The sequence below is a fragment of the Panicum virgatum genome, chromosome 9N, assembly GCF_016808335.1.
Source record: "Panicum virgatum strain AP13 chromosome 9N, P.virgatum_v5, whole genome shotgun sequence".
Taxonomy (NCBI): domain Eukaryota; kingdom Viridiplantae; phylum Streptophyta; class Magnoliopsida; order Poales; family Poaceae; genus Panicum; species Panicum virgatum.
The window spans coordinates 24868904-24929851 of record NC_053153.1 but is presented as its reverse complement, the minus strand read 5'-3'; the positions used below and the strand labels follow the sequence as shown (position 1 = coordinate 24929851).

Genomic DNA, 60948 nt, shown 5'->3' with positions numbered 1-60948 from the left:
CAAAGTTAGTGGTATAATGTAGTCAATTATATCACATGTAGCAACGTGTGGGTACTATACTAGTAAATTACCAAAACCTTAACCTCTGCTGCTCCATCTGATTTGTTGTTAACGGCATGCAACTGCATCTCCGTGTTTGCTGCGTCCGTCAGCTTGGTCATGCATCCGCGTCGCCCACGTCCTGCGTCGCCACCGGCACACGCGTCACCCGAGTGCTGCGCCCACGTTCTGCGTCGCCACCGGCACACTGCACGCGTCGCCCGCGTCCTGCGCCAACGTCGCACTCTGCGCTCCGATCGGCTTCGCATGCAGTCCGTAGGCATTTCAGTTACACACGAACTCTCTTGTCCATGTATTTATATGAGTACAGATCAATAGATGAGTTTTGTTCGGCTCATAACCTCTTTCACTAATATTTCTAAAATTCAGCAGTGTGGATTCTCTGACTTCCTCCCTCTCCGATGCCACCCGCAGTGTTCAAAATTTCGGCGAAATTTCGCAAAATTTGGTGATTTCGCCCCCTCCGAAATTTGAAAATTTCGGAAATAATAATTTAAATATATTTAAAAGTATATTTAAAAATAATCTAAAAATAAATTTCGGCCGAAAGTTCGCGAAATTCGGTGATTTCGACCATGTCCGAATTTTTTTGACAAACGAAACTCAAAACCCTGGCCACCCGTCCCATCCTACGGTGGCTGCACCTCAGCTGAGCTCAAGTTTGAGACCATAAACAGGCAGGAAGATCAGAAAAAAAAACCCAGCACAATATTTTAGTGCAAAATTCAATAAGCATTTAACTAGTCTATTGTATAGTTTCATGTACTAAATAATCAAAATAATCTCCACCAAATTACTTCCCTGTCTTGTCCAGCTAAATTCTATGTCTCTTTCATTTTTTTTGTTGAACTTTTTCTTTAGGTGTGCAGCAAAGCAAATCTTCATCTTGTAACCCAAACTTAGTGGATGCAAACAAGGCAATGGAATTTCGAATGTAAACTTAACTTGTTGGGTTGTGCCATTGATCTTAACTAGAAGGCATACTCAATTAATACTGCACAAATCATGAACAAATATGGTAGGATTTTTCAGTTTTGGGAACAAGGTGAGGGAAAGATGGAAAATTTCTTTGGGTTACCCATATGGAGGAAAGGATAGGTCACCCAAATCGCTAATAGGAGAATCCGCGACGCCTACATAGCGAGCTCTCCCGCCAAATCACGTCCTTGCCGCTGCCCCATGCCAAATGGCGTCCTAGACATGGAGATCTGGCTTAAACACCAGTTTCTATCCTTTATCCGCGAAATGGGTTTTTACATGGGCTAGACTTGCATCTGGGCTCACTAAGAAAGCCAAGAGATGCAGCCACCGCCGTTTTTTATTTTTTTATTTTCGTTTTTTACAAAAAATATATTTTTGTTTTCGAAATTTACAGGAATATACCCCGGCCGCCCGGCAGCGGGGCGGCAGGGGCTTTTTTGCAAAAATGTCACGAAAATTTTTACAGAAAAGCCCCTGGAGGACCGGCCGCCCGGCAGCGGGGCGGCAGGCCCCCCAGGCCGCCCGGCAGCGGGGCGGCAGGCCCCGGCCGCCCGGCAGCAGGGCGACCGGCTCCCCCACCCTTATATAAGGGTTGGCTGGTCCCCCCACCCCTCATTTGCATCACTAAAATTCCAGAAACCAAGAAAAGAGAGGGAGGGAGGGAGAGAGGCGAAGCCCTGCCGGATTTTCGAGCCGGCGACTGCAGGTAACCAAAATTCTTCTACGCTTTACAAATAGATTATGTTGTAATTATTTTTGTTGACACAGTAGATTAGCAATCAGTTTGTGATACAGTACATTAGCAATCTGATTGCGCAATTGGGGCCATGAGATATATGGCATAGGCAGTCTGGGATCATTCACTACACAAAATATCCCTCCAATGTACATTCCCAATCCAGATGCTAGGAGAGGGGTAGGTCGACGGCAGACACTTCGTATCCGTGACGGAATGGATGAGTCTGAGGCAGGAAAGAAGAAAAAACGATGCAACATGTGTGGAGCATACGGTCACACTTACAAGAAGTGTCATAAATGCATGAAGATAATGCTGGCGCCGAGGTTGGACCTTCTGGGAATCCCACCGATGGATTGGCTCCATTTTTGGAGCCCGTCGCATTTAAATTTTGTTATGTATGGATATGTATTTGAACCAGATGTATGGATATATATTCCCACCTGTATGTGACAATTACATTTCGTTATATATGGATATGTATTTGAACCAGATGGTAGCATGTAACAATACGAATGTATTTGTGTAGTAAGATTTCTTGGTTGCAATTCTAAATGTGTAGGTTGCTTGAATTAGATTGCTAACTGAATGTAGTGTACTGAAAAATAGAAGGATAAGGTAGGTTACGAACCATGAATTCCCGGCTTGCAATACAATTTTATAAACAATGCTACGATTACAAAGCAGAGACCTAAGGCGTTCGTACTACTACGGTAAATAACGCTGAGACCTTTGCTGTAAATTAGGTACTTTAACAATGAAAAACAGTGGCATATGCAACACGGTAACCTCGTGTTGTGACTAAACCTGACATGCCTTAGAAAATATAAAATGCCGGGATTACATGATGGTGCTTTACTGAGTGCACCGGGGATATTTTCCCTTCCTAATAGGTTCAGGCCCTGCTTCCTTAGCACGACGGGCCCTCTCTCGCTTCCTCTCCCTGTCAGCTTCACGTTCCTCTGCCTTCTGACGTTCCACTTCTGCAATCCTTTTCTGAATCTCTTCCTGATCTTTCTTGCGCTTCTTCTCCATCTGTTCTTCATGCAGCATTCGTTGCCACCTTTGTGCAGACCACCTTGCTTGACGCTCAACATAGTCCTTATCCTGCTGAGATTGCTCGGTGTCTAACCACTTCACAAAATCACATAGAGGCGATGGAGTCTTTCCCTAAATCATGTTAGAAATCATTACCAGATCCGAAAGTGGCAAACTCTGATAGTGTTTTGTAGTACCTTTGCTCGATCCTTGCCGTAATGTTTGGGCGGATCATACTCGTAATTCTCGCACATGAAGAACCTCATGCCAAAATCGTCCCCCAAAACCCTGGATTTCATTAGCTTGCATAATGATCCACAAAAGCACATGGGCACCTGGACTCCTTGGGGGACTGTTTCCCTCACCTTACTCCGTGGAATGTAGGTGGATCCTGAGGAGGCCATGGTGTTGAGCTCTGGCAATCACAAGTGCGCAATCAGATTGCTAATGTACTGTATCACAAACTGATTGCTAATCTATTGTGTCAACAAAAATAATTACAACATAATCTATTTGTAAAGCGTCGAAGAATTTTGGTTACCTGCAGTCCTCGAAAATCCGGCAGGGCTTCGCCTCTCTTTTTTTGATTTCTAGAATTTTAGTGATGCAAATGAAGGGTGGGGGGACCAGCCAACCCTTATATAAACGTGGGGGAGCCGGTCGCCCTGCTGCCGGGCGGCCGGGGCCCGCCGCCCCGCTGCTGGGCGGCCTAGGGGTCTGGCCGCCCCGCTGCCGGGCGACCGGTTCTCCAGGGGCTTTCCTGCAAAAAATTTCGCAAAATTTTTGTAGAAAAGCCCCTGCCGCTACGCAGCGGGGCGACCAGGTCCCGGCCGCCTGGCAGCGGGGCGGCCGGGGTATATTCCTGTAAATTTCGAAAACAAAAATATATTTTTGTAAAAAACAAAAATAAAAAATATAAAAGTAAAAAACCGCTGCAGCCACCGTTATAATGGGAAACAGTTGGCATCGGAGAGGAGGAACATGCCATACAAGTAGGGCTAGACCGCGAGCTAGCTCAGACTGCTCGGTTCTTATTTAGTTCAGTTTGCTGGATTTTTTAAGTGAAAAGTCCGATTACACTCTTGAATTATCACAAAAGTTCTATTTTCAACCTTCAACTATAAAATCGAACAACAGATGTCATCCAATTGTCAAAACTGAGTAAATTTTGACAGGAAGGGTGGTTTCGAAGATGGTTTTGTATTTTAAAACATATTAAAGAAATATTTAAAGCTAAAATAAAAAAAATATTTATTTCAAATCAGAAAAATATGAAACTAGTACCAAAACTATTATTAAAAATTTAACCTATCTATTATTGCTCCATTTCAATCTTAGTTATCAAAAATTTGTAGGCATAACTACGAGCAACCAAATATTATGAACATAAAAAAAATAAATTTGAATAACTAACAAGTATTGTGTCAATAGAAATGTTATTTTTTAGAAATTTTTTTATACCCATATCATAATTTTAGAATTAAAATAAATTACTTATGAATTTTTTTATTTAAAATTGGAATGTTGTAAATTCTCGTAAAATAGAAAACCACCTTCGAAACCACCTAAGGGGCTAAATTTACCCAGTTTCAACAGTTGGATGGTCTCTGTTATCCAGTTTTGTGGTTGAAGGTTGAAAAGTCGAACTTTTGTGATAGTTTAAAGCGATATACAAAATAGCGCGCTATAGTAGCGGTGCTATAGCGTTTTCCGACCACTGTAGTTATAACACTATTGTACTAAATGGCGGGCTATAGCGGCGCTATAGCAGCTGAGAAGAGCTCTCTGCTAATTTTTATATCCCGCTATTTTATACACTGGTTTTAAGGTATAAATCAAACTTTCCACTTTTTAAAATGAGCGAAGCAGCTGACGAGCTGCCTCAAGCAAATTCATGAGCTGCTCGCAAGCCAATCAAATTAGAAAGTGCAGTAGAAAGGAACTACCAATTTTTTTTTCACTTGGTGCACAGCTCAAGTAGGATCGGATTAATATAGTTCTTTACAAAATTAATTTGATGTTTGCTTCCGATTAAAATTTAGCATGTGCCGGCATTTGGAGGAGGATCTACAGGGCCTAGGGGGGCTGATGCCCATGGATCCCTCCTAAACTCCCGCAGGAACTTTTTGACATGAATAAAGGAGAGGAAGAAGGAAAGAGAGAGGAGAAAGAAGAAAAGCGGAAGGAAAAAAAAGATGAGATGGACAAGCGCCCCCCCCCCCCACCCCCAAAAAAAAATTGTAGGCTGTGTTTGCTCTGCCTGCATTATAATGAGACATGGTCCATGGTCATATGGATTCGGAGTCCATTCTACAATTTGCAATGGAACATGCTGCTACTATAATCCTGATAGCCAAGCTAAAACTTTAGTCTATACCGATGGCTCCTAAATCAACCCGGTTTTTTGGGACGTACATGCTCAGTTGTGCTTATCGCACCCGTTGGATCGCATGAGTTGTCAGAGGCTGTCAGCAGCGAGAATCTTTCGTATTTCGCCCGTTCTCTCATATACTATCGCATATACGGTACCTATACGGCCTCCATACTGGGTCAGCACAGTTTTACATCGCTACAGTCGCATCGTCCTCCTTTCTCTCTTGCATCCTCCTGCTCCGCCTATTATGCGCCGCCGCCAGGAAGCTTCCCCCCATTGGCCTCCGGCCGCCGCCGCCGCCGCAGGCCATCCTACGCCAGGCGTACGCCGCCTCCGCCGCCATCGAAGCCCTCTCGCTCCTTTTTGACCCCAGCTCCCCAGCCGCACCTCCTGCCATCGATGCCATCCACGCAGCATCGATAGTATACCCCACCTGCGGGCCGTCCCTGCCGCCGCGGCCACTCGCATCCCCCGCCGCCGGCGGCCACTTGCATCCTCCTCCGCCGCGGCCACTTGCATCCTCTGCCTCCGCCGGCCACTTGCATCCTTTTCCTCCACTGCCGGCCACTTGCATCCTCCTCCGCCGCCGGGCCACTCGCATCTCCGTCCCATCGGATATGCTGTCTCACACCACTTACATGCTCTGTCTTTGCTCTCTTTTCAGGGGACACGATTGTCTCCGTCCTCCTGTCCATCTCCGGCATGCTGCCATCTTCCCGTTCAGCGTCGGCCACCATTATCCCAGTGGTGCATGAATCATGATGATCCTCAACTGTGGAGGTAAGTTGTTATGATCATCATATTGGTAGTGCTACTGGGCTGCATCCCGGGTTGTAGCGATTTGTTATCGGGCCAAGGCCCATGTAAGCCCATCGGGCATCATCAGAACTGGCCGCCGTATATAGCTGGCGCCAGCCTTCCCTGTAACGGCATGAACAGAATAGACAGATACAACAAACTCCATTTCCAAGTTCTTCCTCCTCCTTCCCAGAACCCTCTCCGATTTCTAGACTAACCCCCTCATTCCTTCTCTCCAGATACTTGAGACCGTAACAATTGGTATCAGAGCCTTTACCCCCAAATTTTTTCCCAAATTGTGTGTACCCTCTGATCTAGCGCCTCTGCGGAAACCAAGCAAGTTTGAAGCTCTGATGACGACATCCATGGAAGATCTTGTGAAGAAGTTTGACGGGTTCGATGTGGCGCTGACGAGTGTGCTGGACAAGCTCTCCGGGCTCGAGGCTTGGAAGTCCACCGCTGACGCGTCGATGGACAAGCTCCTCACCCAATCGGAGCAGACTACGTCGCACATTCACCGCCTGGAGACAGGCACCTCCACCACCACCGCCGCCGCCCATGCCTCCACGGCCGGCCATAGCGCCTCCTCAACCGCACCCTCACGTCATCAACCCATTCGACCTCAACTCGACTCCCCTGTGGGAGGTGTGCCCATCTACACCGACCTGGGAGCGGCCCAGCAGGCACCGCGTCGCCAATCACCACCGGAATGTTGGCGGTGGGATTCTGGGATTCCATCCGCCGCACCCGGTCACGGGTACGTCGCACGGACCTTCCCCCCAATCTCATGGTCTCGATGCTGAGTCCCTTGATAGCTCGACTCGCCCCTGTCCTATACCGAAATTAAAGTTCCCAAAATTTGATGGAGACAACTCTAGGCTGTGGAAGGATCGTTGTGAGATGTATTTTGAGGTCTATAGAGTCAGCGAGTCTCTTAAACCCCGTTTTGCTGCGCTTAACTTTTCTGGTCCTGCGGCGACTTGGTTGCAAACTCTCGAGCTCACTGGTAGGGTGTCTAGTTGGGAGGCCTTGTGCTCTGCTGTGTGCGAATGGTTTGACAAGTATTAGTATTCCATTCATATGCGTCAACTAGATACCCTTAGGCAAATTGGATCTGTGGCTGAGTACTATGCCTCTTTTGAGCAGCTATCTCATCAAATCTTGCTTTACAACAACTCATATGATGATGTGTTCTTTGTTACCCATTTTCTGAATGGTCTGAAAGACAAGATACGCTCTGCTATTACTCTGCATCGACCTCAAACTGTGGATACTGCGAGTTCCTTGGCATTGTTGCAGGAACATGAGCTTTCTAGGCATTCCTTGCCGGTCAAGACCAGCAGTCGGGTTTTCACTGCTGACAAGCCGAAGACCAACTCCCATAAGTCAGAAAAGTCAGTTTCAGATAAAAAAATGGGCGTCCATCAAGGCATTCAGGAAAGCTAATGGCCTCTGTTATGTGTGTGGAGAGAAGTGGGGTCACGGCCACAAATGTCCTACCAATGTGCCTATACATGTTTTGCAAGAGGTGTTGGAAATCTTTCAGTTGGACTCCACATCTGATTCTGATGCTGAGAATGTTGACTCAATGGCTGCTGAGGAAACGGTGTTGGCTGTGCAACATGACTCTGACAATGCAACCACTCAGAAGAAAAGACAGACCATTCGGTTTAGAGGCTGTATTGGCAAACAAGATGTGTTGATTCTGTTGGATTCAGGAAGTGTGGGTACCTTTATCAGCCAACAAGTAGCAGACCACATTAGCCAACCCAGCACACCATGTGAACACATTCAGTTTTTCACTGCTGATGGTTCCCCAATGGTCTCTGACAAGATGATCATGAAGCTGCAGTGGTTTATCCAAGGGCATACTTTCTCATATGATACCAGGATCCTTCCTTTGAAACACTATGATATGATTTTGGGTGCTGACTGGCTAGAACAGCATAGCCCAACTTGGATTTACTGGAAAAAAATTGATGAGATTTCCTCATTTGGGCAGAAGGATTCAGCTCCAGGGAATTTGTGATACTTATCAGCCATGTACTCCTGTCAGTGCTCACAAACTTAAAGGGCTCATTAAAAAGAAAGCCTTAGTGCAGTGTCTGCAGGTGCAAGCAATTCGGAGTACATCCAGGGACACTAGTGTGTTGTCACTGTCCAGTGATCAGCCTGACTTCCCTGATATGTCTGTTCCAGTGGCTGAAGTGGTGCAGAAATATCACCATCTGTTCCAAGAACCAACAGAATTACCACCCTCTCGTGAGTATGATCATCATATCCCATTGATTCCTGGAGCACAACCCATTAGTGTGAGGCCCTATAGATATTCTCCACAATAGAAGTCTGAGATTGAAGCCCAAGTGGCAACAATGCTGAAAAATGGAGTGATTGCTCACAGCACTGGTTCTTTTGCTTCCCCAGTCTTGCTTGTTAAGAAGAAAGATGCATCCTGGCATTTTTGTGTTGATTATAGACATCTCAATAATATCACAGTCAAGAACAAATATCCATTACCAGTAATTGATCAGTTATTGGATGAGCTAGCTGGAGCTTGTTGGTTCACCAAATTAGATTTCAGAGCTGGTTATCACCAAATCAGACTTGCACCTGAGAATGAGTTCAAAACTGCCTTTAGAACTCACCATGGTCTCTATGAATTCAGAGTGATGCCATTTGGTCTAACCAATGCTCCTGCAACCTTTCAGAGCATTATGAATAGAATTTTTGCTGATATACTCAGGAAACATGTCCTAGTTTTCATGGATGATATCCTGATTTATAGCAAATCACTTGAGGACCATGTCATCCACCTGGACCAAGTATTTCAGATTCTGTCCCATTATCAGTTTTTGATCAAACTCAGTAAGTGTGAATTTGCCAAGCAACAATTAGAATATCTTGGTCATTCCATTTCTTGTCAGGGAGTTGCTACTGAATCATCTAAGATTCAAGCTATTGCCCAATGACATGTTCCATCTTCTGTGAAAGCTTTGAGGGGCTTTCTTGGTCTGTCTGGATATTACCGTCGGTTTATCAAGAATTATGGCATCCTAAGCAAACCACTTACCATGCTGTTAAAGAAAGGAGTGCCATTCCACTGGACTCCTCAGGCACAACAAGCATTTGAACTATTACAACAAGCCTTAGTGCATGCCCCAGTTTTAGCTATCCCAAACTTCTCCAAGCAATTCATTCTTGAAACTGATGCAAGTGACACTGGAATTGGTGCAGTGTTGATGCAGGATGGCCACCCAATATCATACTTAAGCAAAGTTGTAAGCCCAAGAAGTCAAGCTTTATCCACCTATGAAAAGGAGTGCATGGCAATCCTTCTTGCTGTTGATAAGTGGAGATCCTATTTGCAGGCCCAAGAGTTTATCTTAAAAACTGATCACAGAAGCCTTCTATTTCTGACTGAGCAACGAGCTGCTACTAAGCTCCAACACAAGGCACTCATAAAGCTCATGGATTTGAACTTCAAGATTCTGTACCGTGACACCCTAGGTGTCTGCACAGTAGTTGTGTATCTATTTTATGCATCATGTGCTTTTGCTTGAAAAAGGATCTTTTTGTAAATATAAAGGTTATATGTGTAATTATGATTTTATGCAAGGTCCTCTCTATAGTTTTATTTGAATAGGATGTGTGATTATAGCTTTTGTGGAGGGTTTATTTGCAAAATATAGTGTAATCATTACTTGGCAGGGAATCTTTTATTTCAGCCTAGATTTAAAGTGATTTTGCATTGAAAAAGACAAAAGTCCTTTGAATTCTAATCCTCCTTATGTTCTCAAAAATAACTCTTTAACCTTTGATCAAATCAATTTTTGCACAACATCAAAGTTGTAGATCTTGAAAAATTGAACAACTTTCATGTTGGGCACTTTTTTATTTGAGCCCTAGATTAAAAGTTATCCTTATTTTACAGAATGATCCCTAGAATTTTCTGAAATTACAAATAGATCCAGTTTCTCCTTCCTCCTGCCTGCCTCTCTGCTCTCTCTCTCACCGCCGGCAAAGCGGCGCTGCTGCAGCCGCTCAGGGCCAGTCCCGGCCACCTCCTGCTCTTCGTGGCCACCCACGCGTCGCGCCTGAGTTCCTCACCGCTTTTCCCCTCGCGCTGGAGCTATCCTTCCCATGCCACGCACCACCGCAGTCTCCCCGCTCGACACGCCGCTGGCCACCACCGCCCTTTTCTGTTCCCCTCGCACAAACCCGCTCACTCCCCTCTCCACCGAGCCCAAACACTCACCCTCATTCCCCTCTACACGCTCGAGCCCAAAGCACTGAGCCACTCCCTCCCCGCTCGCCCAGAACACCGCCGCCTTCGCCATGGCTGCTGCTCCCCCTTCTCCGTGGAGCACCCCCATCCAACCCTCTTCGACCCCAATCAACCACACCATTGGCTCCACCTCGCAATAGAGAAGCTCCCAGGCCCACACATGAGCTCTCTCTCTCTCTCCACAGAATCACCAGTAAACCACCGCCGGACTTCTATTGCACCGCCGCTCGCCGGCCTAACCGTGGAGCTCCCTACTGTGGCCATCCACGCCCCGAGCTAACTCCGGGAACGGAACCCCCTCATCCCCGTGAAGCTTCCGAGCCCACCCATCACCGCCCCTTCGCGTCGGAGCACCGCCACACCGAGCAGTCATCGCCGCCGGCCGCCGGAGCACGCGGAGCCGCCGCCACAAGCCACCCCGAAGCCACCTAGTGGTGCTCCTGGACCCCCTCTTCCTTTCCCACCCCGGGCCCCTCACCGCCGGCGACCTGCGCCACCAGAAACCGGCCGGCGAGCCCCGCCGGTGCCCTTCCCCTGTTTTGGTCCGGCCAGGGACCCAATTGCAAGAAACAAAACTTCCCAAGGACCTTTCTGTAAGAGTTGTTGTTCTTTTCCTTTTGAACTTTGAAAAATCCTAGTAAATGCTAGAAAAATCAAAAAAATGTGAAATTAATTTTGTTTAGTTCCTTGTAATAAACCCTATATGATGATGCTATGAGCTTGTTATGAAACTTTGTGTAGTAAGTTTAAAAAAATAAAATTAGTTTATAGATCTTTTAAACTTGAATTTTTCATTTTGGGATTTTATTTCAAATAAGCTTTGAACATGTGACCTTTGAAGCATGTCAAACTTTTCAAAAGTATTCAAAACATATTAGTAGACTTTAACTCATGCATTTAAAACTTCTCTTCTCTATATTGTTTATATCTTAAAAAGGATTTATTTTAAAAACCTTTTTGTTATTTTGACTATAAACTTTGAAATTCCATAGAAATTAGTAGAAAAATCAGAAAAAGACAAATCTAGATGTTTTGGAATCCTTGAGAGTATCTCTATGCATTAGAATCATAATATGTTGGGTGTTAGTTGAGAGTTTTTGCTGTAAAAATAGATTTGTGTTACTAGTGCTTAATTGCTAATTGTTTTTATCTTTTCCCTAACTGATGATTGAAGGAATGTTATGCTATGAAATTTTTATGGTAGAGCAATCATGTAATGATAGGGTTACTATAAAAATTTCGTGGTCAGTTCTCATGTTTAGCTATAGCTATGATTTAATACTTTTTAAGTGAGATTTAATCATGATAAATAGTTTCCTTGCTTATAAAATCCTGGTAATTTTTGTAAAATATTATTTTAGTCATATGTTACTGTCTGTAAAATTTGAGCACTAGTTCTTGAATAGAACAGAAGCTAAAAATGAATCTTGTTAACTTTGTGTTAGTTTTGTTAATTTTCTTAGAATTAATTCTGTGCAGAATAAATCCTGAAAATTTTACATATGCTCATTTAGAACTGTGTTGGTATTCTGTTTAATTTATAGCCTCTGTTTTACTATAGTTCAATCCGTAGAATTCAATCTTGTTTTAAGAGTGTTCTAAATAAATGATTTGTCCTGGTTAAGTGCCTGCATGATTTGGTATGAAATTTGCAGAATAGATTACTCTATTTACCTTATGTTTGATGTAATTTTTGATGAATTTACTACTGAATGTGTGCTGAGTTAGGTATTTATTTGCAAACCATATTTTACTTGCTATAGGAAACAGCTACCACTTGTTTATTAAGTTAGTGAACTTCATTTGTGCTGTTGATCATGATGCCTTGTGTAGTTAGAAAAGTTAGTTATCTACTCTATAAATGATTGCCCATATGCTAAGTTGTGTTGCTATTTGTAGACTACAACTTTATCGTGAACTAAGCGTGTTTGTAATTTCATCTTTTGCATTACATATAGATACGACTGCTCTATCGGACGGAACGTACGAGCTGATCCCGGATTCCGAAGGAGGTGATCTCGAAGCTCAAGTGAACACTACTGTACTAACTAAAGCCCCGGACCAAAGTTCGGAAGAGCCCAGGGCTGAAATAGTTAGTGACTACCGAGAAGGCAAGCCCCGGACATAACCTATATTTCAAATTAATACCATTTATTATTATTACTTACTTGTGCATTTACAGTTCTTAGGATTTGAATTGAAACCCTAGATGCATGATCCTAGGAACCTATGTACTGAACACTAGACCTGAGTTCGAATAATTGCTAAGCTTATAGGACCGGTAAAAGTCGAGTGATTGCCTGTCACTCGCGAGTTCTATAGGAATTGCTTGTTTACTTTTTGTTATCAATATAAGGACGACGGACGGGGTTGTGTTCGATATCATGACCTTGTGTGAGACCCGTCTGTGTTAATGAACTTGCTAAGGTCGCGGTGTGTGGTAGTGCTGGTTAAGTTTTTGAACGTACTAGCCACATGCCGTAAATATGGTACGCGGTAAGCCTATTAGCCGATTGGACCGGGGAGTGGATATACCTTTCACTCTCTCTTAGGGATAGGTTTTATTTTTATGTTGTGCAACACTGCGACTTCGAGGGACAAGGTTGGACCTTGGAGCCCTGTAGTCGGGGAGAGTGACCCTATCCACAAGCCGGAAAGAAAGGTAAACAGTTGTTTGGGAACGACCTGACGGTGTTCCAAACGTGTGTGTGTTAGGTCTGCCTGGCCAGGTTAACAAATTCGATTCGAATCGTATGCTTCCCACAGTTTGGGACTGCTTGATCTCTTTGCCACACAGAGTAATAAGAGCAACATTATTATGATCAATCTTGATGTTTGCTTAAAGATCTACCATGGTTGAATAGTAGTTGCTTACATAGAATGGTTAATCAACTAGAATCCTGGAAGCTAAAATTTGAAAGTAAGGACATACTCTTTATTGCTTTTCAGCAAAAGAAAAACCAGAGCCTCACAGAACCCTGCATAGTCTAGTTAGGTGGGCTACGTATACCCGTTGACGGTTAAGTCTTGCTGAGTATTAGAATACTCAGCCTTACTGTTGAAATATTTTTTCAGGTATGAGTTTTGAGGACCAGGTCGCTAGTTTGTCTTGGCCCTGCTCTTTGCCTCCTGGCTGGTCCGTAGAGTGGGATACGTCTTCGGCCGGCAATGACCCTGACGAGTGGCTTGGGCTAGCTTGGTATACTTTTGCGACGTGTTGTAACCGTCGTGTGTTATCTTCCACTGTTTAAACTTTGAAGCTTTACACTTATGGCTTGTATAACTGTTTTACTAAGTTTAGTTCTGTAATAATGGTTTGATCTGGTTTGTAATTACTACTGAGCTTGTGTTGTAAAATTTGTGGTTGTAATATCTCTGGACTCGCCTTCGTGCGGGGTATGCTTGTTCGATCCGAGAACCGGTGGTTGTATCGGGACGTTACCCGACAGACCAAAAATTATTCCGTTTGAAGTGCGTTGAGCCGGTGTTGCCTTTATGGTGATGGCCTGCGCACTTGAGTCGGGATAATTCACGTGGTTCTGCCACATGTACAAGAAGGGCATTTCCAATAAGGCAGCTGATGCTTTGTCAAGGGTTTCTGGACAATCTGATCTCATGGCAATTTCTCAAGTAGTGCCCAGTTGGCTTGTGAATTTGCAGGAAGGGTATCAGGATGACCCTGAAGCACTAAAGTTGCTGACAGAGCTAGCAATCAGTAGCCCAAATGATAAAGGTTTCTCCTTAGAAAATGGCATCATCAAGTTTAAAGGTAGAGTTTGGGTGGGTAACAATCTGTTGGCTCAATCCCATGTCATCCAGGCCTTGCATAGCAGTGGAGTGGGAGGTCACTCTGGTATACATGCTACCTATCATAGGATCAAATCACTGTTTGCATGGCCACGTTTGAAAGCTTCTGTGCACTCTTATGTCCAGGCTTGTTCAATATGCCAGCAGGCCAAGACAGAACGGGTTAAGTCCCCGGGCTTATTGCAACCACTACTAGTTCCAACTCAACCTTGGTCAACTATAAGTATGGACTTCATTGAAGGCTTGCCAAAGTCGGGAGGTTTTGATGTCATTTTGGTAGTAGTGGACAAGCTCACTAAGTATGCTCATTTTCTGTCATTAGCACATCCATTCACAGCCATCCAAGTGGCCAAGCTATTCTTCCATAACATTTATAAGCTGCATGGTCTCCCTGATGCTATCATCTCTGACCGAGACAGGATCTTCACCAGTTCGGTATGGCAAGAGTTATTCAAGTTAACCGACACACAGTTGCTAATGAGTTCGTTTTACCACCATCAAACAGATGGTCAAACCGACCGTATCAATCAGTGCTTGGAAACATTTTTGCGTTGTGCAGTCCATTCTTGTCCCAAGCAATGGCACAAGTGGCTTTCTCTAGCAGAGTTTTGGTACAACACTGCCTTTCAGTCGGCAATAGGTAGAACACCATTTGAAGCTCTGTATGGCTAGTCTCCTCGTCACTTTGGCCTCTCTAATGCTGTTCAGTGCTCATCAGTGGATCTTGAGGATTGGTTGCGTGAAAGAAATTTGTTGAATAGACTGCTTCAGCAGCATTTACAGCGAGCTCAGCAACGTATGAAGTTACAGGCTGACTCCAAGCAAACTGAACGTGAATTCCAGGAAGGGGATATGGTCTACCTGAAACTACAACCCCATGTACAGACCTCAGTTGCGTCCAGAGGTAACCACAAGTTCGCTTTTCGGTTCTTTGGTCCATACAAAATTCTCCAGAAGGTGGGTACGGTGGCATACAAGTTGGACCTCCCTGCCCACACCCAAATCCACCCGGTGGTACATGTATCACAGCTTAAGCAGTGTGTTCCATCCAACACTGAAGTCATTCAGGATCTTTCCTTGCTGTGTGCGGATCCTGCACAGGAGTGTCAACCTCTGCATATCTTAGACCGTGCTCTGGTTGCTAAAGGGACGGCTTCTGCATTCAGAGTGAAAGTACAATGGTCTGCCTTGCCGGTTGCCTTGATCACTTGGGAAGATGAGGCGGATCTCTATCGCCGGTTCCCTTCAGCAGTTTGGGGACAACCTGCAGCTTAAGGAGGCGGGAATGTTATGATCATCATATTGGTAGTGCTACTGGGCTGCGTCCCGGGTTGCAGCGATTGGTTATCGGGCCAAGGCCCATGTAAGCCCATCGGGCATCATCAGAACTGGCCGCCGTATATAGCTGGCGCCAGCCTTCCCTGTAACGGCATGAACAGAATAGACAGATACAATGAACTCCATTTCCGAGTTCTTCCTCCTCCTTCCCGGAACCCTCTCCGATTTCTAGCCTAATCCCCTCATTCCTCCTCTCCAGATACTTGAGACCGTAACATAAGTGTTAATCTCACGGTTTCGGTGGTCTGAAACTCTGAATTATCCTTGTTCAACACTACCGTTTCAATTTTCAGGTCTTCTGGACGCAACATTGAACAATGGTTCGATCTGTAGTAATTCATGTTCTGAGGTGCGACCCTGTTCAGCTTCCTGAGCTAAATTGCTTGTGTGCTACTCCTGCAGCCTTGCTTGTCGCCGAACCGCACACACAGACAGGAATCATCTGAGGAAATTCCTACACTGCGACGCACGTGACTCATATACTTCATAAGAACTTTGTTTTTTTTGGCCGGCATGATCAAGCAAGGTCAAATCATTTTGTGGTAGTATACACATTTCTGGCAACAAAATTAATGGGTACACAATATGCTTGGTTTACCTTGTAGTCGCATCTGACTCCCCGCAGGCAATCATTCAGAATTTTAAAGAGTACATGTTGGATGAGTGTTTTTTAGGTATACCTAAAAAATGTTGTCTGATGGCAAGTCTTCATCTAGTACGACATATGTCCAAAAACATAATGGTTATCCTTCAGCCCAAAAAAAACTCATCCAACATGTACTCTTTAAAATTCTGAATGATTGCCTGCGGGGAGTCAGATATGGTGTCTTCCTTGTAATGCTTTAAATGTTTAAGCCAAAGGCCCTTAGACCGAGTGGTCAAGGGGTTCCGGCGGCATCCCCGCAGCCCGGGTTCAAGCCCCTCGCGTGGCGCACCCGGGCGGAGTTTTCGGGAATTTTCCGTGCGGGGTTAAAAAAAACCCCTCGCTGTGCTCGCTGCAAGGCATGACCTCTTGTGGGCATGGGTCAGGATTCGGAGGGTTTCTCGGCCGGGAAGAACTGAGCAGTCGCTCCTCTTAATGAAATACGGGTGGTATTAAACACATATCATATTTTCCTGTGAATTATTCGGGGGACATAATCTCTCGGTCGGTAATGTTGTCTTGTTCCATCCTCGACTAGCAAAACAGACATAACCTTGCTAAAATATCCGTTCCATCTCTCTTTGTGCCTACTTTGAGTGTAACACTGGCTTGGTAAAATATCTGTTCCTTCCTCTTTTATTTGTCCCCAGGTATGGATGTGGTCTGTGTTATCAATCTGTTCCAGTACTACACATCATTTTCTCCAAGAAAATTAACTGCACATCGTTTTTGCCAGTGCTAGGCCGCAATAATTCAGCTTATGGTTTCTTTGTTGTTTTTTTCTTGGGTTCATCTTGGCGTTTGCTTTCAAGTTATTACCTTATGATGAGATGTGTATTATCTATACTATAAAAGTTAAAACAATTGAAACTCTCTCTCACTAAGATTAAGTCCATCATACCTCTCACGGAGGTCCCACTTGTGAGGCCAAAAGATTTGACGAAAGGGGGTGGAGACCCATTTTTTGATAGAAGGAAAATGTTTCTACCGAAATGCTAATTCTTTTCTCCAAGTATAATACCACATCACCACATGTACATAGAGATTTCTCCAAGTATAATACTACAAGTACTGCAGAGACAACTGCTTCTCCAACAACACATTAGTATGCACATGCTTACAAATTAGATACACTTAATTTGACCTATGGCAAAATCGTCAAAGTACACTATACATCTACAAGTCCTAATAGCTAAGGGCACGTTTAGTTCACAAACCAAAAATTTTTGGTTGTCAAATCAACAGTTTGACCAAATGTCGGGAGGACTTTTCGGACGCTAATTAAAAAACTAATTTCAGAACTCACATGGAAACCGCGAGACGAATCTTTTGAGGCATTTGACCGCATCATTAGCACAAGTGGGTTACTGTAGCACTTATGACTAATCATGCACTAATTAGGCTCAAAAGATTCATCTCGCCTTGTACATCCAAACTGTGCAATTAGTTTTGTTGTTTAACTACATTTAGTACTACATACACGTGTCCAAAAGGAGAGGCACAAATTTCGAGGTGAAAATTTTTGGGAACTAAACGCGCCCTAAATGCTCAATGCTCAACAGCATAAGCATAGAAGTACTATTCACTTTGCACCGATCTAAGAACTAATCACTCGCATACATGCAACAAAGAATATTTATACAATATCTACAGTATTATACAACATTAGTATGTCTTTACAAAGCTGTGTGTACTATAAGGTACAAAAGGCTTGTTCATATCAGAGCAGCAAGGTCATTGTCATTCTGCTACCTGCAACAAGCAATAGAGGGATTTCAGGATGAACATCGACTCTGAACAGACCATATTAAGCTTCTCGAACATGATAAGAGAACAAAGTTCTATTAGTAATATGAGATAGTAAATTGCTTAAAAATCCACACTATGTGTTCAATATGTGTAAGCTAGCAATAAATATTTAGTAAAATGATTACAACTGAAAAAACAGTAACTTGTATAAAGGGCATTTACACAATCTTTGTTATCGCAAGTGTGCTATGTGATTACATTCTTGCACTGCTGCAAGGATGTTAGCATACAAAATTGTTAAAAGTACAATGTACGAGGTAAATTCAGAATAATTGATGAGTCATGTAGCAGTTAATTAAGAATTGGCACACAATGTCACTAGTATAGTATACAAGACAATTAACATTAGAAAATGTGAAGATAATCTAAAAGAAGTACCAGGCACGAGTTAGGTTCCTATTTTTTTCAGCAGTGAAAGATGAAGATATATGTCCTAAGATAATTTTTCATCATACATAGCTACTGTATTTTCTTTCAAGAGTTTATTTAGTATGTAAGGTGAACACATGTTTCTCAACATAATTTACCAAGTTTATTACAGTTTTCAGAATTTTTCTAGTGTGAATGCATCTTAATGGTACATGTGCAGAATACAGACAAGATCAGAGTGTTAAGTCATGGTGAAAGGAATATACAGGAAACATTTCAACTTGTATAGAGACAACAAATAGATAAGGTCAGAGGCTTAGTGCTGGCACCTCACAATCATGCCCCATTAAACATTCAGTTACAATAGTCAAGACCATTGAATAAGCATGCAAGTCTTTGACATGATATACGGAACCACTAAGTTTTAATCTACTGATAATTTAGTAATCATTAACCAGATCAATTTCATACAATGAACTTTATAAGACCTGCGCAATTTACAGAAGCGGTAGTAGCATCGCTGGAACATTAAATTACCATATAACATTTCATATTTGCTCTTCACAGACCTGCGCAATTATGCTTTCAGAACGATCAGTTTATAGGGAAGGATAAAACAAGCCTCATCACTTGTTGATAGCACAAGAGTTTGGAGATTTGGCGTGATGAATGGAAGTTTGACACTAGAATAATGCAGTGCATCACAGGTTGGGAATACATCGCACCTAGCCATATGGATGCGGGCTTCCAGCAGTTTGTCCATATCCATAACGCTAAGAGGAGGGCACGAGACAGGTCCTGATCTGCGGAGAAATCAATTAAACAAATCAAGCAAACAGATCCAAATCGAGAATGAGCGCGTGCAGATCTCGGGGGCAACCTAGCGGGAAGAAGGGGGCTCACGGGTCGCCAGGAGAACGACGGCGCTGAGTCTATCGTCGGTCCAGGAGCACGAGGACGGCGGCGCTCTCGGCAGTCGAGGAGGACGAAGACGGCGGCGCTCTCGGCGGTCGAGGACGACGGATCCCTCGGCGGTCAAGGACGGCGGAGCTCTCGGCGGTCGCCGACGGCTGCCGCTGTCGCCTGTCGGCGGTCGAGGACGGCGGCAACGGCTGAGCTTTCCCCGTGCCAGGGGACTATCGCAAGTAAAAAAAGGATGCGAGCATGAGGGCCCATCGAGTCAACGAAATACACATGCAATACGCAGCGGAGAGAGAGTTTGGCACACATCCCCAAGCAGGATTCGACGTCCCAGATAGATACAACCCAGCAAGCACATGTTGTAGTGCATTTTTGCTCCTAAATTTTCTAAGGTGAATAAATGATACTCCCAAATTTACATCTAGCTCATGAATATAACAAGCTAGCTTGAGCAACTAACGAGCCAAGCGAAGCTAGTAATTGTGCTTGTTTTGTTAACAAGCCGAGTCAAGCTGACCCATTAAGCTATCGAGCCAGACCGAGTCGAGCCGAGCCGAGCCGAGCTAGCTCGGGTCCGGCCCTAGTCGGTACAAGTATACAACTCATAATACTCAAACAGTGGGAAAAAAAAAGGGATGTTCCCCAGGCGCACAACAGCGCTGGTGCACCCTCGATGAATCGTGTGCACCCTACGGGGGCCGCGAGCCAAACGGGCGCTTCACCTGCACCGGAGCCGAGCTGGCCGCGTGATGGTCAAGACCGGACTCCGTCTCCGTGGCAGCGCTCCGACCGCTGGGTACGCTCCAATCATTCTCTTTCGGAATTAACAGGCAATCACAGATTCACATCACATTCACAAAAGCTCTGCTTGCTCCGTGCGCTCAAAATGTTCTTCTACGTTCTTGCGTCGGTTGTTGGCGGCGCTGCAGCAGCTCCCGCGACCTCCGCGACCGGTCCAGCATGTCGAGCATCGCCGGCGTCATGTAAGACGTCGTGGCCCCCGCCGTAGCCAAGGCCACGCTGCTCTCCTCCGCCGTCCAAGCACCGCCCAGCGTCTCCGCCTCGCCGCCGCCGCCGCCGGACACCATCTGCCGCGACGTGGCGCGCTGCTGCGCGTGCGAGCTCAGCCCGGCGAGGACGTACGCGCGCCCGGACAGGTCGTACCGCTGCCGGTCGGCCACGCGCGCGCGCATCTCCCGCAGCTCGCCCGACAGCGCCAGGCACGTGGAGTCCCCCGCCCGCGCCGCGGCAGACCGCGCCACGGAGCGCTGCCGGCTCCGGAGGATCTCCACCGCCTCCGCGTGCGCGCCACGCTCCGCCGCCGCCCGCGCCGCCGCGATGCCGTCCGTCGCCTCCGCCCGGACGCGCTCGCGCTCGACCTCAACGGAGCGCCCCGTGTTCACGGCGCCACAGGGCCTCAGCACCACCGCGTCCTCGCCGGCGACGCTCCTGCCCCGTCCGGTGGCCGTGTCGCGGTAAGCGCAGGCCACTCTGACTAGGCGCGTGGCGTCGTTCGCGGCGCAGGCCCTCGGCACGTGCAGGAACAGCAAGAGGCGCCTCTCCTCGTCCGCGTAGAGCTCGCCAACGTCGACGGACGCGGCGCGGCCGTCGGCGTCGACGCGGCTTGCGTAGCTGCCGGACTTGATCGCGCGGACGCGCACGCCCGGGTGCACGCACGCGATGTCAACGCGCAGCTCCTGCACAGAGACGGAGAGGAGCCCGCCGATGCACTGCGCGAACGCGTCCTGGATGGCCGCTTCGTCCTCGATGAAGGAGAACGTCCCGCCCGTGGCCTCGGCGATGGTGTGCATCGCCGCCGCGTCGTGGTCCGTGCCGAAGCCGAACGTGTGAACGGGGGCCGACCGCCTCCCGTCACCGTCTAACGCCAAGGAAGGGGGCACGAGCGCGTCGTAGTTGGAGTCGCGGCCACCGTAGCCGCCGCGCCTCGGCACGGTGTAAGTGTCCTGCCCGTCCGAGAGGAGCACGACGCTGGCGACGGCGTTCCGGTGCATGCGCTCGTCGATCACCTTGGCCGCCCTGCGGAGCGCCTCCCCGATGTTGGTGCCGCCGCCCGCCTTGAGGGACTCCACGGCGCGCCTCGCAAGGGCCTTCCCGGCGTCCGACATGCGCGCGAGCCGCATGAGGCGGCACGCGCCGGAGGAGAAGGACACGACGCAGAGGCGGTCCCGGGGCCCGAGGTTGTCGATGACGAACCCCATGGCCTGCTTCAGCAGCGCGAGCTTGGTGCCCACCATGCTGCCGCTCACGTCGAGCACGGTCACCAGGTCCAGCGGCGCGCGCGGCGCCGCCGCCCCAGCGATCCCGGGTGCCCTGGCGTGCACCAGCACAGCGAAGTCGTCGGCGGACGCGTCCCTCGCGAGGGCCGAGTACTCGCAGTGCGTGGCGAGCGCCACCGCTCTTCCGCCGGATGCCTCCTCCGCGCCTGCGCCGCGGTGCTGGTCCTCACGCATCGACCGCGGCGTCCGGTCCACCGGGTCGTCGTCGTCGAACACCCGCGGTTCCATGGGCCGGAAGAACGGCTGGGTCGTCGGCGCGGCCAACGCGACGGGCGGCGGCTGGCGAGGCGACGAGTTCTTGCTGCGGAGGGACGGTAGCTCGCGCCACCGGGCGCTGCTGGGCGGGCGGCCGTTCGGGGCGCTCCCTGAGTCGGAGACGCCGCGAGAATGGAACTGGTGGGAGCACTCCGCAGTGAAGACGGCCTGCCCGCTGGTACCCCTGCCGCCGCCGCTGCGGCCGCGGCTTCGGCGCGTGTCGCCATGGCACGAGCTGCTCTCCATTTCCGGGCTTCGCCCTCTCCTTGTTTTTTCCACAGAAGAAAAGTAATCAAAAACAGAAATTCGGTTGCGGATTTCCGAGTTGTGACGGAGCTGACAGCAACACGACGACGGTGATCAGACGATGTGTTCTCCGTGTGGCGCACGCTCCGCGTTGAACCCGGCAGCTGCGGTGCAGCCTGCAGGCTGGGCTTGCAACTGGTCGCCGCAATTTCTTTAATCCTGCTCTTGTTGACTAAGCCCCCCTTGTTAATCTTTTCTAGAATCGATGGACGGTCAATGACTGGACAACCAACCCACAACAATCCATTCGTGCTTGCGTTGAGCATGTTTGGGAGACATGAATTTCATTCCTAAGAAACAGTCAAGTTCCATAGGAACAGGCAAGAATCTCCCCACACTTGGATGCGTATTCCTGAAGGGGAAAGACGCCAGGCCCTGCTTCTGATCATCAGATGCTGAATAGCGCTGTTGTCAACATCATTATCCCCTTGTTTAGTTGCGAAATTCAAAATTCCAAATCTATCACATCGAAAGAGAATCTTACATGCATGTAGTATTAAATCTAGGCGAAATAAAAAATAAATTGTATAGTTTGCTTGTAAATTGCGAGACGAATCTAATGAGCATAATTAGACTATGATTAGACACTAAATTGCCGCAATAATTGCTACAATACACATGCTCTAATGATGAATTAATTAGGCTCATTAGATTCGTCTCGTAGTTTACAGACGAATTCTGTAATTAGTTTTGTGATTAGTCTATGTTTAATACTTTAAATGTGCAAAGATTCTATTTTTACAACTTTACAACGGCAACTAAACGAGGGCTATATTTATTATACACAAGCCAAATTGCCAAGCAGAAATGCACTGACACCATCATGTTGGTAGTTGCAGGCTTGAACCGCTATGGCTGCTGAAGGCTGAACAGATAGTCAACAGCAGCTAATGCGGTGGGGAGCCCCATGAAACTTTTCGCAACTTTGACCACTAATTAGATATATTAAATAAAGTATAATAAAAAACCACCTCCGCAACCATGATACTGTAGTAGTTATTGTATCTATTAGGGTCTTTGACCGTACGATTAGAGTATGATTAGAGCATAATTACTGTAGCATTAATGTATCTAATACTGGTTAAATCAAGCTCATTAGATTCGACTCGCAAATTTACACCTATCTATGAAAAAATTTCGCAAATAGATTTCATTTAATATGTCTTACATGACACGTAAGATTCTTTCTTGAAAAAAATCATAGTTTTGTAACCAAACATGGCCTTGATATCTCGAATAGTGCTGTTAACATGATTGCCTTGGAGACGTGCAGGTAGCAGAATGACTTCCAACTTCCTCCCTGTTCCTGAGAAAACTACCCTTCATCACTGATTTTCGTCTCATGCATCAGCCTTCAGAAAGTCACCTGAAAAAGGCTTCAGGAAGTTGTACTCGAGACAACAAAAAAATGCTTGATCTGCACATGTACACAGCAAAAACATAACTTAAAAGACTGTGCAGGCACAAGAACACTGAATCCACACCGACAGAAGGCATATCTCAGCACTTTTAACCAGTATAGGCTCATAAAATGTACAACAAAGTTCTGATGCATCTGTGTCCTGTACACAAGTATCAAAACTTACCGGGTAGCCAGGCATACACATGGAACACAGCTACTTCTGGCTTTGGAGGTTTTATTTCTGAACTCTCAACGCAGCTACGAGCTCTTTAGCAAGGGGGGGAAATAATCCCAGACAGATTTGTGCAATCAGTCAAATGTACAACTATTTACACGAACATACAAAATTTCACACTTCAACTACATGTGCTTCCCGTCTTGCATGCTAGCCATATTCGAACTGTGTGGTCATCACTAGCAGAAGCCAGCATATGGGGCCTAGCAGGATTCCAGCTTACACAGTTCACAATCATCGTGTGGCCATGCAAGACCTTTATCGGCGTTTCCAGGTGCCTTTTCCAAATGTAGACCTGCCCATTGTTTCAAGTTAGCAAACGGTAAATAGAGCAACTGATTCATAGGCATGCAATCCTCCTAGAAAAGAATTTACAACCAATCAGTTAATTTTGTATTCTGTATTCAACTAATGTAAAACCTAGCTTTCTGGAAAAGGAAACCACAATGCTGATGTAGCAACTACAAACCCAAACGGCCAAACCATGTGATTAGTCTAGTAGAACTTTGGATGTATTTCATTTCAAGTCGTTTTGTTATTACCGAACAGCTTATATATATCATTAGTCAACCTATCTACCATTGTTAGCATCATGCGCATTAGCCCTGGAAGCATAGTGCTACGTTAAGTAATCAATTAAAACAGAAGCTGGAGTTAGCTAAATTTTTCATCAAAAGCAGGACCGAAGTCCAGCAAAAAAACTATACCTGTGAATCCTCACTGCCACTAGCAATGAACAAGGAATCTGAACCCCCAAAGCAAGACCTAATCACAAACTTCTCTTGCTTGTGCCCCTTGAACTTTTCAGGCACAGTAGATTTTTCATTAATTTCCCACAAATGAATTTCCTGGCTGTTAAGGTTGACAATAAGTGACTGTCCATCACCTGAAATAGAAAGGGATGAAATCGCCTGCTTCTCACGAAATCTCCATTCCCGCCCCTTTGGGAGTTCTCGAATCCAGATATCGTTACAAGATACAAAGATTAGATGCTGGCCATCAGGCGTCACAGCAAGGTCACTGACTTTAGGTATTCTATCTCCAGCCCATACTTCCAGCTCTCGACCTTCTAAGTCACAAGTGAAGATCCTATTTGGTGAACTTCCAGGCTCCGAGCTGGCACATACTATTTTCTCTGAATTAGGAAACCATGCACATGAACTGACGATGTAGTCCACCGAACCTCCGAATTTAAGATTACATTCACCAGTATCGACGTTCCACAGTTTCAACGATTCACCAGTACCACAAGTGAGCAGCATTCGATCATTTGGGCTCCAGGCAACAAAGGAAATTGGTTTCTGGTGACCTTGTAGGCAGTGCTTCTTGGTCAATGTATCATCCTTTTCCACCTAAAATCATGTAATGACACGAATTGAAAATTATAATACATGAAAAACAAATTATCATAAACACAAAACAGATTTTACAAATGGATCAAATATGTATTGCCTGTAAGCAAGGCAAAACTGCTGTGGATGAAATATGTGCTTGAAGAATGGATATTTATCCATAGGAATCCATCCAAAATGTATTGTGTTCTCATAAGCCTCATACCTAGTCATCTTTTCCTTGATAAAAGAATATTTAAAATTTACATGCCTTCATCTCCATTTTTCCTCTAGATTAGATAGAGTATGAAGGGTCAGCAATAATCTAAAAATGAGGGAACATACTGCTGGACTTCTAGAAACATGTGTCCCTTATATTTATCATAAAGGGACTAATAGTTAATAGAATCTTTCATCGCCACAACTGATCAACTTTGATAATTTGTACATGGACTTGACTAGTTGACTGAAATCGGACATTGAAATTTGACACTTCTTCAACCATACTACTCCCAAATATCATGAAAAAACCAGTTAAGATGAAGCATATGAGCAATCCAGAAACAGACCAACCATGACATGAGAAGCATGGTCTTCCTTCCCAAGTTCATGTTTTGAATCATTACTCACTTCAATTTAGTCCCATCTGTTTATCATCGCATCAAAATTGGTGAGGGTGATAGTTAATACTCTGAAGTCTGAAGAGAGGTACATTGTGAATGATGATATTATTATGAATTATGGGAACATGATACTAGATTTCAGTAGAAAAGTCATTAAGAACGTAGTAACGCAGTTTAAGGGTGAAATAGAAAACTACTCCAATATATTGTTTGGACAGTGACATTGTCTCCATTATTTGTCTTTAACCATCATATAGTATTATATAAGAAATAAATTGTAAATTCTATATTATGAAATTATTACTTTCTGAAAAAATGTGACTATCATTTCACATGTTCAATTTAGATAGTTTGCAGATAACGGTCAAAGTTAGAAAAGTAGTCACACACACATTACAGACCATCATTTCTTTCCTTAACTGAGGGAGTAATATGTTTATAACATAACTATAAAGATATACATTATCTCTAGGCAATTAAATTTGAACATGTAAATGAAAAGGTATTTTCAGTAAGGTTATGAAAGTGGAAATAACAACGTGATCCAAATCTAGAGAAAGAAATATCTCCTCCATTCCATTTTGACCTCTATTCTCTTCCCCACATAGAGCACTACAGAAAAAATACTTCACTTATTCTAAAAAAAGTTTTCAGACATTGTGAATTCCTCTATGAGAGTTATCCAAAATTAGAAAAAAAAACAGCTAGTATGTGAAGTTTATCAATGCTTTCTTTTTATTAAAAATAAGTTAACTAATGCCAGTGAATCATACTGTATGTCATTCAACTTTGAAACATCAACACCAATTAATTTGCACAATTTCCAAACTAACATGCATTGCAAGGAAAAAATGAAAGGTGATTAGGTGGTTTCCAAAAGCCAAACCACATATTAGAGAAAAGGTTAATCATTTTCCTACTTATTTTCTCATCTGTAATTTTCCACACCTAAACAGTCTATATTTTTGGCATGAAAATGTCTTAAAGTTGTCCAAATGGTATTTTCTTCTACTATGCTGTGTATTTAATCAATTAAAGTCACTATTAATACTAGTTATCAACAAAATTTAATTTAACAGAAAGATAAATAGATAGAGAACTTATCAACATGAAAACAGCTATAGGGAAGGAAAAAAAAGGCCACAATTGGTCAAACGTTTGTTTCAGCTGTTTAGAGTAGTAAAGTTACAAGGGATTAAACCCTTAAAATATGAACAACCAGCCTGCATAGTGAACTGCCAGTCAGAAATTTAAGCTATTCAGTGCACAAAATATAACGTGGAATGAAACCTGAGCCCAGAGATAAGCTTCCTATGGGTATGAGGTGGCAGGTGCGACAGAATGAATAATAGGAACATCTAAGAGTAAAAAAAGACACTATCATGTAAGCTCTCAAGGCTCTCAGTATATCTGCTACACTGGGCAGTTTGGACTGAGCTACCTACAGCTAGCATCAGGCAGAGGCAATACCCAGAAGTTCAACGTTAGTTTCATAATTCGATTATTAAATAAAGCATTCATTGTGGTTATTATTCCATGATGTCAAATTTAGCCCTGAGCACAAAGGTCATGCTATGTTTACTCAGGCATGAGTCTGAATGGTGTGGTCTAGAAATAAGGAATAAGATAACATCATGCATAATCAGTTACAAGTTGACTTCTGGAGCACCAGGATAACAAGGTAAGTTGTGATATCATTTACTCAATCTACATAATTGTTTTTCAGGCTGACACTTGGGTGAGTCAAATCATACCTTCCAAATTATGGCGGTGAAATCACTTGATGATGATGCCAGGTAGTCTCCATTATTAGAGAACCTTACAAACCAAACTTCATTATTATGACCACATAATATCTGCAAACAGGCATGTATATGTGAAATATGTAACTTTGCAATACAGCCCATAAGCCCAAACCCCCAGCATGAAAATTTCTAGTGCTGTCGAGTCCTGATTACGCATAAAAATTTACCTGAATAGTCATCCCTTTTTTCTCAAGATGGATGAATAAATTTCGGGAAAGGAAAAACTACTGTTTCTTCAAAAGGCAAAATAGGCAAATTCATCCTCGAACTTTCATCAGAGGGTCAACTTCGTCCCTCAAGTTTTGTGTGGACCAATTTAGGGTTTGTTTGGCAGAGCTCCGGCTCCTCCAAAAACGGCTCCTGCTCCGGCTCCTCTGGTGGAGCGACTTCTCTGGTAGAGATGGAGCCGTTTTGAAAAACGTCTGGCAATGGCTCCACCTATTGGATTGAAGTTGTGAAATGTCTAAATTGCCCTTCCCTATATTTTTCTTTTACCTTTTTCTTTTTCTTTCTTTTCTTCTTTCTTTTTCTCATCTCCTTTTCTTTTTTCCTCCTCTCCTCCTTATCCAATCGCCCACCTTCCTTGCCTCGTTGCGTCTCGTCCGCCCCATCCTGGCCTCCAGCCTCCGCCTGAGCCTCCACCCGCGCCACCGCCTCCCGGCTTCTGCCCGTGCCACCACCTCCCGGCCTCCGCCCGCGCCGCCGCCTCTGCCAGAGCCGCCGCCTCCCGGCGTCCGCCCGCCACCTCTTGAGCCCTGGCGAGGGCAAGACGGTCCAAGGAACGGGAGGAGCTTCGCGGAGCCGCGTGGAGCCATGATTTGTGGCTCCATCTCCGCCGTTCCGCTCCAAAGAGCAGAAATTCCGGGGCTCCATCCCCGGAGCCCGGTGCTCCACGCCATTTGGCATGGCTCCGCGTGGAGTCGGAGCCGGAGCTCCTTTTGAAGCCCTACCAAACAAGTCCTTAGTCCTCTAACTTCTATTTTTGTTCAATCTCGTCCTCCATCCGAGCTGGACCTCCACGTAGGCACACCATGTCATTCATATGGGCCTTAGCGTTTTGCTACATAGGTTAAAAAGTCCAAAGTACCCTCCGTACTCAAGAAGAGTAAATTGCTACTGATATCATAAGTCAACTACTACCAAGAGCTACTAGCATGAACAGTTGAATCAAATGAGCGACGGAATTTAATCGAAAAATGAAGTTGGAGGACGAAATTGGACTTTTCAAGAGTTGAGGGATGAAGTTGACCCTTGGATAAAAGTTCGAGGGCGAATTTGCATATTTTGCCTCGTCAAAATTATACAAACAACACCTTTAAGCACATGTTTCAAAGAAAGTAACATATCAGGTGCAAACCAACCTGTCTATGCAAACCGTGCAAACTCCACTCTGGACCACCGGAACAACATCCAGGGGGAGCGCAGGGGGAGTGGGCATTTGCAGAAGTGTGATTACCCAATCCAAAAGCGGGCGGTTAATTGTAAAATTACCCAATCCACCCATGCCCCTTGGATGTTGATCTGGTGGCCCAGATTGGAGTTTGCATGAAGAGGTTGGTTTGCACCTGATATGTTCCCTTCAAAGAATTGTACTTAATTGTGCATAAATTTTATAAAAGTGCACTTCTATAAGAGTGTGATCATGTTTATTGTACTAGTCCATGTTTTATCCCACCTTTTGTCCACCTTGAGAAACAGGGAAATATATCCACCCGGCAAGGCAAACAGTCCCAAATGTCCACTTTTATCCCGTGTGGCAAATACATCCATATCAGTAAGTGGGAGTCATTTGGATATAAAAACTGAGATGAGCAAGTCTATCCTATCAGGTCCATTTCATGTTAGGATGCGTGATTTTGTGAAACAATATGAAGAAGTATGTGTAGTTCTTTGAAATGGGTGCTTAAAAGTGTGTTTTTCTATATAGTTTTTACATAGGTAGTGTGGGTTCACAAAACATACCCTGAATTAATCAGTGCCTTGTGGGTGCTGGTTCAGAAATATATTAAACTTAGATAACAACAAATTTCATTTAGCATTAAGAAATGGCTGGAATTGACAGATAACCTCTACTGATTTTGTGGTGGTTGGATTCGTGTGTCCACGCGCACACAAAATCAAAGATCCACAATTCCTACTACGGATTTTCTTTCTTCTCTACCAACAATAAGGTTCATTTTTCCAATTAGGTAATAACACACATGGTGGGCGTGGGCAAGTGTCCTGATTCTGAAATAAAGGTGTGGAGTGTGTCATTCTAATTTACTTTTCTTAAATCAATGTAAAGATTCTGAAATTATCCAAATCCCTTCTTTAGATGATGAAAAGAATATGTGGTACTTTGAGAAATATTTGTCAGCTGCTTTGTGATTGTATGCTTCCAGAATCAAATATGGAGAGGGATAAAGATGCATAAATTGCAAACATGATAAAGAAGAAATTTAAATCACTGACATTAATAGCCATACTGAATTTCCTATTAAACCTAGTCAGAAAAGCACCACATCTGAAATTGTAAAGGGTGTTGCTGCACGTGGAAAACGGTTGTACTTGAGTTATTTCCCAACTGTAAATTGATGATTGAGTTTGACAGTTTCATTTTTGCATTCTTACTGATCTGATAAGCTTGGACATTTCTCAGGAAACTGAAATAAACAAGCGAACAATCTGTTTAACTCGCACCTGTGCACACTTGGAAGGGATATGCTGTTCATGGCACTTGTGATCTTGAAACAGAGTTATCTCATCCGGCAAATTGTGATATATACACGATGCTACTTGTTTTGTAACCGCACTCTCCACCAAATGCTCCAACCGCCCGCTCGGCACATGGAACCATGGTGGCAGCACCTCAACTAAATCCAAGAACACCGCAATCCTCCACCCAACCACGGCCTCCGGAGCGACGGCCCCCTCGCACGAGACCATGGCGCACGCCAGCCAGTGCACGCATCTCCTGTCGACTCCGAGCGGCGCAATCCGGCGCCGGAGCACCTCCCTCGCACGCCGCAGGCCAGCATCGCCGCCGGTCCCCAGCAGCTCGAGGTAGTGGGCCCTCCACAAGAGGAACTCCGCGACAGCACGGTCGGCGTCGCCAACACCGGCGACCGCGCGGACGGTCTCCGCGCACGCGTCCCACCGGCCGGCCATCACGTCCAGCAGCAGGCGGTCGTGTTCCGGCGGGTACAGCGGCACACCGGACTCCGCCTCGAGCGCGGCCGCCGCCCGCCGGTACCCGAGCGAGTAGAGGGACTGCTCGATGACGCGCACCAGCTCCTCTCGGTCGACGGGGCCGACACGGCGCGGGGTCCGGCCCTCGTCGGCGCGGGATACAGAGCTCTCGGGCAGGTCCATGGCCGCACTGGGGTCGCCAGCTTGAGAGGTTTCGCGCCCCCGCTGACGACACAAACCCAAGAGAAAAAAAATCTGGGCTTTGGGGGCGGAAAGATCAGATATTTGGAGTGGGGGTAGCGGATTTGAGAGGATAAAAGCGGGATCAAAATCAAAAGGGCAGGAAGGCGAACAAGATTTGGGTTCGAACGATGGATCAGATATGATACAGTAGCTCCACACAAGGGACAGAAGGGATTACAAAAAATTTGCGAGGCGTTATCAACGAGATTTTGGAAGCGATAGTGTGGATTGATTCTGAAGGGAACCACAAACGATCCGGGTCGAGCTGTAGTTTCTTTTTCTCCCCCTCCCTCAGAAACTATGGGTGGAATCAGGTGTGATTTGGGGGCGGAAGCGGAACCATCGGCTGGAGAAGTTGTCCTTCGCGGCCACACCGCGCGTCCGCGTTGGAGGCATTATCGCCGTCGGTTTCGTGGTGGGGCCGGATCTGAACGGCTCAGAAAGATCAGAGATATGGTCAGGTGGATTGGTCAGGTGGATTGCTCTTGAGGCCATTCCCTGTGAGCCATTATAAAAAATCTCAATTCCATATACACCACTAAAAAGTTGTAGCGCCATACGAGCCACTGCTCTAAATTTTTGATGCCTTGCGTACCACTGCTGATAGCTTTTAGGGGAACGGCAGTTAACGGCAGTTTAAAATGTCATTTTTGCCCCTCTTACAGGTGGGCCCCGCACGTCAGCAATACCCCTTGGCCTGCCTGCCCCGTTCAATCCCCACCCAAATACTCTCGTACGGCCGCACTATGGCGCCGCCGCCGGAACTGATGCCCGAGCTCGTTGGCGAGATCCTCCTCCGCCAACCTCCCGATGAGCCCGCGAGCCTCCTCCGCGCGGCCCTCGTCTGCAAGCTGGCGCCGCACCCTCTGCGACCCCGCTTTTCGCCGCCGCTACGGCGCCGTCCACCGGACGCCTCACCCCCGCCACGGCGGCGCCCCTCTCCCCCTACCCCGACCGCCGCCTCACACGCCCCCTCGACTACCGCCACGGCCACGTCCTCCTCCACTGCATCCGACCTCGTCACGGGCGGCCGGCAGCGCCTTCCGGAGCCCGGCGCGGCGCCGAGCTGGAGGAGCGGCTCGTCCGCCTCCGTGGCGAGGCAGCGGCGTGGCAGGCGAGGGCGCTGTCGGAGCAGGCTACCGCGGTCACCCTGCACGCCCAGCTCCAGCAGACCGCGGCCGCGGCGCGTGCGTCGGTCGAGGAGCTCGCCGCAGCGGGCAACGCGGGCCCCGCGGAGTCCTCGTCGTCGATGTACGTGGACCCCCGCCGCACCGGGCCGTCGTCGGACCGCGCATGCCTCGGCTGCTGCCTCAGGCCGGCCTCCGTGGTACTCCTCGCCTCTGCACCATGCGCCGTCGTCTCCGTTGGTGGCGGGGCGCTCACCGGCGCGTGGCCTAGGGACTCGTCATCGAGCCGTGCCATCACCACCTGCAGAGCGGCCTCGGTGCGCGGGCCTGGCGCGCCCACGAGGCAGGTGGCCACGGCGAGGTACTCCTCGTCGTCCTCCCGCGAACCGAACACTGTCCTGTCGCCAGCGGAGGGGGACTCCCAGCGCTCGATCACCTCCGCCGCGGCGTCCCACTCCTCCTCGGCCCGCACCGCGCCACCGTCGTCGGGTCGGACTCATCCTCCATCGGCGTCCCACCCCTCCTCCGCCGCGAGCGAGAGAGAGATAGCAGAGAAGCGAGCAAGGGAGAGAGATGGAAGAAGACTTATGTGCGGGGCCCACCTGTAAGAGGGGCAAAAATGACATTTTAAGCTGCTGTTAGCTGCCGTTCCCCGAAAAGCTAACGGCAGTGGCACGCAGGGCATCAAAAATTTGGAGTAGTGGCTCGTATGGCACTGCAACTTTTTAGTGGTGTATATGGAATTGAGATCTTTTATAATGGCTCACAGGGAATGGCCTCATTGCTCTTCGAACATTCAGGACCGGATATGGATCGGGGCTTTGGAATGTTCGGAAGCAGAGCATGCAGTCTGTGACACATTCGGCGATAGCGCGCCGTCTACTAATTTTTTCGCTGATCCACCATGTAGAAGGGTTACTATTACCATGTACGGATTTCTAAGTAACCCTTCTACATGTACCCGTCCCCACCCTATGGAGGAACTAAACCTCAGTAACCCTTCTTAGGTCTCCCGGGTTTCTAAGTACCCGTGTAGGATAGTAGAGGTCGTACGATGACTACCCGATTCATTTAACTCACGTTACATCTCTATTACCATGGCTAACGTTGTGGATAAATCTGGGATGGAACTTATCCTGGCCATCCGTCCTGAGATCTGTGGTCTGCTGCGGATGTACATGAGATGTATTTTGTTTTTTTTTCTATACCGTATAGCACCTGATCCCTGGAACAGTTCAGTTGGAAGGGACGTAAATGTGCTTTTTCACCATGATGAGCTGATATAAAGTGCATCGACGAGAGGGAACCTGCATAAAGCTGCCCTCACACTCCACCATCTCACTTGCTCTGAGCACCCATATGGACCACTCATTTATATTTTATAGTACCGAAGTTACAGAAAACTTTCATGGATGTACCACACTGCTACACAATAAATTTAGCCAGCTCTCTTGTACAATGAAATAAAAGGTACCATTACTTCCAGCATAACAAATTAAAGGTATCAAAAACTATAATTCATCGGTACCACACTGTTGTCCTCTTGTTTTTCTCAAAGTTACGAAAAACTTCCATGGTTGTACCGGCACTGTTATATAATAAATTTATCCAATTCTCTTGTACAAAAAATAAAAGGTACAACTTATTTTCAGCATGACAAATTAAATATATCAAAATTCATAATTCATAGGTACCACACTGTTCTCCTCGCCCTTTCTCATACATTTATTTTAATATACACTATGGTACTACACAGTATACCACAGTATACACTATGGTACCACACAGTACACATATTTATTCATAGGTACCAAAAAAGAGTTTCAGTTAGCTTGAAATGCACTTAAGTATAAAAGACATAATTCATCTTCATGCTACATGAAACACCCAAAATTTTACGTGCTAACGTATTAACATCAATAAAAATACAAATATAAATAGTTCCATGTACATCATATATTGTGCAAAAATCACTCTAATTTACATTCTGCTGGTTGAGAATATTCTGCAAAAATCACTCTAATTTTCGTTAGTATGTAACCTGACCAAACCGAACATTTTGAGCAGAAGAGATAAAAGAAATTCTCAACACGAAGAGATAAAAGAAATCAAAATGAGATCAAGCAAACAAAAATCGTCTTTGCTGCCTCTGATAGGGCCTCCTTTTTCCCAGCTGCTTGTGCTCATGGCGGACGACGAAATCAGCAACCATCTCTTGCGCAAGCCACTGGAGCTCCTCCCAGAACTGCTGCACGGCGGCCTCGTCGTACTTTTGGATGCAAGGAGTCAACTCACCTGGGGACTCCTTGCGGTGGCAGCCATAGGCGGCGCAGCGGAGCGCGTCAGCGGAACCTGTATTGTTTTTGGATTTTTAAATTATTGGTGTTGCGATAACCAATACTGTTTTTGGATTGTGCCGATCTATTTACTATATTCACAATTTGGGCGAATGTTTTTTTTTTCCAATGAGCTCGCAGCGGATGCCGCTCGGCGAGAAAAGTTTTGCCTTGATCACATGGTGGGTATATGCTTCCTTGTCCATGTGTGTGTATTTGAATTGGTCTTGTGGAATTTGTTGGGCAAAGACTGAAAGCGACAATTTTTGCCGCAATTATTTCTTGGTGTCCTGGGAAGCTATCTCCTACTTAGGATTGTCTCGCGATTTCAAGAAGCCGTCACACATACTAATCTAGCATCTTTTCCCTTGAGCATCTCCTATCACTTTTTTGGGTGAAAAATTGTTTTGCGCAAATATCATCGAGTAGCAAAATGTAGGTTAGATTGACGGGCAGCAACCCGTCTATGTATAGTGAGAATTTTTATATTTGTTCTTACTGTTGTTAATATACATGTCAAGAACTTCTCGATTTTCTGGAATTATGAACAATAAAAAATGTGTTCAAACCTATGTGTACAAAGTAACGAGCAGCAATTTTCTATATTGAGGAGTACACCATGGTACTTTCATTTCATTAAATATCATAGCACTGTTGTTTCAACACCAAAGAGTATTTGTACAACTGAGTACTTAGTGGTGTGTTTGTTCAACATCAAAGAGTATTGGTACAGCTAAGTATCTAGTGGTACTTGGATCTGATGAATATTATTAATCGGTTATCCTTGGTCGCAGTTAGCATTTTAAGATGGTATACCAATATGTTCAAAATAATTTTTTTGTCTATTATTAGTGGTGATTGATATATTCAAAGAAGATCAATGCAATAAAAAACTTGTGACTTGGCGAATTCATGTGTCGTCCCCCATTATATGGCATAGGGGTACATTTAACGAGGTATAAGGATTTTATTAAACGAGGTACCTTAAACAAGGTACAAGGATTTTATTAAATTTGAATATAAAGAATTAAATGGATCAATCATATCTAATATTAGACAACAAAAAAAATACATAGGGGTACACTGCCCAAAAATATTTAAAATAGTTAGATTGCACATAAATTTAAAGGCGCTAATTGAAAAAGAAAAGATTCAAATAGGGGTACGTCAAATGTGATTAGGGCGGCGGCCATGGCCATGGCATAATCATGTGCAATGTGATTAGGGCTGTGGTACATGTATATCATTTTATTTTTGAAATTTAGTTTTGTGTTATATTGGCATTTTTAAATAATCTAGTACACGAAGAATGACTTGGTGTCTGGCATTTTTATCAGGCAGCAAGGATCTGAACCCATCCAAATGACATTAAGCGAAATCCTATTCTGGAAAGAAAATGGTCATTGTACTCATTGGTACCACCGTGATTTTTACATTCAAATTTCGAAAAAGAAATATTCTCCATAACCACACACCAATAAAATAAAATATTTTTATTTATAATCATCTTTTCTCTTATATAGTACAATAAATTAACAGAAATCTAAAATCAAATCATAACCACACTAATCAGGAACCACAATGATCATTGGTACCACAGTGATTTTTAAATATACATCGTGGTACCTTAAACAATATACACTACTAGCAACAGACTCTATTATTTGAACATACAGGTACACCATTAAAAAGATTTAAAATAGTTCACTGATATAACACAATAAAACATATTACATGTATCAAACACACACAACACTTAGCCAACAGTAAAAGAAAAGAAATGATAGAATTTGTTTGCATCAATTCATGCATAACTCTCTCCCTCCCCAATCGGCAAGAACAACAGCCATCAACTCTCCTACGTTACAACAGCTCCTCGTTTCCCAACAAAACAAAAAGCAAATCAAGAACAAAAAAAGGATGGAGAGGCATGAACAATAAGGGTGGCATGGAGACCTGGAGGCCGATAGCTTCTAACAGCGCATGGTGAAAGTTGAGGTGGAACAGGAAGTCCGGGTGGGGGCCGCGGTCGCCCTCGCCGCCGCACGCCGCTCCGCCATGGCACGAAGCTCCGACGGCCACAGTTGCTGTGGGTAGCCAGCGCACAGCGGTCGGCGAGGCCTTCACCCTCCTCCGCCACTTGTACGACCTCTGCCTGAACTGAGAAGCTGCTGAGATGGACAAATTGAATCGAATATATGTATGAGCGCTACAGAAACAAGGATCTAACATCCAGAACATCTAGGTTGAACATCCAAAAAATATAGCGGAACAAGACTACAGTGCATCAACATCCAGAATCGGCAACAGCCAGAATCATCATCATCAGCAAAAGATTCATCAATGGGTGCAAAGACAAGCTGGGTACATGCACCAGCTGCATTTTCATCCACACCGCTGCACAACTGCCAAAGAACATACAATCCCGTTAGGCCAATGCAACAGCATAATTGAAACTAATCAAAGGCTAATGGTGTCTGAAAATATACCTGCAGAAGATATGAAACTGAAAAAGTATTTTTTGCCAGAAAAAGAACACATGCAGTAGTACACATGCATATTATGAAACTGAATAGACAAATAGGTAAACTAACAGGGTTCTGCAAACTATCATCCACCAGCTTTCCAATTCGTTAAACATCCATGCTAGTTCATTTCATTGAAACCTGAATCAAATAGGAGACATTAGGACACATTTGAATATCATACCAAGATAACAAGCAATATGAAAAAAATAAGAATTTACTGCATTCAGCTTAAACAAAAGGTAAACAGGAAGCTATGACTGATTTGGAATTGTTACTGTGTTTCATTGACTTGACTTGAGAAATTAAAAACAGTCCCTTGACTTGAGAAACTAAAATAGCATGTTATTGTGTTCTGCTTATGCCTGATTCGGAAAAAGATTACACCACGATCTGTTACAAAATAGCATGAACATCATAGTAACCATTAACATTTAGCAATCCAACCTGCAGTATCAGTATGTCAAGAACTCAAGATAAGATAAGTTGTTCAGTGCCCCTAAGCTATTTGTAGCACCGGATATCTAGTTTGAGGGGGGAAATTTGTTGTTTCAAATGGTTATACAGAGTACTGAACTCTGTTACGCGGATACTCCTAGGAGGTGGCGTATCCGTATACGATACGTATCGGATACGGATATGCCCCGGATACGTCTCGGATATGTTTCTAGCCGTATTATGAAAAAACAGATATGTATTTGCTTGGATACGCATATCCGATACTTTTGGGCCAGATGGGATATAGCCCAAAGCAGTAGTCAGCCCACCCAAATATTGTTTTGGTAGTAAGAGATGACACAAAATGATGAACTTGCTGCAATAGAACTGTAGAACTAGATGAGCAGCAACTGAAGAACCCCTTGTGGAATCAGTTGTGCTTTTAGAGAAGGCTAGTTATAGAGGTAATGTTATATGGACATGCAAGTATTGCACATCTGAGTATAGGGAAAGTTACTCAAGAGTAAAATCTCAATTGCCGAATATCTATGTGATATTTATATATTATTATTAATTATCCTAGCTGTATCCCTGTATCAGTGTTTTTTTGGGAAAGTGCGTATCTGCGTATCCGATATGTATCGTATTCGATACCCGTACCAGTATCCGTGTAACATAGGTACTGAAAGTACTGCAAATCTACTTGGCGCAATCTAATTTCAAAAAAGTAGTTCATTTCAGGACTCCGAAGAAATTCTCAAACCAAAGCCACCACGATAATTTGATGATCAGTTCAAGATCATAAGCATTGATCATACGCTAGAAACTATAGTATTCTCAAGCACGAACTGCAGTGGTAATAATCGACAAATTAGGGAATGTAGGAGTACAGGTTGAAGGAGCTCACTTCCAGGGGACGTCGCCGACGAGCATCCAGTCGCCGTCCGTGTCCTTGTATGTGGGCACGTACTCCGTCCCGTTCACTGCGTCCACTTGCTTCCTCTCTTCCTCTCATCGTCGGCGAACTCCCCTGTGCGCCATCCAAGCAAAGCACCCTCATCAGCTAGAACGCTCAACCAAACAGAGCAAAGTGCTGCTGCAGTAACCAGAAGCTGGCGAGGCAGAGGGGGTGGTACTCACGGATGTTGAAATGGGAGAAGAGCTTGTCCTGGAGAGCGCGCTGAGGACCAGGTCGTAGCCGGCGTAGGCCTCGAGGTCCACCTTCCGCAGGTAGGGCGCGCCGTCGACGACCACCTTGACGAACTTTGCGGCCTGCTTGGTCTTGCTGGAGCCCGCGGGATCCCACCTCCTCCGCCAGGGGCAGCCGACGTCGTTGGAGCTGCTGTGCTTGGCCTGGCCGCCATCGTCGGAATGCTGGATCCATCCTCACCAACGCCGCATCTGGGGCCCGGTAGGCAAGTGCCGCCGGCCATGGCCAGCGCCGGACTCGCCACGCCATCACCGGATCCACCCTCGCCAGTGCTGGATCTGGATCCGTGAGGCCAGACCGCGGCGCCGGGGCCACCACGCTGGGTCGGTGCAGCGGGGCGAGAGAGGTCCCAGCACGCGGCGGCCACCTCGGCGAGCGCAAGCTCGAGGAGCGCGGCGTCGTCGTCGGCGAAGAGGCGGCGCACGCCCGGCCTCGGCGTGGAGGCCATGGCAAGCGCCAAAATTCGCCACGCCGTCGCAGGATCCACCTTTGCCAGCGCTGGATCTGGACCCCTGGGCAAGACCACGGCGCCGAGGCCGCCGCGTCATCCTGTACCCCGGACTGCGAGTCATCAGAGTTCGGAACCCGCAGTTCGTTCATGGGAAGACGGTATGAGCCGCGTGCAAGCGCTCACCTTGTCGTCGACGGCGGCGGGCCCCGACTGCGGCGACGGCCGCCGGTCGTCGGGCGCCGCTTCCACGCACCGCCGCGCCTTGTCCTTGCGCCGGGCCTGGATCGCCTTCGCCACCTCTGCGTGCGCAATAGCATCAGAATATCAGTGGGGGAACGGATTAGCTCGCGTCTCCTCCGGAACGGAGGAATCGGGTCACGAGGAAGAGGGATCCACGAAAGGAGGGATGGCACGCACCTTGCAAGGTGACGAGGCGGTAGACCTGACCCAGCAGCAGCGCGTCCTGGGGCTCGATGAGCTTCACCTTGGTGACCCTGGCTCCTCCGCCGCCGCCACCGCAGGGATCAATCTTGGAGACGCGGAGGACCACAACCTGACGTAGTGCCCGGGGTTGCCGCGCATCACCTCGCCCGCCTTGGCCGGCCCGTGCAGCCGCTCCACCTTGCCGCCGGGGTGCTGGATCACCACGGTCTCCGCCTCCACTTCGAACAGCTAGGTATGGGTGCCGGCGGCGCACCCACCGGTAGTTCGCCGCTGCTCATCCCGCCGGCCTGTTTCCACCGAGAGAGGTGGATCTGGATCTGGTTTTCATAATGCGAACCATGCCGTCCACACCATGTATAGATCCGTTGGACGCCATGTCAGCTGTACATCTCGGGACATGTGTATACGTATGTATACAGGATACAAAAAGTGCATATGTTTTGCAGGTTTGTTGCAGGTAAAACACATCCCGATACACAAATGGAGGGTCCAGATAACACCTATCATGCTACCATGGTGTATATTATCTTGGTTCTAACGTTGTCAGGTTATTACAGTTCAAAGAGTATAAGATGAAAAGCTAAATACAAAAGTATGTCATTTGGCCAACTTAAAAGGTTCTTCTTGGGTTACTTCACCATTTGCGTTGAATTGGTTGCTCAGTTTTCATCCTCTCGCCAGTGATCATCTCCCTCTTTCTTTTTGGTTGCGGAAGCTTGACACTGCCGCTTTGAGCACAGCTAGGTTTGCAGATATTCCCACTCAATAAAAAAATAGTTTGCAGATATTCTTGATCCTCTGCTTTTTTCCGCCTTGCAAGTGAAAGATAAAAGAACATATCAAGCAGATGATTTCAGTAGTAGATCGGATTCATGTTTCTTAAAGCACATACTTTTTCTTGATTCTGACATAGCCCAGTACACAGCTGAAACTGAGAACACCACCATATAAAATTGAGAACCATAGAAATTATTTGACTCCAAACTTAAAACTGTTAAAAGAGCTAGGTTTGCAGTTATTACCTAAGGATATGTGCTATGAAACTCCATATAGATTCCGACAAAGGGAACTTAGAGAAAAAGGTGCAGATTCAGGCTGTCTACACTCGTCGTACTCTAAATTCATCATCTAAAAGGAATATTTCATCCTAGTCGTCGATATTCTCTACTCCATACCCAGTTTCTCCGCACCATTCATCCTCTATAACTCTCCTCTATACAAACTACCAAGCTGCAAGTCACACATGTCAGATTTGTTTTATCCTCCCCGCCGCCCCTCTTTTTTTCCCTCCCGGGCCCCTCCTTCCAGCCTCCATCCGCCCCCACCCCTTTCTCTCTCTCTCGCTCGCTCGCTCCCTCCCTCCCTCCTCTCTCCCTCCGCCGTCCCTTCGCAGTGCCCCTCCACCGCCGGCGGCTCCCTCCCGGCGAGGTCGAGCTCGCCGCGGTAATGGCGGCCGGCTGAGGATCTCCGGCCCCGAGCTCGGCACGGCGGCGAGATAGGATCTGCGCGGCTTTTGGGGCGGCGGCCATGGCTCTGTGCGACAGGCGACAGCCATGGCACTGCGCGCGCTGGCAGCGGGCGAGCAGGCGGCCTCGGGCACGCCGAGCGGCGGTCTGGTGCGCCTTCCTCTCCCCCGGTGGAGCTCCCCATCCTCCTTCCTCCCCCTCCCCTCCCCTTCCTCCTCTGTCCCTCTCCCATGGCCACGGCGGCCCCTCCTCCCCTGGTGCGGACGGCGGTCCCTCCTCCCCAGCACGAACGACGGCGGCCTCACTTGCGCCGGGCAGAGGAGCTGTGGCGCGGCCTGCACGGCGCGGCCCCGGTGCCCTCTCGCGGCGCAGGCAGGCCGGGACCAGGCCCCGTCCTCGTGTCGCGCTACTGGCTGCTCCCCGCGCGCGACGCCTCGCCCCCGACACCGATGCCGCAGCCACGGCCCTGCCCGCACACGCGCACGCCGTCGTCGTCTTCCGCTTCGAGCTCGCGGCGGCGCAGGCAGGCCGGGACCAGGCCCCGTCCTCGTGTCGCGCTACTGGCTGCTCCCCGCGTGCGACGCCTCGCCCCCCGACGCCGATGCCGCAGCCACGGCCCCGCCCGCACACGCGCACGCCGTCGCCGTCTTCCGCTTCGAGCTCGCGGCGGCGCTCGAACTCTGCGGTGGCGAGCGGCCATCCTCCCTCGCCAGATCCCGGCGGTGCTCGAACTCCGTGGCGGCGAGGCGATGGCGGAGCGGCGTGGCAGCGGCGGGGCTCCTGTCCCGCGCGTCCTCGCCGGCTCCTCCCTCCCGCGGCGGGGCTCCAGCGGGCGGCGCGGCCTCGACGGCGGGGCTCCGGCGGTGGGTGCGGACCAGAGGCCGTGCGGCGGTGGAGGCGAGCGGAGGCGAGGGCGCGCGTGAGTGGAGGCGCAACGGTGGGAGGCGGGCCCCGTGCCACGGTGGCCGGTAGCACGCGCCCGCTATCGCGCTACATTTGGCGGGCGCGGGACGGTAGCGGGAGCTTTCCCGTCCCCCGCTGCATCGCATTTTTTCTCTATAGCTTACTCACGGAAGCTATTCAGGGTCCCGGTTTGGACAGCCTCATTTTCAGTACAAAATTACTTCTAACCAGATTATCTTTAGTGAGGACAATATTTTGACATATTAGCCACATGAAGATTTTATCTTCAGTTGTGTTTTCCCTTTTAAGATCTTTTTGCGTGGGTATCCATAATCCATTCTACCCATGTGACTTATGAGTATATAAAGATTTAACTGAAAAATATTATTTTCCTAAGACCAAACAAATACTTTGCACAACATAAATCGTATCTTTCAGCTTTAAATACTCGGTCTTACCTTTTGGTAGTTGGTACATTCTCCGAGTGAAACCAGCCCACACCATGGGTCCTCCCAAGAATTGGATCATTTACCACCTACCACGACTTGTAAGATACAACTCTTTTACTTTCAAAAGATCGCTAGAGATCGGTGGTGAAAGGAATCGGATGCTCGTAGTCTAAAAGGGGAGGGAGTGAATTAGAAAACTAAAAATTTTAATCTAAGGCTCCAACTAATTTGCACATAAATTTAAATTATTGCATGCTATCTAGATATACAACTACTGTTCATCTAAGTGAAAAACCTCATCACAAAAGAGTTATGCAACCATAGTCAATCCTAACTTGATCTACACTAAGAACGTAAAAACACACTAAGAACGTAAAAACACACTAGTTGCAAGTATAAAATGCGAAAACGTAAAAAGGTGACGAGAGAAAGCAAACTCTTGACATAAGGATGTATCTGGTATCGGTAGGCACTAAGTCATCTCTAGTCCACATTGTTGAAACACTCAATCAAGAGTATCACTTTTCGGGCACCAAATCTCTACTGGGACTCTTTTTGACTCGCCACAAAGGCTATATCAAGTCACCACGGTCACCTTGATCCCGCTTTCCACTAAGGAGCTTCTACACGAAGAATGGGGGTCTCCACGTCCCCCGCACAAAACTGTCATCGCTGCTCTACACCAAACTGGAGGGTTGATGACTTGCGGCGAGCCAACTCCAAGGGGCCAGTGCACCAAGATACAAATTTGAGTAGCTCTCAAGTACAACACACAAAGCTCAGCACCTTTCTCTTACATTCTCTCATGAGCTAACCTAGCACTCACACTCTCAAGGATGTGCTAAGAACTAAAGGTGTAATCACTTTGCACTTGGATGGTTTGGAGTTGTTTTTCAATATGTATGAGGTGTATTTGGTCTCCAGCAATCTTGATATGTCTGGGGTGAGACCTTTTTATAGCCCACCAACTTGAAATAGTCGTTTGTAGCCATTATCCACTTTTCTGACATAGCATCGATTTAACCGGTGAGGGTCATCGGTTCAACCGGTCACTAATGGCTTGAAACGACTGCTGCTGACTCATCAACCGCCGGTTAAACCGACGCTTAGGTACCGGTTAAACCGGTCTCCACAAAACCTTCATCTGCAGCTACCACGCTCTCCGAACATTGATACAATCAATGCACCGATGCTTGCTTCTTCATCAACAGTTCAACTGGTGCTATTTGATTTCTTTCTTCTGCAACTCCGTATGCTCTGGCAATGCACCCATCAGTAAAAATTTCAATTCCAAGACATCAGTTTAACCGGTGCACTCTTCTTCAGCTGCACCAGACCATCAGCAAAGCACCGACACTTTATGGTTGGTTTAACCAATACTACGAAATAACCGATTTAGTCTGTCAATTACTACTGTCAATTGCGACTGTCAATTTATATTTGATCATTTGAATGGCTTCCGTTACATCTTTGGAATCTAACAAACGCCTTCAAAATATATCTTGAGAAAATATTAGTTCCAATAATTATGTTGTCACACAATCACCAAAATCGCAAACAATTAGCCTAAGGGGGGGCATGATCCTTACATGTGAGTTAGTATGTTTCTTTTTTAATAAGCTGAGAAAACATGAGTGTTTTTTTATGTATTTTTGCCTGATAACATTTTGCCACAACCTGTTATTAAATTTCAATTTCCACCACCAGTTACACAGAACATTTGCATTCATTTTTCTCGGACCTTTATGTCCCCAAGACTATTTTCTTCTTGGAAATACAGATATTCATCCACTTCATCTTATGGTGCGCCCTTCTTCCGCCAGACAGATTGGTGTGCCGGCCGTAACGTGCGCGTCGGTGCCGGAACGCCGAGAAGAAGGCAGTTTGCCACTAATCAACCCCTCGAGAAATTGACAGCGGGCGGCTGGGGGGGAGGGGGGTGGTCTATCTATCGCTTTCTGCGATCGAAATCGATCCTATCGTAGAAGCTGAGGCCATCCTCTGCCGTCTCTCCCAGTTCTGGCGCCACCCTCCGCCGCCGCTCCCACCGCCTCCGCCACCGCCCTCCACAGCTCCCGCCGCCTCTCCCGGCGCTCCCGCAGCTGGTGCCTGCATGCGCTCCCGCCTCTCCCCCGGCATCCCCTCCGTCGACCACCGTCGCCCAGCAACCAGCCGCCGCCACCGCCGGGCTTCTGTGCCCCCTCCCCCCTCTTCTAAGGCCGCCGGTGGCCAGCGCCGCCCCCAGCAATCCCCACCCATAACCCGGCAGCCATCACCGCGGCGAGCTGGAGGAGGAAGAAGAACAGTCGCGTGAGCCCACCTGCAGCGACTGTTCCCCTTCTGCGATGCATCGGTGCGCAGCAGCGCGCGATGAATAGGCGTACCCCTGCTACGCACCGTGCGGACGGCACGGCACGCCCTTGCTCGCTTCTCTGACTCGGGCATCGCACCCGGAGCCCAGCTGCTGCTGGGCTGCGAAGTGAACCGTCACGCATGGCAGAATCGTGCAGCAATGATCAGGAGGCCGGCGGCGGCAAGACTAGTCACGCATCCCCACACCATACCGTCACGCAAAGAGAACTCTGCCATACTCGGCCTCGATTGGGCAGTCGTCCGGTTCCGGGGAACTCGATCACCCATCCTGCTCGGGCAGTCGTGCAGCAATGATCAGTTTCAGTTCAGGCGGCGGCGGCCGCCGCCGGCCGGCGGCGGCGAGGCTAGTCACGCCTCCGCACCATCCCGTCACGCCAAGAAACCTCTGATCTGCATGCTTGCAGCCCTGGACGCCGCGGCCTCGCTCGGCCGGTTCCAATGAAGGCGGCCACCGATCCTACTGGGCTGTGGCCAGTGGCCGGTCACACCGAAAGGTTGCGCAGCGCACAGGACCCCGGGCTTCCAGAACCGTCTGTACTCGCCCGCCCTCTCGCCGGCCGCCACGGCTGACAAGCTTCCAACCTACTCCTAGTACCTGCAGGCCGCAGGGAATCGATTTCATGGCTCCGGTCGTAATCATCCGGCTCGTGCTACTTGTGCTAATTGTGCTGATCGCAATCATCCGGCTCGTCCTATGTTTGGGTCTGTCGCTTTTATTTTCCGGATGGTGAGCTGATCCGAGACGAGATCGGCCGTCGTCGTCTTCGTCCTCGGAGCTCGTAGTGGTCCTGCCTGCCCAGGCCACTGCTCGGCCGCCTACAGTACGTCATACGTGTATCCTTCCTCCCTGTCGGCCTTTATAGTGTTTTGGGAAAATTCGATTCATGCTATCACAACTCCGTGAAATTGGGTTTCACGTTGAAACTCATGCCACTCAATGGCATGGATTTCAACATGAAATCCAACTTCGTGAAATTGTAGTGGCATGGATCAAACTGACCCCTTTCTTTATAGTTCTCGAACCAAGGCGCCACCATGGACACGGCTAGCTCGAGTGTGGCGGGTACCGTTTGCATCCTGGAACTTCCATCACATCATATACATCAATTAGGAGTATATTACATATAGTTAATTACAAAACTAATTGCATGAATTGAGAACTAATTCGTGAGATGATCCATTAAACCTAACTAAATTATAATTTTATAAAAGATACAATAGTAAATATATGCTAATCATAGATTAATTAAACCCTAATATTGCACCTCAACTCAGCGCGCTCTACTCCCTATCCTTGTCCAAAATATGTATACTTAGTTTTGGAAATTTGTCATTAGGGCACCCAAGAGTGAATTTCTCTCTAAAGTATCATCGCATTCGTTTTTTTTTTGGGAGCAAAGGTCCCCTCGCTTTATTTTCTTAGATAAAACATATTTTGATCAACATTACAGTTCAGCGTTATTCTAACACGGTGCGCCTGCCTCAGGGTTTAAAACAGCAACGAGCACACACTGTCAAATCGGATCAGACCGACCTACGCTAGAACTCAATGAAAGCACCACCAGGCGAAGGACTCCAGCTTGTTGTCGTCGGTGAGGTTGAACCTGGGCTCCCCGTCACTTTGGCCTCTAGCAGCAACACCATTTGCTCCAACTCCACGCGATCTTGTTCCTGGCATAGTATGCATCACATTCAATTTTGACTGAATTCTATGGTCTTATCAAGGGAACACTGTAAGAGGCAAAATATTTCAGTGTTCTATAGCCGATGGAATATACGATGTCATACGAAAATTAACCCACGCCCTTTTAGTGTCATTCAGAACCTTCAGATAAAACTTTTGTTTAACTAAGCACACGAGCACGTTTAGTTCGTTTGCCCAGATTAAGCACTCCCATAACGGGACATGGTATATCCTGTCATCCGATAGAACTAGCTAGCTCTAGCGCATCAACCCTTTCTGTTTCTGGCTTTCTCCCTCCCAGCCCTCCCATCCAACGTGGAGATTAGAGAGGACTTGTGTTTGTAGACCATTCAATTAGAATATTACCAACAGGGCAGCCACAACGACATGTCACGGATGTGATGCAGCAGTTCTGCAATTGCATGTAGATGAATCTTAAAAAAATTGATGAGGCTCCCCAATCCATCCCCCAAGACCGTGCGGCGGTGGAGGTGGCTCAGATGGGAGCCGGAGAACGTGAGTTCCTCGGTCAATTTACGCCCTTTCTTCTTGGACATACACATTTTCATCCACTTCATCATATGGTGCGCCCTTCTTCCGCCGTCTCCTCACCAAAAGAAACGCTTTCGAGTTCTAATCAAGCCACTCAATAATGGGCAAAAGACAAATGGACACTCAGGAAATTGGCACATTGTGCGCGTGTGTACGCGAGGCCGGACAGATTATTGGTGTGCCGGCCGTAACGTGCACGTCGGTGCCGGAACGCCGAGAAGAAGGCAAATCAACCCATCAACAAATTGACAGGGGGGCGGCTCGGGCCCGGCGGCTACGCACCGTGCGGACGGCACGGCACGGCACGCCCTTGCCTTCTCTGACTCGGGCATCCACTACTACAGAACAGGTATTTGTTTCAGGTTATTTGTCTCGGCTGCTTTTGGATTCGGGACAATAGGTGACTTTTTGTCCCGGATCCAACGGCTAGCCGGGCCAGCGGAGGACATAGGCCTTTTGTCCCGGTTGGAGTCACCAACCGGGACTTTTTGTTGTCCCGGTTGGTGTCTCCAACCGGAACAATACTCCTTGGCCCCCTTATCCTCTTTCCTCTCCTCCCGCCCGAGCCATTCAGCTCTCTTGTTCTTGCTGTTTTTGGCTCGGGAGAGGGCAGTTCTTGCTCATTTCTTCACCACATTTGTGAAGATCTTTGATTCCCCCATCCATCCATCGGCACTAAAGGTTTGGGGCTTGTTTTTCTCTTCTTCCATTGCTTGTGTAGCTCATTTCATGCTTTAGAAATAGAAAAAATGTGTAGCTTATTTCTTGAACATTTAGATTGCATATATATGTAGGTGTGTTTTTTTTAGATTTAGATGAGTATGTGGATAGTAGAAATTTTTAGAATGAGTTTAGACACTTTATGTGATTTACTTGTATATGTGCTATATTATGGATAGTTGATTTTTGTATTAATGAATGAATTAATGAAATGAGTATATTAGAATTTTTTTGTATTATGAATGGATTATTTTGACACTCTAGTGATGTATTCGTTCATGCTCACACTAAAACAATCTAGAAGCTTAAAAAATCTTTATTTCGAAACAAGTATATGTCGTTAATGTTGGAAATATGCCCCAGAGGCAATCATATTTCCTTGTATTCATGACTAATAAAGTGTTCCTTGAATATTCATGGATGACAACTTGCATTGATTAATGTTTATGTGAAGTATTTGTGAAACTCTTTACTTGTATGAATATTCTAAAGTGTTCCTAGTCAGAGTTCATGTGATGACACACATGAATATTAGACTAGCACATGTATTAGTTGATTGACTACGTTTCACAAGTCATGGATATGGTGATGTCAAACTAATAATGTGGGCTCATGTGAGACATGAAATTGAACTGACCCAACACGAGATGATGACTTCTCATTACACAATATGTACGCTGTGTCCTAAGACCTGAGATCATTGTATGTACTCAAGATGTGAACCGACTTACTTAGGAGCCATCAAACGCTGCACCGTAACAGGGTAGTCATAAAGGTGGCTTTCGGGTCTGTCAAGAAGCATACTATGAGACATAGTCGGTCAAGATGGGATTTGCCCCTCTCTATAAGAGAGATATCTCTGGGCCCCTCGAGTGATTCGGATCAAGAAATGCATGGCCATGCTAGGGTTAAGAGTTAACCAAAAATTCCGAATCACAGGATCGAGAAAGAGTGGTCGGCTTTAAGCTAGACCAAATATCGTGAGGCAAAGGGAACAGTATGTATATGATATTTGTGGTGGCTCGTCTGATATGATCTTTACGTGTGCATAGGAGTTGACATGTCTTGCTAGAGGCCACTGTCTACTATTGGGCCGAGTAAGAGTACTCGGGCCATGTCTATTCGCATGTGAGCCCATAGGGTCACACACTTAAGGGAAAGAAGCCTGATAAGGATGAGATCCGAATTAGACTGGACTTAGGTGCACTAATGGGCCATTTAGGCCCAAAAGGGGACACCCAAGGTGAGGCCCAAGGCAGCCCACCTAAGGGGCTATATAAACAGAGGAGGGGGCACCTAAAAACCCTAACCCTAGCCTTTTCTCGTGCGTGAACAGCACCCTGCTACAGTGTAAACCTATGCAACATAATCACATCCTTAATTAAATTTCATCAACAAGGCATGGTGTAATTAAATGCAGCATGTGTTTCTTGCATAGCGCGGAGATCATTATTAGGCAGAGATTCTTTAAGCATGCAATCAACATTCTCAAGAAACTCTAGCCTATCATCATGAAAAAAACAAGGCATAGAATTTAAACTTTCATTCCGACTATCGATTCGAGCATGAGATTTTAAAGATTACCAACAAAACCAATAGAAGCTTGATAATTCAATGTATACCTTGGCCTCGGAGCTTTTTCATACTCATTGGAGTCGTGGTGCTTTGTGCAAGATGTCATCTTGATGCACTCTTCGTGGTCCGTCGTGGTTTGCTTCTCACGTCAACGTGTGTTGAATGTTGTGCTCTTGTAATCCGTCGTGGTTTGTTTGCAACATCTTCGTTTGTTGAAGGTCGACCGCTTGTGCCTTCATTTCCCAATATCATTGGGGTTCTTCCTCTGCTCCAAGCCTCTGAATTTTATCAAGTACGCTTGATGAAAGCATCGCCCAAGCTCCCCTTCATTGTTGTCATCGTCATCTTCTCTATCTTGTTCTCATCTCGTTGCTCCTGCCTTTTCTTCATGGAATATCTAATGTATACTCAACAGAACATATACCAAAATATAGCTCTATTGAAAAGTTTATGAAATTACCTTTCCAACAAGTGGTCATTCGCTTTAAACAGAGTCCAAACGAGAGAGTTATGACCGTTTTACTTTAGCGCTGCAATCTGTCCAGAGGGATTTCAGAACGCGCAGCGTTGAAAGATTTTATCATAACTCTTCACACCGATCTCCAAAGTTGACACTTCTTAATCCGTTGGAAAGAAGACTTGATGGAGCTTCAAAATAATCTATTATTTTATCATGGTACTTCTCTGATCTTGGACGAAAAACAAATCACAATAGTAACACTTCATAGATGATGATGATCGCACGATTTTCTTCGCGGGCATGCTTCATACCTATTGCATGAACAAATAATTCTTCCCAAAAACATTAGTCTTTAAAATTAATTGACACGGCAGCGTACCTTATTTATCATCTTTTTCTTCATGGAATATCTCCTGTATACTCAACAGAACATATACCAAAATATAGCTCTATTGAAAAGTTTATGAAATTACCTTTCCAACAAGTGGTCATTCGCTTTAAACGGAGTCCAAACGAGAGAGTTATGACCGTTTTACTTTAGCGCCGCGTGCTGTCCAGAAAATTTTAGAGTGCACGACCTTCGATGTTTTGGCCATAACTTCTTGTAGGAACCTTGGATTGACTTCATTCTTGATTCGTTGGAACCAGAACTTCATGGGGATTTTGAATATCCAAAAATATACTGCAATTTTCTTCTAAGGTCGAGCATAATATTGATGATAACAATGTCTTCTTACGAATCGATCCGAAGATGTCGATGATCTTGATCTTGTGGTCTTCGAAGCGTCTTGTTGTGCATCCTTGGCTTCAAGGTCATCACCATTGATTCACCAGCAAGTAGCATGGCTCCAATGGTCTGTCTCCATAGTTCTTGCTTTGCCTAAGGTGTCGGGATCGAAGGAGGCTCCCGTGCTTTGTGTTGATGATCCGAACGGTTTTCTTCCTTGATAGCATCGCTCGATTAGAAGTATATCGAGCATCCCACTGGAGAAGATTGGTGGTGTTGTGGTTCTTCTCATCTTGTTGCCTCTAGCTTTTGTCAACTTCAAATCATCATCTTTTGCGTACACAGCCTTCCAATCATCCTTTGACATCGTCATCACCTTCTTTGTCGGTTGCTACTGCCTCTGTCCTCATTGAATTACCCTTCATCAAGTGCATAACATGTACCAAACTTCTGCTCCATTGCAAGGTGCATCAAATTATCTTTCCAACAAGTGGTCATTCTCCCCAATTGGACTCCGGATAAAGAAGTTATGCTCGTTTTATTACGGCGCTGCAATCTGTCCAGAGGGATTTCAGAACGCGCAGCGTTGAAAGATTTTACCATAACTCTTCACACCGATCTCCAAAGTTGACGGTTCTTAATTCGTTGGAAAGAAGACTTGATGGAGCTTCAAAATTATCTATTATTTTCTCATGGTACTTCTCTGATCTTGGATGAAAAACTCATCACAACAGTAACACTTCATAGATGATGATGATCGCACGATTTTCTTTGCGGGCATACTTCATATCTATTGCTTGAACAAACAATTCTTCCCAAAAACATTAGTCTTTAAAATTAATTGACACGGCGACGTACCTTATTTATCATCTTTTTCTTTGGAGAGTGGGGACTCGATAGCGGATGCTGGGCCACTAACAAAAGTTAGCACCTACCACTAAAAAGCGAATCTTGATGTTGTTGCCGTCATGTCGATGTGGACGTTGTCGATGTTCCATGTCGAGGCTCCTCGATCATCTTGTTGCCGATTGTTGAAATTTGTTGAAATGGATTATGGACTTCTCAAAGTCCAAGTTTGATGTCTAGCTTTTTCCACCTGCTTTCAAGGACACAAACAAGAAAACAAGGGTATATGCAATAATAAAAATTAGGGTTAGTCCAAAAAACTAGATAGATCACCCTAGGGTTCTAGTTGCCGATCCCCGGCAACGGCGCCAGAAAAGTTTGTTGACGCTCCTTAGTGCCCCAATTTATATACCGCAAGCGCACGGGATCGTGTAGCTTTTCCCTTAGAGTATTCCCCCAAGGTTTATCAATCCGTGGATCGACAAAAAACTACCCAAGGTTTTCCATCTAATCTAACGGATGTATCCTAACATGAAGCATGAATTGCACATATATAGTAACCTTTAATAGATACGAGTGTTGTGTAAAAGTTGATCTCATCCATGAACATAGGCGTAACCAAAGCAAAACCAAAGACATGACTAGGCCTACTGTCATCTAGTTGTAGTTCAAGCTAACGAGCAAATAAATCATGCATCTCAATCAATGGGATCTTTAAACCCAAAATCTCCAATCCGATCCTTCGATACCCCATCTACTTAAAGCAACGCCCTGTCACGATGCCCCCATTTGGACGAAAGCACCCTGAAGCAAGTCGAACCCCCTTTAGTAGTTCCGCCATGAACCTCTAGCCACCATGACTACAAGATCATGCTAAGCGATGTATCACGATAATAGATCTAGGATGAAGCAAACCCAAAGAAAAGAACGAAATCGAAAGAGAGAACATGGTCGCTAAAAGATTCGGAAGACATGATTATCATTACTCACATAATAGATTCGTTTGGATCGTCACCACCGATTACATACCATTGACGACCCCAACTAGCTCATGACCTCCACCATGGCACAACCACACAGGGAGGCCATGGCAGCTAGGGGCAGCCTAAGCCATCTCCTAGGCAACTTCGAAGACTTGTGGTGGCCGTCGTCTCCCTCTGGTCTTGGCCCTAGGTTTTTGTCGAGTTCTGGGTGGATGGATGCCGTGAGTTGAATAAGCTGCGAGCTATTTATGAGCCGAGGAAGACACCGGTCGAAGGGGAGGCCGAACCGCCTCAGAAACAGGCAAGGCCGGCCGGCTCATGGGCCTAGGCCGGCCGGCCTACCCTCTTTCAGGCCCGCCTCGATCTCATCTTTTGCGTGTAGACTCCTCGCATCTTGTAGAGTTTATGTCGTTCACGATTGCACCCCTTTGGACGTCGTTATCTTGGAGATATCTTCGAGAAAAAGATAGGATAGAGAAACCTTTCTTAAATCTTCATTTTCTTTACTTAATCCCGAAGTATCTTGATCTAATCTTCGTGGTCTTGGTCCTTTGGGCTCTCTTGGAGGATGGATGTGCTTGAATGGGCTTCGAATCAACATGAGCTTTGGTCCTTCCTTTGGGCTTTGGCCTTCGTCTTTCTCCCTGTTAGCGCTCGATCACGGGCCTCATCGTTTCATGCTCCAAAATAGGCCAAAAACCTGCAAAAACGAAGTTCCTCCAAAATATATGTGCAAATGTGAAAATGACCGGTAATTAGGCCGGGGTTAGGATGGTTAGTGATTTTGATATTAAATTCATGCCATTATCAAGGATAAACAAGGGATAAAATGGGTACTTAAGGAGCGCCAACATTCCCCCCATGCTTAAACCTTGCTCGTCTTCGAGTAAGTCCAGGAGCTTTGCTTATAAAGAAATCAGCGTTGCCCCTCAATGTCCTCTCTGCACTTAGTCATACATAACAAGACATATTTCTCTCTCAAGTATTTAGCATTTAAGTTCATGTTGTTACCGGCTACTTTTTCATTATGGAAGATAGACTAGCAATTAAAGAACAAGCCACAATAATAAATAAATGCAATGCTCTCAAACTTAAGCGAACTTCAAACCTTTACCTTGTTTCATCGTGAAGAGTTTTCAAAAGAATGCATATCAAATATAAGTGAGGTTCTCTTGCAAAAGATCATGGAAATACTCATCTCATCAAGTCTCTCAAGCCTACATTAGATTGTTTTCAACCTATTCTACTCATATATAAAAGTGGAAGGCTTATGTGGAGCTTGGTAGGTAAAAACAATCCTAGCAAAACATTATATCTGAAATATTGTCAAACTAAGAGAGAGATCTATTGGATTTACTGAGACTTGTCAAAAAGGTCATTGGAAAATAATGTTGGAGAGGGAGAAAGATGAAACACACACATTTAGATAGGTGGACACGTGCAAGTGGCAAATGGATGATCCCGAGACACAAATGAAGTTCTCGTTATCGGATTGCACATGGTTGGAAGATTTGAGTATGGAATAGTTCATCAAAGTAACTTGGAAAATTAATGAAGCCAAAAAAAACTAAGGAGCATTTTATTCTTCTCTTTTTTTCTTTCATTTTTCTTTTCTCCTCTTTTTTTCATTTATCTATTTTTCATTTTTTCTTTCTTTTTGCTCCTTAGAACTTTTGATAACATAGAATACTTACCCAGCCATCCCCCCATGCTTGAACGAATGCTCGTCCTCGAGCATGAATAGTGGGAGAACCAACTAGCTACGGTAATTATCTCAAATTCACCTTCTTCTTCGTAGAACCTCTTGAATCTCCGGGGAGCCTTGTCTCCCAAAACTTTTCTTTTATATGGTGCCCTTGATTCTTTTGATTTCGTCAAAATGATAATCCATACTCAAATTAGGTTGTGGTCAAGGAGGTAATCACAAAAAGATATTTTTGATTTGGGGTGGATATCCAGCGAGGTTTGCAAAATTCCCGAAGTAGAAACTCACAATGCATGGATAAATAGGCTAGCAGAAAGAAGGTTACAAAAAAAAACGGAATAACCAGCTTCTTAGTCTCATACCAAAGAAATCAATCTTAATCCAACTCATCAAAATATAAGTTTGCAATCTAAAGGTTTCATCATGAAAGAATATGTATGTATAGGCTTTGGTAGGTAGAACTTTGCAAGAGATTCATAAATGTAGATATCATAGGAATTAAGTTTTCAAATTAAACAACACAAGGTGTAAAGTCATCGGTAGACTTAAATCAAAGAGCAACATAGAATATGTGGGTCTAGAATTTAGTCATTTAACCTCCACAAATAAAAGAGCCGGTATTTAATCATTTTAATTCCATTTAATTGAGAGGAAATGGTCAAGTCATATACAACATAGCGTAGGTAAAACAAAGCAGCAACTTTCATCATTTTTCCATAAGCATAAGACATTGCCAAAATGTATCGATGTGGTGAGCACAAAGTGATGGTGGTTATCATTCATTCAAAACAAAAACAAATCTTGGTTGTACTCCTAGTAGCCATGTTATTATAGGGAGAAATATACAAAGGTTGCATCTATGGTTGAAGGCATATATGTACAAACATTTAGAAAAAGAGAGAGTTGAGGAAGAATTACCGTCCTTCTCGATGCTCGTAATGAAGTGTAGCACGGCCTCCCCTGTACTTAAGCATTGTGCTAAGCATAGAAGAAGAATCATGAGCATCTTGTGGCAACCGTGATTATCTTACTCCATGAGATCTTTCTTCCTTGTCCACGAAATCCTCCCCCATGCTTAGCATGATACTAGGCGTGGAAGGAGAAGATGGACCATCTTGCAATTTTTGAAGTTCTTCCCTCATGTGTATGAATATCATCTTCAATGTATCTTCACCTTTGTTGCCTCAATTTTCCTTCACTTCTTCTTGTACAAAGTCATGGTCCCAATCATTGCTTCACGTCGTCGTCGCCTCCTTCAATTCCTCATTGTCCCATTGCTGCCTCATCTTCATGAATTTTTCTTTCAATTTCCAGAATAGAACGTGTACTGAAACATTGCTCCATTGCGAAGTGGACGAATTTTCCTTTCCAACGAGTCCTCATTCGCCAAAAATTGATTCCGAACAAGAGAGTTATGTCCATTTCGTCCCAGCGCTGCAATCTGTCCCAACGAATTTCAGAACGCGCAATGTTCAATGTTCTTGCCATATCTCCTTGTACGGGTCTTCAAATTCATTGATCTTAGATGCATTGGAATGGAAATTTCATGGAGCTTCTGAATATCAACTTTTTCTTCCTTGTACATCTCTGTCCATGTGCAAAATTTGATGAAAACAGCGGGGCTTGCTCTCGAACTTTGGAGGTGTTGGCGAATTTGATTTCTTCTTTGATCACGAATTCATGGGAACGCTTTGTCATGCCTGTAAAACAATTCAAGTGCACAATCTACCCCTAAGGTGACAGTTGGGAGTAGAAACAATTGCCAACAAACCAAAAACATCCCCTAAGATACTTAACTTGTGGCATAATTAGTCTAGTGAAAATTAAACCTAATGGGTGTATGTGAATGCAAGTGGGAGGTGTGTGTATGCGAATGAGAGGAAAATGGATTTCTATCTTGGTCAAAAGAGCTTAAATACAGAGGTCCGCAAATAAGTTTAAACACCATGTTTACACAAGATTGCAAAAGGTAAATGCTATCATGATAAGCATTACATGGATAGGAAAGCATACATCAATAAGATTGAGACCAAGCTAGCAAAATGAGGGCATGAACAATGGAATGGATGCAAAGTGCAAATGCAAAGTTAGAAAAAACAAGTGTTAGCAAGGTTGAAAGGACCTTTCGATGTCGTTCAGCAACTAGCTTATTCAAAAACAATTGCTAAGAGTGACAAAAAGCCTTCGCGACACTTCAAAAGAAGTGAGGCTTTTGTCAAGGAAAAGGTTATTTATCGAAAAGGACCAAGCAACCGAGCTAACAAGGTTTTAGAAGTAGGTTTATGGGTTTCCTATATTTTTGGCTTAAAACAAAAATTTTGAAGAGAGAGTGTTGGGTATAGAAATTCTATCTAAGGTGGTTTTTTTTAAAAAAACTAGAGAGAAACAAAAGTTAGATTTTTTTTGATAGAAAAACATAACCTATGGTTTTAGGATTGCTCTATGAGTGGTTTTCCTAAGGGTTTTAGGATCTCAAAAGTGAGGCTAGTCAATGTTTTTTTAAAAAAGAGTTTTTTTAAATACAACATGCAATGCAATGCAAGGGTGAGACGAACAACATGGTATGCAATGCAATACGAGGTGGGTGAACAAAATGATATGACATGATGAGGTGGTCTAAAACAAAACAAAAAGTTAGCCTAAGTTAACTAGCCACAAGTTTAGAATCAAAGGGTGGGGCAACACTTCATATTTCCCTCTAAAAGGACACAAATAAAAAGACTCTAAACACTAATAGGTACACAAAAAGGTCTAAAAGTTTCCCAAGATCAAATAACAAAGTGCTCCCTCAATAACATTTAGAATGAACAACATGAAGTTATGGTTTTTGTTAGAGCAATGGTACAATGTTACTTGATATTCCGATTAAAGAGTGCAATGTAGACGGTCATATTAATATATATAAAATAAAAGATCGGGTTGCCTCCCGCAAAGCGCTTTATTTAAAGTCATAGAGCTCGACTTTCTTACCTTCAAATTGATGCGAAGCCATGGTCCATCATGCAAGAGGTGAAGGTGTTCCATGCAGCTCTTATTCCGCTTCCCATGTTGGACATGATCAATCACGCTTAATGGAAAATTTGTCCAATCGTCTCTCACATCATCGTCACCTCCTTCTTTGTTGTCCTTCGTCGCTACCTTTCTTTTCACAGATTTTCCTCTCTGTCCAGATTGGGAGTTGTGCCAACCAATTGATCCAATGCAAGGTGCACGAAATCTTCTTTCTAACAAGTCTTCATTTGCCCAAAACGCATTCCAATTGAGGGAGTTATGCCCCTTTTTCCCCGTCACTGCAATCTGCCCCGTCCTGATTTCAACACGTGCATCTCCGATGTTTGAGACATAGCTCCTCCCGTGGGTCTTCAATTGTATCGATCATGGATGTGTTGAACCGAGGACTTGATGAAGATCCTGAATATTCAACTTTCTTGCATTATAAATCTCTAGACTTGTGCACAAAATTGATGAGGCTTAGCGACGTCCGTTCTTGAAACTTGAAGATGTTGATGATGGTGTTCAAAATTTTGGGCATGGTTTGCCTCCTCATCATTTAAGTTTCATGTCCTGCATGGTTAGTGAAATTCGGGGCTTCTCCCGACATGTGCTCTTTTAGGGTCATGAGCTTGACCAAGCGCAAAGCAAGATCGAAATTTGTAATTATTTGTAAACATATGCAACATAATCACATCCTCAATTAAATTTCATCAACAAGGCATGGTGTAATTAAATGCAGCATGCGTTTCTTGCATAGTGCGGAGCTCATTATTAGGCAGAGGTTCTTTAAGCATGAAATCAACACTCTCAAGAAACTCTAGTCTATCATCATGAAAAAAACAAGGCATAGAATTTAAACTTTCATTCCGACTATCGGTTCGAGCATGAGATTTTAAAGATTACCAACAAAACCAATAGAAGCTTGAGAATTCAATGTATACCTTGGCCTCGGAGCTTTTTCATACTCATTGGAGTCGTGGTGCTTTGTGCAAGATGTCATCTTGATGCACTCTTCGTGGTCCGTCGTGGTTTGCTTCTCACGTCAACGTGTGTTGAATGTTGTGCTCTTGTAATCCGTCGTGGTTTGTTTGCAACATCTTCGTTTGTCGAAGGTCGACCGCTTGTGCATTCATTTGCCAATATCATTGGGGTTCTTCCTCTGCTCCAAGCCTCTGAATTTTATCAAGTACGCTTGATGAAAGCATCGCCCAAGCTCCCCTTCATTGTTGTCATCGTCATCTTCTCTATCTTGTTCTCATCTCGTTGCTCCTGCCTCTTCTTCATGGAATATCTAATGTATACTCAACAGAACATATACCAAAATATAGCTCTATTGAAAAGTTTATGAAATTACCTTTCCAACAAGTGGTCATTCGCTTTAAACAGAGTCCAAACGAGAGAGTTATGACCGTTTTACTTTAGCGCTGCAATCTGTCCAGAGGGATTTCAGAACGCGCAGCGTTGAAAGATTTTACCATAACTCTTCACACCGATCTCCAAAGTTGACACTTCTTAATCCGTTGGAAAGAAGACTTGATGGAGCTTCAAAATAATCTATTATTTTCTTATGGTACTTCTCTGATCTTGGACGAAAAACAAATCACAATAGTAACACTTCATAGATGATGATGATCGCACGATTTTCTTCGCGGGCATGCTTCATACCTATTGCTTGAACAAATAATTCTTCCCAAAAACATTAGTCTTTAAAATTAATTGACACGGCAGCGTATCTTATTTATCATCTTTTTCTTTGGGGAGTGGGGACTCGATAGCGAATGCTGGGCCACTAACAAAAGTTAGCACCTACCACTAAAGAGCGAATGTTGATGTTGTTGTCGTCATGTCGATGTGGACGTTGTCGATGTTCCATGTCGAGGCTCCTCGATCATCTTGTTGCCGATTGTTGAAATTTGTTGAAGTGGATTATGGACTTATCAAAGTCCAAGTTTGATGTCTAGCTTTTTCCACCTACTTTCAAGGATAGAAACAAGAAAACAAGGGTATATGTAATAATAAAAATTAGGGTTAGTCCAAAAAACTAGATAGATCGTCCTAGGGTTCGAGTTGCCAATCCTCGGCAACGGCACCAGAAAAGCTTGTTGACGCTCCTTAGCGCCCCAATTTATATACCGCAAGCGCACGGGATCGTGTAGTTTTTCCCTTAGAGTATTTCCCCAAGGTTTATCAATCCGTGGATCGACAAAAAACTACCCAAGGTTTTCCATCTAATCTAACTGATCTATCCTAACATGAAGCATGAATTGCACATATAGAGTAACCTTTAATAGATACGAGTGTTGTGTAAAGTTTGATCTCATCCATGAACATAGGCGTAACCAAAGCAAAACAAAAGACATGACTAGGCCTATTGTCATCTAGTTGTAGTTCAAGCTAACGAGCAAATAACTCATGCATCTCAATCAATGGCATTTGTGAGGTGGTTCATGCAACTGCACTGCCGGCTTCCATCTGCACTGCATCAACGCGCTACAGAAGTTCCGCAACCGCGCATCTAGTGGTAATCCCGTGATCTATAACCGCAGTAATCCTAGTTTATGCGGTAGAAAATTTTTGTTTTTGCTACCCCATATTCTTACAGCGGTATCAAGAGACAGTGCTGTCTCGTTATAGATTCGGATATGTGCGTATGGAGATATGTGTAGTTTCAGATCTATCTTTGACCCAGTTTCGTAAACTAGCTGCGAAGGTTGTGCAACGACATACTCCTACCGATCGGTTTTCCGCCATCGGAGTTAAGTGATGCACATAAACCCGGTCGCTGCGGTTGGAGATCAATGTGATTGGTCGAATCGAAACTTTGAGCATAAGCCAGATGCATAAAATGCATAGGGCAGTAGATTGGATCTACTGCGAATTCCGTTTTGTTATAAAAGCGTGTTTTACAGTAAAACAGTCATAATTTTTGCATACGAACTCGGATTTAGGCAAACTTTATATCGATTTTTATCTACAGAAAAAGTTAGACTTGGTTCAGAACACCATTGCTGTTTTCAAGAAATTTAGATTTACGAAATTCAGCCCAGAAGATAGAGTGTTCGGCGTTTTAAGTTCGGACGTCGGAATCGCATAACTCTGTTTTGCAGGTTTTCTGATCAGTATGGCCTCTATGTGTATGTGATGCATGAGTGTAATTGTTTCATGACCTGCATATCGTGATTATGACAATTCGGACGGAGCCATATGAATTTTTGCATTTGATGTAATGGACTGCGTGCCAACCTGTGATGATCCAAGTCGTGAATGTAATTTTATTTACTAGCTATTAGGTGTAATAGCAAGTTCTAGTTTTTGGAGTTTTCATCACATGAAGGTTGGTGCACATGTACATGGAGATGGAGATCAACATGGTGAACAAGTTCCATGAAGATGGAGATCTACATGGCGAACAAGTTCTATGGAGATGGAGATCACCAGAAGAATAAGGGCCATACTGATTCACAATTATGTGCTTGCCGTTCTTGACGTTTTACTACTACGTGCATCAGAGTAGAAGTAGAATGATCCCTCACAAATTTCGAGCTATCATACCCTACCAACTAAACCTTGCACTGTCACATGTCTTGTACGATTGGTGGTGGGTCTATGAAATTAGGGCGCCACTGGTTTTCCTTGACTAGACAGGCTGTATCGGATACATGCACGCATAAAGGGTTGGTTAGCTTGACAAGGTCATCTTAACAGTTAAGGACCTAGGGGCATAAAGGTTGGGAGTGAGACATGGAGATGTCACCCAACAACAAGAGTCATATGTGATATGATTAGCAAAGAGTTGCTTACCGATCTATCTAGTCTTCTAGCGGTGATGCTAAAGCTCACTAGTCGACTTGATAGTTGTGGGTCTTGAATCGCTAAGAATCAATAGAGGGATATTGATTTTAGTGGGAGTAAATTCTGTTAATTGCTTAATATCGTTCACTCCATAATTAATACGTTTGTCTTAGTAATTTGCATTATTATTTTGTTGTAGATCATGGTCCGCAATAACACCCAATCATTTTCATTGCGTTCGGTCCTTGAGAAGGACAAACTGAATAGGACTAACTATGCGGATTTGATCCGCAACCTGAGAATTGTTCTCAGGGCAGAGAAAAAGGAAGATGTTCTAGATACCCCATTACCAGAAGAGCCT

The 60948-nt window shown here is 45.4% G+C and overlaps 3 protein-coding genes, 1 long non-coding RNA gene and 1 pseudogene across 14 annotated transcripts; all 5 read right to left on the bottom strand.

Moving 5' to 3' along the window:
- Positions 1–17658: 17658 nt before the first annotated feature.
- Positions 17659–22000, bottom strand: LOC120692502 (E3 ubiquitin-protein ligase WAV3-like). Of its 9 annotated transcripts, none has more exons than XM_039975822.1 (3): positions 19119–22000; positions 18776–19041; positions 17659–17812 (listed from the first exon to the last, which is right to left on the bottom strand). In XM_039975822.1, the coding sequence occupies exon 1, from the start codon at positions 21955–21957 to the stop codon at positions 20041–20043; it is 1917 nt and encodes a 638-aa protein (XP_039831756.1). In that variant the 5' UTR covers positions 21958–22000; the 3' UTR covers positions 17659–17812; positions 18776–19041; positions 19119–20040. The 9 variants fall into 9 exon arrangements, with proteins under 9 accessions (XP_039831756.1, XP_039831755.1, XP_039831761.1 ...); XM_039975821.1 differs by having other exon boundaries at positions 18964–19041; XM_039975827.1 differs by having other exon boundaries at positions 18964–19036.
- Positions 22001–23490: 1490 nt separating this feature from the next.
- Positions 23491–31175, bottom strand: LOC120687844 (WD repeat-containing protein WDS homolog). Of its 2 annotated transcripts, XM_039969914.1 has the most exons (4): positions 30096–31170; positions 27363–27464; positions 24362–25006; positions 23491–23949 (listed from the first exon to the last, which is right to left on the bottom strand). In XM_039969914.1, exons 1-4 carry the CDS (start codon positions 30765–30767, stop codon positions 23776–23778), a joined length of 1593 nt encoding a protein of 530 aa, XP_039825848.1. In that variant the 5' UTR covers positions 30768–31170; the 3' UTR covers positions 23491–23775. The 2 variants fall into 2 exon arrangements, with proteins under 2 accessions (XP_039825848.1, XP_039825849.1); XM_039969915.1 differs by lacking the exon at positions 27363–27464 and having other exon boundaries at positions 30096–31175.
- A 4664-nt stretch (positions 31176–35839) lies between these two features.
- Positions 35840–38289, bottom strand: LOC120691839. Of its 2 annotated transcripts, XR_005682387.1 has the most exons (3): positions 38161–38289; positions 36780–36956; positions 35840–36695 (listed from the first exon to the last, which is right to left on the bottom strand). It is a non-coding gene; the product is annotated as an uncharacterized LOC120691839 (long non-coding RNA). The 2 variants fall into 2 exon arrangements; XR_005682386.1 differs by having other exon boundaries at positions 35840–36956.
- Positions 38290–38312: 23 nt separating this feature from the next.
- On the bottom strand, positions 38313–38911 carry LOC120688884 (auxin-responsive protein IAA1-like). The gene is made up of 2 exons (XM_039971238.1): positions 38762–38911; positions 38313–38606 (listed from the first exon to the last, which is right to left on the bottom strand). The coding sequence occupies exons 1-2, from the start codon at positions 38909–38911 to the stop codon at positions 38313–38315; spliced, it is 444 nt and encodes a 147-aa protein (XP_039827172.1).
- A 123-nt stretch (positions 38912–39034) lies between these two features.
- LOC120688883 lies at positions 39035–39734 on the bottom strand (annotated as a pseudogene).
- Between the last annotated feature and the right edge of the window lie 21214 nt (positions 39735–60948).

Coding starts and splice junctions, on each gene's coding strand:
- LOC120692502 (XM_039975820.1), bottom strand. CDS start 21,957: ATGGAGAGCAGCTCGTGCCATGGCGACACGCGCCGAAGCCGCGGCCGC.
- LOC120687844 (XM_039969914.1), bottom strand. CDS start 30,767: ATGGACCTGCCCGAGAGCTCTGTATCCCGCGCCGACGAGGGCCGGACC. Junction 27,465..30,095: donor TCCCTTCCAAGTGTGCACAG/GTGCGAGTTAAA, acceptor GCCTGTTTGCAG/ATATTATGTGGTCATAATAA. Junction 23,950..24,361: donor GTGGCAGTGAGGATTCACAG/GTATAGTTTTTT, acceptor AACAATGGGCAG/GTCTACATTTGGAAAAGGCA.
- LOC120688884 (XM_039971238.1), bottom strand. CDS start 38,911: ATGGCCTCCACGCCGAGGCCGGGCGTGCGCCGCCTCTTCGCCGACGAC. Junction 38,607..38,761: donor GTGGTGGCCCCGGCGCCGCG/GTCTGGCCTCAC, acceptor GATGGCGGCCAG/GCCAAGCACAGCAGCTCCAA.